General features: G+C 37.5%; 3 protein-coding genes and 3 non-coding genes across 7 annotated transcripts in view; 2 read left to right on the plus strand and 4 right to left on the minus strand.

Moving 5' to 3' along the window:
* Positions 1 to 8,791: 8,791 nt before the first annotated feature.
* Positions 8,792 to 11,229, minus strand: Rps12 (ribosomal protein S12). Its single transcript, XM_076859713.1, has 6 exons — positions 11,178 to 11,229; positions 11,005 to 11,055; positions 10,709 to 10,825; positions 9,715 to 9,817; positions 9,283 to 9,384; positions 8,792 to 8,883 (listed from the first exon to the last, which is right to left on the minus strand). The coding sequence occupies exons 2-6, from the start codon at positions 11,016 to 11,018 to the stop codon at positions 8,821 to 8,823; spliced, it is 399 nt and encodes a 132-aa protein (XP_076715828.1). The 5' UTR covers positions 11,019 to 11,055; positions 11,178 to 11,229; the 3' UTR covers positions 8,792 to 8,820.
* On the minus strand, positions 9,021 to 9,151 carry LOC143402681 (small nucleolar RNA SNORA33). The gene has a single exon (XR_013091753.1). It is a non-coding gene; the product is annotated as a small nucleolar RNA SNORA33 (small nucleolar RNA).
* Positions 9,465 to 9,540, minus strand: LOC143402686 (small nucleolar RNA SNORD100). Its single transcript, XR_013091757.1, has one exon. It is a non-coding gene; the product is annotated as a small nucleolar RNA SNORD100 (small nucleolar RNA).
* LOC143402664 (small nucleolar RNA SNORD101) lies at positions 10,413 to 10,485 on the minus strand. Its single transcript, XR_013091739.1, has one exon. It is a non-coding gene; the product is annotated as a small nucleolar RNA SNORD101 (small nucleolar RNA).
* A 13,112-nt stretch (positions 11,230 to 24,341) lies between the features above and the next one.
* On the plus strand, positions 24,342 to 57,033 carry Slc18b1 (solute carrier family 18 member B1). Of its 2 annotated transcripts, none has more exons than XM_076858241.2 (14): positions 24,342 to 24,523; positions 25,730 to 25,869; positions 30,963 to 31,058; positions 31,614 to 31,687; positions 33,557 to 33,704; positions 36,560 to 36,716; positions 43,048 to 43,184; positions 45,612 to 45,713; positions 48,422 to 48,513; positions 49,576 to 49,671; positions 51,037 to 51,111; positions 52,871 to 52,964; positions 53,067 to 53,119; positions 53,371 to 57,033. In XM_076858241.2, exons 1-14 carry the CDS (start codon positions 24,484 to 24,486, stop codon positions 53,438 to 53,440), a joined length of 1,374 nt encoding a protein of 457 aa, XP_076714356.2. In that variant the 5' UTR covers positions 24,342 to 24,483; the 3' UTR covers positions 53,441 to 57,033. The 2 variants fall into 2 exon arrangements, with proteins under 2 accessions (XP_076714356.2, XP_076714357.2); XM_076858242.2 differs by having other exon boundaries at positions 53,374 to 57,033.
* A 7,637-nt stretch (positions 57,034 to 64,670) lies between these two features.
* Positions 64,671 to 72,089, plus strand: part of LOC143402310 (pantetheine hydrolase VNN2-like) — a 13,173-nt gene continuing 5,754 nt past the window's right edge. The window contains exons 1-5 of the mRNA XM_076859715.2: positions 64,671 to 64,883; positions 65,007 to 65,137; positions 67,319 to 67,511; positions 69,456 to 69,744; positions 71,486 to 71,859. Coding sequence (XP_076715830.2) covers positions 64,671 to 64,883; positions 65,007 to 65,137; positions 67,319 to 67,511; positions 69,456 to 69,744; positions 71,486 to 71,859 — 1,200 coding nt within the window. The remainder of the gene's footprint in view (positions 64,884 to 65,006; positions 65,138 to 67,318; positions 67,512 to 69,455; positions 69,745 to 71,485; positions 71,860 to 72,089) is intronic.

Genomic DNA, 72,089 nt, shown 5'->3' on the forward strand with positions numbered 1-72,089 from the left:
GGATGATAAAAGTATAAATCTGTGGATAGGCAATTATTCTAAGCACTTTTCATTTCGATAAAATGCCACTTCAGTTAAGAATATCTGTGATCATCATAGAAAACAACTATTAGCGTTCTACTCAAAGCAGTAAAAGTAGAATCAGTCAAATAATATTCAATTTATTAATGCTTATTTTCTTTTTCTTTTTTTTTTTTTTGAGAGAGAGAATTTTTTAATATTTATTTTTCAGTTTTTGGTAGACACAACATCTTTATTTTTATTTTATGTGGTGCTGAGGATCGAACCCACACCCTGCACATGCCAGGCAAGCGTGTTACCACTTGAGCCACATCCCCAGTCCCAATTAATGCTTATTTTCAACTACTGATTTACAATATCAAAAGATGCTGACCTTCCAAAATAAAAGATAAATGCCGGCATTTTTAAACATTTTTTTTAAGAAAATAATGAGAATGGATTTAAAATACAAAAGAAATTCTTTGTACTAATTTATAATGACCTGAATATGTCTTATTTCTTTTTTCCCCTCCTACTCTCCCTCTTTTCTGTTTTCTCCATGCTCCCCAGCTTTTCTCTTTCCTTCCCCACAGAAATATTGCTTACTTTTAGAATGTTACTTTCATTGGCTACAAATAAACTTTGAACCCTTGTTTCAAAATTGTTGTTATGCTAGGGGGCACTGGATTCATTGGTCAGGCAGGCTTCTGGTTCATCAAAGGTTCTGTTGTTTCCCATTGCTATGACAGAGAAACACTTCAGCAATTTAACTACAATGAAGAAATTTCTTTGAAGATCACCTCATTTCTTGTCCCTTTTTTAACTGCAACCCCCAAACAGTTTCAAACTGTGATTGAATATTAAACTCATATCTGTGCTGCCATCCATTCCCAGCATGCACAGATGGCAGCAGTACAACAACCCAAGATGCTCTAAATGAGATATGCTTCACAAGATGGCGTGAGGTAGCAAAAAAGACATTGAAGGGTGCTTTGGATGCCTTAGTCAAGCTGTTAAAAAAAATCTAAAAGATTTAATATGTATCATTTTCTCTCCACATGGAGCTCTGAATTCTGCTTTTACACTTTAATATCTTTCTTTCATGTTATCATTTTCTTTTTTATTTTACAGTATAATTTTCTAGACTCTACATGACAGAAAAAATAGAACAACATATTTTCATTGAATTGGATGATTTTATTTCAAAATGCAACTTTTGGGGAGAGGTAGAAAAGTCTTTAATTTCTTCTTAAAAATTATATATGTATTCCCTCCTCAAATAATGGCCAACAGCATCACTTTATGGCCCACGTGTGTCAAGTACCTCCCAGCAAGACACAACACACACCCATTTAGTAAAACATCTGCTGACCCCTAGAATTCACCAACTTTATCCAACATCACATCTGAAAGAGAAGACAGGGTTTTACATTTGTACCATTTTGTATGTTAATATTTTATTTTCCCCTTATGGATCTCATATTTATTCATTTTTATGTGCATTTTGTTCCTTTTAACCTGGTGGCAGCACTGTGAAATATCACAGGCCTTTTACTCAGTATTTCTCTAACAAGCCAACCAGGTACAAACAGGATTTTTATATCCGTTTGTAAATTTTAGTGAGGGGTGATTGAGTTGAGAGAAGAAAAATAAAAAGACAAATACTACATTTGTGTAATGTTTAATTCACATCACTTGTACAATACTATGTTGTTGGCATATGTCTCAATAAATAGGCTTCAAAAAGGAATTATTGTAGTGTAAAAATAGTTTCCCTGAATTCATGTGCTTTTTACTATTCCCAGGTCTCAAACTGGCTTTTAAAATTATTTTTTCAGACTCTTAGAGCCATGTACCCCATATTGTGATAGGATATGTTTCTCTGCCCTGCTCCCTAGAGTGGAACTGCAAAGAAGAGAAGTTGAGACAGCTTGGCACCATACTAGTCTGAAAGAGGCCAACCTGAAAGATTCACTTCTGTTGCCAGAGAGAAAAGAACATGAAAAAGTAAAAGGTTAAAAGAAGGTTGAGGAGTCTAAGCCTGAAAAGAAAGGCCAGAAACAAACATACTCATCTGATGAAAAAGCCTAGAGCATTGATCCACCCAAACACTGCTCTAGGCACTGATGCTACAGCACAGAATATAGTCCATGCTGCCATGAAGCAACTATGTGGAGATCACAAACTCCAAAGAACACCACTTGCCTTGATAATCCAAATTATGCCCTTTTTTCCAGAATTGTATTTTTCTGGAAGCTTTTTTCTTCAAGTAGCACCAGGTATATTCTCAACAAAGAAAAAATCTTAACAAAACATCATTCCACTATTATAGATTAAAACTATTCCTTGAAGGAATATGTTGTAGAGTCGATTTTCAGTTGAATATAAAATAACTGTAGTAGGGTTGGTGATGTAACTCAGTGGCACAGCATTTGCCTAGAATTTCCAGGAGGCCCAGGGTTCAATCTCCAACACTACCAAAAAATAAAATACATTCAGTAGTAGCTGGGGGGATGAGGCAGGAGGATTGTATGCAAGTTCATAGCCAGCCTCTGCAACTTAGTGAGGCCTTTAGCAACTTAGCAAGACTGCTTTAAAAAAAGGGGAGGTGGAAGCAAGGGATGTGGCTCAGTAGTCAAGTGCTCCTGTGCCTCTGAGGTAAATTCCTAGTACCAAAATAATAATAATAATAATAAAAATAAAAATAATTCAGTAACCTCAGCTGACAGTCTATCAAAGCACATTTAAAAATGCTACTCTGCACTGACCTCACTAGCTAAAAAGTGTGCATTCTGTAATGAAGTTTAAGATTTTCAATCTGACTTGAAAACCTAGAATAAGTCCTCAAAATTCATGCTTCTTACAGACAGACAAAAGTTTAAATAGTCTAAAATATGATTAAGAAGTACGCACTAACAAGGAAAAATGTCCATGATATTGTTAAACGAAAAATAGCAAGTTATGAGCCACTATTGAAATAAAATTTCATTCTTTTAAAAAAATGGTAAAACTTAATTAAAATTATCTTAAAGGGAGAAAAATCAACCAGCAAAAACAAAACTATGTACTATTTAGACAATTAACATTTGCTAATGTTTTAAAATATTTTTTTAAAGAGAGTGTATGTGAGAGAGAGAGAGAGAGAGAGAGAGAGAGAGAGAGAGAGAAATTTTTAATATTTATTTTTTGTTTTCGGCGGACACAACATCTTTGTTTGTATTTGGTGCTGAGGATGGAACCCAGGCCGCATGCATGCCAGGCGAGTGCGCTACTGCTTGAGCCACATCCCCAGCCACAAATGTTTTAAAATATGTTGATCTTTAAAAGAATTAAAAACTTTTCCAAGATTAAATATGATAGCTCACCAAAGGAATCTCACAATAAGATCCACTTACTTCTGAATTAGGATGAGAAAGGGAAGAGCCCAATTGTTTTCCATTACTATATGGTTTATGGTATGCATCTATTGAAAATCAACTGTTTACATTTTTAAATTTCTGATTTGTATTTCATACAGATAACATTGCAAATTAAAATTGGTGAACTTTGAAGAAAGAAAAAAAGGCAATATTAGTCAGTGGTTTCTTGAATTCTAATTGATAATTATTAATAAGTAATGTTTTATTTATAAAATGTCTTTAAGCTATTTCATATCATAATTAGAAATAGAAAATGCTGTGCAAATAATGCTAGTTCAATGGCTTAAATATTTAAGTGGTCTTAAGGCAATGCTAATATCAGGGTTTTTGTTTTGTTTTTGGCTGTGGTGGGGATTGATCCAGGGGCCTTGTCTGAGTATGGTAGGCAAGATCTGTACCCACTCCTAATCCTTAATTAGGTCTATTTCAAGATATAATTATTATTTTTAGAAGCTTTTTATTCAATTCAACTCAAATGATGATTCCATGTATAAAAACAAATGCCACCAAAATACTAAATGAAAGCTCAACAGTGGCCTGTGTTCTCTCATCCTGTCACCAGTAGAATTCTGGAAAACTTAAAAAGAATGGGAGAAGAATCTTCTAGGAAGAACTGCTGTAGTTGCTATTCTTTGTTTTTCAGGTTCCACACCTGGGACCAGCCTTATACTGCCCTCTGCTGGCTTGGTATGAATTCAATATTCAAGTGCAATTTTATTAAAAAACCAATAAATTTATTCATAAAATAAAATGTTTTAAAATTTATTAAGGACACTTGAAATTAACCCCCAAAACATATTGCAGCATTATTTCATTAACTAAAAGATTTCTTACTACAAAAATAATACATGTTGATTAGAGCAAAGAAAAACAAATGAGAAAATGAAAAACCAAAATGCCAACCTTTGTAGAAATAACTAACACATTGATGTATGTATATATCCTTCCAATCTATTCTCTTCTGTACTAGCATTCAACTTTATATTCATTCATCTCCTCTTTTTGTGATTTTTCAAAATGCTAGCCTATTGCATATGTTTGAATACGTTGTAAAAATATTCATATTAAAATATGGTCTTCCACACTTTCCATTATTATAGCACCATAATATCCCAGGGATTTTCAACTTAATAATTCTCCTCCTCCAACCAACAGAATTATTACTAACAGCTGTGATTAATACATTAGTGCTATTCCTACTTTTTTTTTTTTTTTTTTTGGTGGTGCTGGGGATTGAACCCAGGGCCTTATAGGCATGCACTCTACCAACTGAGGTATATCCCCAGCCCTACTCTTATTCTTTTATTGGTAATTGATCTAATAAATGTGTTTTCTTAACTAAAGACATGCTGAATTAATGCTGTATAATTTCTCTTCTCCCTTTATCGTCAAAGAATAAAAAGTTAATAGAACCTCATGGATTGGCAAGTCCATAGAAGGACTACTAGGATACTTTACATGTTTTATAGTCAGTTTGGCTAGCTCAAAATTAAAACAAACAAACAAACAAACAAACAAAAAAAAACACTTGAAAGAGTATAAAAACACTTTTCTGTCTCTTCTCTGGTACATTTCCCTCCCTAAGCTAATTTGAAAAAAAAAAAATTAGGAATGTGATCATGAAGATGGTTACTGAACATGTAAAAAAATAAATATTCCTAAGGGGTTTATTTCATGCAAAGTAGGAGAAAGCTTAGAAAATTGTCCTGTCAATGTGGGTTCATTGTCCTTCCTGCTTTCCAAGCCTTTCAAGCATTTTACCACTGAGCTATACTCCCATCCCCTTTTCTTAAAATTTTAAGACAGTGTCTGCTAAATTGCCCAGGCCCCAGTAGCTGGAATTTCAGATATGCACCACCAGGCTGTTTGTAATGCAACTTTAATTAACTAACCAAGATTAAGCTATAGAAAAGAAGCTGACTGGAACATATCATTCTCTTAATTTCAGTTTCTATGTGCTAATGCTCTTATGTAAAGTGAAAGCCATGATTATTAAAAATGATTTTTTTTTTTTTTTTTTTTTGCCTGGGGAGCCTTAGTCCTAGTCTTCTGAACACTCTTGATGTGGCGGGCTTGCACTTTTAAACTCCAAACTCTAAATGCTTGTTCACCCTTTTAAAGACGAGTCTTCAACCCCAAGCATCCCTCCACCCCCAACACATGGTAACAGCATTGAGTCAGACTTCTAACAAGTTTCTCAGGGAAGGAAAACTTGCTTCCTTCTGTCTTGGGCACCTTCTTAGTCCACCATGCCACCAATACTGCTTATTTGAATTTATCACTGAAGTTCTATTCTCTTGGCTTTCGAGCTTTCTGAAAATGCCTAGCTGGGAGGACAATGCCCTACCTATCTCAGCTGGCAACCTACTCCATTCTGAGCCTGGAGTGGAGAAAGCTGTGACCTTGTTTCCCCTCCTTTGGACATACTCCCTTGCCTTTACTATAGATCTCAGGAGTGCTTCTGCTTAATTATCAATATTCCTTAAATCTAAGTCTTTGTATTAAAAGAAAACTCAAGTATGATTAAAGCATAATATATGTGGAAAAAATATTAAAGTTCCATTTTAAGGGCTAGAATAGTCCTTAGCATGACTAATAGATGTTCCAGAGGTTTTCTAGGGCTTATAACACCTTTGCCTATAAAATGGTTCGACTGCCTCAACAATCCAGTTACAGATTGACAAATTCGTGTTTTAAATATACAGCATAATACAGCCTTTTAAAAAGTTCTATGTGGATGTCCCAACTCATTTTCAAAAGCATTTAAAATAGCTTATGAGAAATACATAAATTTTAATAAAATCAGAACCAAACAACAGTTAAGAACAGAAAGAAATGGAATACTAGGCTTGGAGGACTTTTGTTGTTACCAGGGATTGAACACAGGAGCACTTAACCACTGAGCCAAACACCAAGGCCTTTTTTTTTTTTTTTTTTTTTTTTTTGACAGGGTCTGGCTAAATTGCTTTAAGCCTTGCTAAATTCTGATGCGGGCTTTCTTTAAATTTGCAATCCTCTGTCTCAGCCTCCGGAGCCACTGGGATTACAGGGGTGTACTACCAGGCCCAACTGACTTGGAGGTTTTTTACAGCCAATATAAACAGAACTCATCACTCTGCCCATTTGAGCATGAAAATATTACCAAGCACTTGGAGACATTTTGTCCAGGGCACAAAAGGGAAACACTCAGCAAGATTCTGAGCACACACAGCAACCAGTTTCATAAAACTATTTTTTACCAGGCTGGGGATGTGGCTCAAGCGGTAGCATGCTAACCTGGCACGCGTGCGGCCCAGGTTCGATCCTCAGCACCACATACAAACAAGATGTTGTGTCCACCGAAAACTAAAAAAATAAATATTAAAAAATTCTCTCTCCCTGCTTCTGTTCTAACACTAGAGCTTCCATGGGCTCCCTGGTGAACCTTGTTTGTTCCACAAGTCACAAATCACATGGACATGATCACTTGAGACTGGTTAGAATGAGTAACTGACACCAGCATGAAAATCATCCAGATAATTCATAAAAGCAGTTGAGGATGCCAAAGGGCTCTGGCCAGGGAAGTTGCTACCAAAGACTGATGGTCGAACACTTGGACTCTTGTACATACCAAATAGCTCTTGCTTTTCCTTTAACAATGTTTTTAAGGTGACTAAATGAGTTCACTTCAGTGAAACGTAAAAAACTTGAGGTGCACATGGGCATTAACAAGCTCTCTGGATGCACAATATAGTCTAAAGCTGAGCAGAGTGAAAACATTTGGATCATAGGAACCTATGGATGTTACAAGAAGGCTGCAAAAGCTGAAAGTGGTGGTGCATACCTGTATTCCCAGTGACTCAGGAAACCAAAGCAGGAGGGAGTTCGAAACTAGCCTCAACAACTTACCAAGTACCTACCCAATTTATCAAGACTGTCTAAAAATACAAAGTGTAGCTCAGTAGTTAAATAGCACCGAGTTTAAAGCTTGGTACAATAAAGGCTACAGAGAAATAAAGACTGAACTTTGGGAATTACAAACAAGGCAAAGCATGGCAAAGGACAAAGTGGTGATAAGAAACCCTTGAACATACCAAGGACAAAAAGATAGATACTTGGGTGATGAAGACTTACATTTTGACAAACCTACAGAAAGATATATTAGAATAAGCACTGCTAAGGCACAGTGGCACATGCCTGTGTGATTAGCAGTTTGGGAGGCTGAAGCAGGATTGAACAAAGACAGCCTCAGATTTACCAACAAAATGCTAGGGATGTGGCTCAGTGGTTAACTGCCCTGGGTATTAAAATCAAAAGGGGATGGATATTACAGCTAAATTTTTGGTGGACATGAAAACATCAAAATAAGACAGGTGCAACCAACCTATAGGTTCAACTGATTAGATCATTTCAGCATTGTTCTGAAACCAGACTAGGTGACACTTAAAAAAAAAAATACACCAAAAATTCCAAAACTAGGTGAGAAGTCTAAAGGCAGTTGTAAATTGGATCCAAAGCTTTCAAACAGGGGCAGTGAACCTAACAATACATTTCAAGATATTTTTTGTGTGGTGCTAGGGATTGAACCCAAGGCCTTATGCACATAAAGCAAGCACCAACTGGGCTACATCTCCAGAACTCAAATTTTGAAGCGCTCCTAAAAGCCACCTAATCTAAATCTCCCACAAAAAATGAATCCCACGCTCCAATGATCCAGACTGCCAAGGCTAGAGTGTATATTTTCAGGAAAAGTCAGCACCTAAACATGCTTGGATGGGTTTATTATGTATTAATTTATGTATAACAGTTCAGGAAACCACCACCATGAACACCATGTTCATTGAGCTCAGTAAGCTCTCAGCTAAACTGGTTAAGCTCAGTGCAACAAGCATTCAGTACCATATTTGGCTCATTTAAGGACTTAAGCCACATGCTCTTAATCAGAAACTTGAATATACTGGTCAATTTTTGAGACTGGGTTATGTTGAAACATCTCTTGCTTCAGTGACCAAATCTTAGATCAAAGTTAACTAGGATATCATGCATTTGTAGCATCCCAGTCTAAATCCATTTGTTAACCTTTGTACTTTTCTAATTTGCCCTGATTTTGGCAATCACTATCAAGCTGTAGGATTTTAATCTGTAAATACCTACTATGCTAAACTCAGTCTTTTTCTCCAGGTTTTAAGCTGGTCTTGTCAGTCCCCACTCCCTTCTGTTAGGCATATTTTTGCTTCTTAGGCTACTCAAGTTTAAATGCTAATACCACATCAATAATTGTTTTTTTAGCTAGAAACCGTAGAGTCGTTGTAGAACATGCTTCCAGAATTTGCTAGTTAATGTCCCTTCACTAAAAGGACCTTATTTAACTGCCCCAAATAAAAAGCCAGAGGTGAGGAATGTGAACGAAAAATTTATTTGCTCATTTCTTGCATTTGAAGTACTCTTCAATGACATCCTTGGCCTGAGATTCTTTGCCATAGTCCTTTAAAAAAGAAAAAACCACATACAATTTGTTATTAACTTTTGGAAGTCTCACCCAAGTTCTTAACACTAATTACATACGAAAGCCTTAATAAAGCTTTAACAACTGAACATTTGGAAATGTTTCCCATCACTATTTATTGTAGCCATTTTCAGGGACCTTAAGGACTTCAGTGTCCTTAAGGCTCGTAAGATGGCATTATTATTGCCAGCTTTTTCTAAAATTTCTGCAGAAACATTTGCAGGTAAGCAGATTCACTAGCTGGCTTTAAAAAGTCTTATTTTTCTTTTCAAATACCATAAAAATTGTCAAGAAACACATTTTTTCCTCTTACATTTCCTGATTTATCTCAACACAAGGATACACACAGAACAGCCTTCTTCCCAGATACTGACTTACCTTAACAACTACACAACTGCAACCAACCACTTTACGGGGCTTGCCCTCTCGGTCAATTTTACAGAGTCCTACCCATTCTCCTAGTTTCTTGTTGTCATCGACCTATTGCAGTAATTAGACAAATGAAACTTCATTATTAGCAGATATTAATGCCACTAAGAGTAAATTAAACCCCAAAGGTAGCTGTAGTCAGAAGGGTGACATGGCATTTTCCTCATGGCAATTCAGTAGAGGGAGCCAGTTGTCATCATGTACAGCACCAAGATCACCAATTAGCAACTTTGCAGGCATAATGTTTTGATAGTTGTCTTTAACACAACGAACAATGTCAGTCCCATAAAATGTATACTTGCCGAAAGCAACATGTGACCGGATACAAGTAGCATGATTTAAACCAGCCCAATTATCCAAAGCTAGTGCAAATTAACTTACCTTAATTAGATTGATTTGGTGTTCAGCACAAAGGGCCTCCACCAATTTGACATACATAGGCTCATTACAGTTGGATGCAAGTACACAGAGATGGGCCTGGCGCCTGAAATGAAAAAAATGCAACTAAAATGAAATTCAATGCTCTTGCACTAAGGGTTGTCTCTGCTTTCGCTACACTGACAAAACATTAAACACACACACACACACATTATCGGCACAAAACTCTGCTGAGAACTTTAGAGGGGAGTATTTAAATAAAATCTGGCCAACACAACCACAACAACTTTCTTATTCTAAACCTACTATGTAAAGATATAAACTACTGCATAACAAAGGGATTTTAGACAAAATAACATTTAACACTGTCAAAGTATATATATTGCATAAGACTGCTACCAAGACCGGCTAATTCACTTATACAAGTGAATTTAACTGACAATCTGGCACATAAGTCCTTAACACATTCAACTTCAACTAAAGATGCTTCAAGCCCCCAAATTAATAAGACAACCAAATATATTTACAAGTACTCTAGGTTTCTGATTAAATTCCTTATTATACTCACACAATTCCTCAAAGTCCAGATGCTTCTGCAACAAACATCAGCTTCATGTTTCATTCATTTAGCATAATGCTTGATTTGCTAACTGCTATGAGGCTCAGAATTCTCAAAACGAGAATAGAGCCACAACCTACAGGTTTGTCAGACTGTAATGTTTTCACCCATGAAAGGAGTGAAGGGGTATCCGACATTTAAGTCATCATTCAAACACTGTAGTTTTAAGAAATCAACGGCTTGCCCCCATTCCAAAACAGCAATCCACAAATTAATGGGCTATATATATATCTGAGTCTGATAGCTTTTCCTAGGTTTCCTGTAGAACGGATGCCATTCAGAACTTTTGTGCTAACACCATGAACTTCACGCTTTCTTCCCTCGGCTAAGTTTTGTTTCGGTTGCAACAACCCACAGTATTGAGACTGATAAACGTACTTGTCTAAGGCTTTGGCAGCTTCGCGAATTCCACGTGCAAGGCCATCGTGGATGAGGGCGGTCTTCAGCACCTCTTGTAAAGCAGTGTTGACGTCCATTACACCTCCAGCAGCAATGCTGAAACGCGACAAATCAGAAACGTCAGCCAAAATTCGCCAACATTTAACTCCTCGGACCCGACGGAGACGTGGGCGATGTACGACAGGTACGCTTATGGCGCCTCAGCTGACCCTGACCAGCGCGTAAGGCTCCGGGCCTATTTAGAACCCGCACCCAAACCAGGCCCCCGGGCTCACCCTTCCTCGGCCATGGCGGTGGATTACGGATGAAGCTGAATCTTGAACAAACTGAAAAACAAAAACACGGATAAGACGATTGTGTTTAAATCGGACACTAAACACCCATCCGTGACAGAAGTCACCGAGTCCCACTAAAACCACCGCATTCGCCGACCCTAGACGTAACTCACCCCGAGCCACCGCCTCCGCGCGACTCCGCGGCGGCAGAGAAAGAGGCCGCGCGTGACCGCAAGACGGTATTTAAGGGTTTTGCTAGGGTCCCCTGCGCATGTGTGTTCCCGCCCACAAAAAGAAAAGGTGGCTCTCGCGGTGCCAGACTTTTAGATTTTCTGTTTCCGGTTTAAGACTGTTGAGAAACAAGAACACTGTGAGTTCCCTGCCTTTGCATTGGCTAGTGTTCAGCGCGCACAACAGGCAACACGCGGGCAGCTTCTCACTGTCCTTTTCCACGGCAGGCGTGGCCTGCGAAGACCAGAGAGCTCATCCTACGGAGTGCCTGAGGAACCAAATCTTTCTATCGCGTGGTTTAGTCGGATCCTCGGCGCCAATGCGCCCTGGGTCCCTAAGAACGCCAGTTTTAATCCTTTCCACGCCACGTTGTAATTTCCTGCCAGTTTCACGTTTTGCCCCTTGGTTTCTAAGTCATTCTGTGGGCTCTCTTCATTTTTGTTTCCTTAAAACGGGAGCCAACACGTTTTCGCTACTTCTAGCAAACCCACTTGGCAGGCTGTGTGTTAGTTGGACGGAACACGTGACCCGGCGGTCGGTTCCGGTTTCAGTGTGGTGGGTTTCAATGGAGTCTTGTGCCGGTTTCCTAGTGCACTTAGGGCAGGGCTCCCCCGCCATGTCTTCATGCCCACTTTGTCACGGGCGCGGCTTCGGGTGCTATAGGAATGAAAAACATAGTGTTTGGAAAACAGGAGTCGGCAAATTCAGGGTGCAATTCGAAAAACTCCAAACTTGTGATTTTTTTTTTTCCCCCTAAGAATTATGTTTCGTTTTGAAGTAATTGGCCAGTTCCCCAGTCCACTTCTAAAGCAAATACACGGAACTGCTGAATATAATCTTTTTTTCTCTCTTCTCTCTCTTCTTTTAACAAGTTGACCAGCCAGTCAGCAATTAGCCTTTGTTGTGTGCCTGATGGGTGTATACAAAGAGCAAAAGTCTGGCTCCTGAGTGCTGTGAAAATTGTCCGTGTGATAAGATTATAGGAGAGTTATCAAGACAGAAGTCCTGGGATTTTAGTAAATTGGTGGAGTTCATTTTCAGCTGCTTTTGAGTTTCATTTTAAAAGTGTTAAGCTGTCTTCTGTAACGTACACAAATATTTATGAAACTTTGCCTTAAGAAACAAAAAGCCAGAATGTACCCACGGCTCTGCATTTTTTGACGTGGGCTTGAGATTTGAGGCCAAGAATAGATTGTCTAAATGCCACAAGGGTGGTGCAAGGTGGCCTGGGGTTAAGGAGAAGATTTCAAGATTGTAGCAGCTTGTGAAAAGGGCTCCAAAAGGGAATCCCATCAGCAGGGGAGAAAAGGAGAGAGTATTCTTCTAAACAGAGTAAGGGCAAGGCACAGATGCCTTTTTGATTTTTTTGACAATTACCCTTAAAATATTTTTATATTTGAGAAAGAATGTGGTTAGGATTGTTTAAACACTCATTTCAAATTAAAGTTAACGTGTTAGGACTGGACAAATAACTCTGATAGAGTGATAGCCCAGCATCTGTGAGATCCTGGATTCCATGCCCAGCACCAAAAAAAAAAAAAAAAAAAAAAAGAAAGGAAGGAAGAAGAATAAAGTTAGTGTGCTAAGCATATTATATTTCATTTCCCCAAAACATAGAAGAAGCAAGCAATTTGTAAAGACCCTGGTGTTAGAGTCTGTAAACAAGTCAAGATGGCGCCTGGCATTTTGCAGAGGGAGTGGTTTGTGAAGTAACACCAGGGAGCCATTAAGTGTGGAGATTCCTTATTGGTTGACTGCTGTATCTAGTTTATGTTAATTAAGATTAGCAGTGTGTAATGTATATATATCCCTCCTGTCCTACAATAAAGGGCTCCCACTCCTGCTGTATCAATGTACACAAGTTGCTTGTCACCCCCCACCCCCCCCATAACCCCCCCCTTATTTTGCTGCAGCCCGACTGCAGAATACAGTACAAATTTTCATATCTCTGGTTGTATATAAAGTATGTTGACAACCCAATTTTTGTCTTCATAGATATACTTTGGATAATGATGTCCATCACATTCAACCATCCTTGCTAATCCCTTGCCCCCTTCCTTTCCCTCCCACCCCTCTGCCCTATCTAGAATTCATCTATTCCTCCCATGCTCCCCCTCCCTACCCCACTGTGAGTCAGCCTTCTTATATCAGAGAAAACATTTGGCATTTGTTTTTATGGGATTGGCTAACTTCACTTAACATTATCTTCTCCAAAGCCCTCCATTTACCTGCAAATGCCATGATTTTATTCTCTTTTATTGCTGAGTAAAATCCCATTGTGTATATATGCCACATTTTAGTTATACATGACAATAGAATATATTTTGACAAATTATACATACATGGAGTACAACTTCCCATTTTTCTGGTTGTATAGGCTGATTTTAACCTAGGAGGTGATCTAGCAGAATTGTGCATATTGCTTAAATCTGGAATAGACTAAAGAAACATTAAAATAGCACTTTTAATATTAATGTAGAAAGCCAATATTTTACATACCTGGGAGAATCATGTTAGTGAAAACACTTCTTTCTGAATGCACCATGGCTAACATTGTTTTAGGAATTCCTCTTTTGAATCAGCTCTCAAAACCACACAAACCAAATACTATAGCTACTGATAAAGTCACCTTGATTTTGACAAAGTTCAGTACTATTTATCTTAATCAATCACTGTATTCTCATTCCATTGTATCATAATTATTTCTTATATAACCATCTTCCATGCCAGACCTTCAGTGTCTTAAAGACCAGAATTCTATTATTACTTTCATTATGAATTGAATTGATTTTGCTTCTGAATGGCATTTCCCTTCTCTGTGAGTTTGACTACTCTAGGAATTTTACATAACGGAATCATATAGTATTTGTCTTTTTGTGATTGGCTGATTTTACTTAATGTTCTCAATCATCCTTGTTGAATTTCTTTTTTTTTAAAGGCTGAATGATGTCCGCATGCATGTGTGTGTGTGTGTGTGTGTGTGTGTGCACACCACATTTTGCTTATTTATTCATCCATAGACCCTTTCTTGTTTTGCTCTATGAACATGGGTATATGAACATCTCTTTGATATCAGCCACAAACCTCCCTCCTTAGGACTGGACCTACTTTTTTTTTTTAAATCATCTTAGTTATATAACTAGTTCTAACCCCCACCCCGCACCCCGCAAATAAAGTTAAAGTGCATACTCATGATAGAAGGAATCTTTAATATAGGTTCTCCAGTTCACTTTTTAAAATTTATCTCTTTCAATATTAGATATTGTCAAAGGTGGAAGAAAATATATATTAAAAGGTTAGTAGCAAAATATTCTTATACAAGCAGATTATAACATTTACATAATGTACACAAATATGAGTTTGAAATCATACATATAAAAAATAAGTACACCCAGGCATGGTGGTTCCTGTCTATAATCTCAGGAATTCTGAAGGCCAAGGCAGGAGAATCAAGTTAGAGGCCAGCTCATCATCTTAGCTAGACCCCGTCTCAAATTTAAAAATTTTTTTTAAAAGCTGAGTATATAGTTCAGTGGTAAAGTGTTAGAGTCTGTAAACAAGTCTGGATGGCGACTGGCAAGATGCCAGAGGGAGTGGTTTGTGAAGTAGAGCCATTAAGTGTGGAGATTCCTTATTGGTTGACTGCTGTATCTATTTTATGTTAATTAGATAAGCTGTGTGGAATGTATAAACACAGTTCCTGTCCTACAAGAAACGCTTCCAGCAGAATAGGGGGGCAGCTTCCAGCAGAATAAGAGGGCGGGGGACACACACAACTTGTGTAGATCCACACGTGTAGATCAACACAGCAGGAATGGAAGCCATTTATTGTAGGACAGGAATGGTATTTTTACATTCCACACAGCTTATCTAATTAACATAAAATAGATACAGCAGTCAACCAATAAGGGATCTCCACACTTAATGGCTCCCTGGTGTTACTTCACAAACCACTCCCTCTGGCATTTTGCCAGGCACCACCCAGACTTGTTTACAGACTCTAACATTTCTCTGGCAAAATGTCAGGCGCCATCCTGACTTGTTTACAGACTCTAACAGTAAAGCTGGTTCAATCTCCAATATCATAAAAAAAGGAGGGTGGGGGCGGTTGGAGTATAGCTTAGCTCCATGGTAGGGTGCTAAATTCTTATTCTGTGTTTTCTCCCTAGATTGTCATAAAGACCTTATGTACTAATGCCAATATTAGCTCTCCTTAAGAAGTAAGGAAACCCAGGCTTAGAGAGTTGTCCAAAGTCAGATGACTAGTAAATGGAGAAACTGGTCTTTAAGGCCCATACTCCTAACCATCCAAACCATTTGAATGATTGTTGAAATGTGGGAAGGAGATAACTGAGAATTTAAGAATGACTGTATCTCACATTCGGCTATGATACAACTGGTTCCATCTCACTGTAATAAAAGGTTTCATCAATAGAAAAGGAGAATATTGCAGTTAGAAAGAGACAGCAGTAGAAATTTGTATTTCAGAATCATCTAAGTTTAGCATTACGTAGTTTATAATTTGCTAGAGCTGTTGTAACTAGATACCCTAAATTGCTTTAAAAAAAAAACAAAAAACAAACAAACGAAATTTATCATCTCACAGTTCCACAGGCTAAAAATGTGACATCAAGATGTTGGTAGGTAGCTATACTCCATCTTGGACATTCCAAGAAAACCACTTTCTATTTGAAAACTTGAAATGTCTCTACTCTGGGGGTACAAATGATATATGTACAATAGATGGAAATGAATGTTGTGAAAAAACAGAAAAATGTTACCCTGATGCAGCTCAGGAATATACAGGTTTAACCCTCATTTGTTATAACATGTACTATAGTTTGAAATATACTTAAGAAACATTAGTTGTAGACAAAGATTTGGATAAATTCCCATATGTCAAAGGGACAATCAAAAGAGAAAAGGAGTTGGTAAGAAGGAAAATAAAATAAGAAAGTATATGAATGAATAAAAGTGGAATAGACTAACACAGGCTATTGGTAGTCCCGTAGCTTGTATAGTTAGTATGTTAGGTCTTTAATTGCAAAATCCAGTTTATTGAGGGAAAAAATATGATTGTGTGGGAGAATGGGACTGATAGTATGAAGCCTATGCCAATAGTTTATATATTTTGAGAGTTTTGTGAAATTTTTATCCACATTTCTAAGCCTTACTAATGTTACCCTAAATTTTATAAAATCAGAGAGACTTTCCCAAAGAATAATGACATTTATTTGGAAATAGCCCTGAATGGAAATATCAGAGCATTTCAATGGGTGTGTGCATACTATAGTAAACTATGGATATATCCAAGGAGGTTTAGGTAAGGAAAGTTTTTAAAGATAAAAATGAGAGGATTACATCATCTAATTCAAAACAATAATCCTTGGCTAGAGTGAATGATAACAAGAATGATGTCAATCTGAGGTAGAATGGACAGCTGCTGGCCAGATGCCCTGGTAAAAATACTTTTTCATAATGCTGTGGTGGCCTCTGTGAAAACTTGTGGTTCTGATAGTGTTTTGTAATAGTTACTATTAGTCAATCATGCAGAAGAACTCTTCCTTTATAACCTCTCAGCTTTATTTATTTTTCTTAGGACATAAGCAACTCCATTTTGATTACAGCAGCTTCACATTTCATTTGTACAGAATATTTCCTCTTCCACTTGTTTCAGTTGCTAGCTAGCACCAGATGTGGTAGATACTCACTACAGGGCTGAATCAAGAGTTCCTGAGAACTAAACATACTATGGAAGGTAGAGCTGATACTTAATGTTTATAAGTCAGTCCATTATGAACTAGCAACATGATAATTTATAATTGAAATAGAGCATAGTGGCCAAAAGAGCAAACCCTAAATTAATATTAAATGTATTCCCATGGGATAGAGGGAAAGCCTGAGTGTGTGGGACTCCAGCTGCCAGTGCTGCTTTCTTTAGAGTAACTCTACTGTTTTCTGATGTTTCTTTTTAAAGATTGATTCTGGAAAGACTGAAGATTTAAGGATTCTTTGATATAGATTCTCCTCCTTATCATTGTCTGACTATGTAGGCTTTGTTAAAACATTTCCAGTCTTTTAGCTAAATGAATCTGAAATCATCCAACTTGAAGAATGGAGCAGGGATAGGGGTAGAGAAGCAACTGAAAAACAATAGAGCTGCAATGAACTGTGGGACAGAAGTAAAAAAATCAAAAGCTCTCGTATTTATAATTGAAAGGTCTAACATGCTGTGTATGCGGTTGAAGGGCCAGGAGACAAAAGAATGATATAGAAATACTTGAAGAAACAATATTCAAAAGTTTCCCAAATTTAGTTAAATAAATAAATTTACAGATTTAAGAAGTTCAGTGAATTCATGACACACACCTACACACACCCAGGGACATAAGTGAGCTACTGAAACCCAATGGTAAAGAGAAAAATTCTCAGGGCAGCCAAACCAAAGAAAAAAAGAAAAATATGTACATTAAAAATGGGAGATGAATAATATAAAATCTCATGGATCTGTAAAACTGCAGGTTTCTTAATTAAGGTGATCTGTTAAATTACAAGGTTTCATATGAAGTGTTACAATTTTAACTAAGTAGCCCAGAAAAGTTAGGAATGTGTATTATAATCCCTACACAAACAATTAAAAAATAACTGAAAGGGATAGAGACAGATAAGCTAAAGTGGAATTCCAAAATATTTTTTTAATTAAATCAAAAGAAGAACTGAATAAAAAACAGAAGGGATGACATAAAACAAATAATTAAAATGGTAGACTTAAATTCAACCATGTCAGTACTTACCTTAAATGTAAGGTATTTACTATCTAACTAAAGAATTTTCAGCAAGTTTCAAGATAGAAATCTTTTAGAATAGTTCTTTGTCAATAATAGAATGTAATCAGAAATTAACAGCTTCAAAATTGAAATAATTAAATGATATAATAAATTCAAAATTGTAGGTAGATATTTGAATCTCCCTCAATTATTAGTTGATAGAACAATTAGGCCAAATAAGCAAGATCATAGAAGATATGAACAAAACTGTAACTTTGACATAATTAAGTTTTGTAGAACACTACACCCAACAATGATAGAATATTGTTATTTTCTAGTACATATGGTACCATTTACAAAGAGGGAATGCATGCTAGGTTATAAAACAAGTTTCAATAACTTAAGATGGAAATCTTCTAGAATAGTTCTTTTATTATAATAGAATTAAATTAAAAATCAATATAAAGATAATCTAGCAGCTGGGGAGGCTGAGATAGGAGGATGGTGAGTTCAAAGCCAGCCTTAGCAAAGTGGGGCATTAGCATCTCAGTGAGACCCTGTCTCTAAATAAATTACAAATTAGGGCTCGGGATATGGCTCAGTGATTGAGTACCCCTGAGTTCAATCCCCGGTACACCTCCCCCCATAAAAAAGATAATCTGGAATGTTGGAAATAAGAAACAGAGGTCTTATTAAATTGTGGATAAAAGAAGAAAACATAAGGGAAATTAGTAAATATTGCAAACTGAGTGATAATTTATGGGATGTAGTTAAAGCAATGTTCATATAGGGAAATTTAAAGCCATAAATGTTAGTATTAGAAAAGAGGAAAAGGATAATCAGCAATATAAAGTTCTGCCCTAAGACACTTGAAAAATAAGAACAAAATGAACCAAATGAAAGTAGAAGAAAGAAGAAATAAAAATGAGAGTAGAAATGGGTAATACAGAAGTTAAGCTTATAATAATAAGTTAATAATAAGAAGCTAAATAATTGAGAAAAACTTAAAAAGGCAAAGTTTGTTTGAAAAGAACATTAAGCTGGGCATGGTGGCACATGCATGTAATCCCAGTGGCTCAGGAGGCTGAGGCAGGAGAATCGCGAGTTCAAAGCCAGCCCCAGCAATTTAGTGAGGCCCTAAGCAATTTAGCGAGATCCTGTCTCTAAATAAAATATTATAAAAGGGCTGGGGATGTGGCTTAGTGGTTAAGCGCCCCTGGGTTCAGTCCTTGGTCCCCCCACCAAAAAAAAAAAAAAAAAAGAAAGAAAGAAAAGATCATCAAGATGTTTTACCCATAGCTACACTGTCCAAGGCAGTTGGGCTACAATAGAAGAATAGCATAGAATGGGTGGTTTATAAACAACAGACTTTTATTTCTGATGGTTCTGAAGATTGAAAGTCTGAGGGCAGGGTGCCACTGTGGTTGGGTTTTGGTGAGGACCCTCTTCTGGGTTACAGACTGCTGGTTTCTAGAAGAGTTATCTTAGAGTGGGAAAAAAACTAACTAGCTTTCTGGCCTCTTATGATAAGTGTACTGATCCCTTTCACAAAATGCTCTTCCCTCAAAACCTAATCACCTCCCTAAGACTCTACCTCCAAATCCATCAAAGTGGGATTAGGGTTTTAACAGGTGCATTTGGTGGGGAGTAGAGCACAAACATTTACTCCATCACACACACTGATTAAGCAAAAGGGAAGAGGATTCAAACTTAAAAGATTAGAATAAAGGGGAACTATGTCAACAGATCTTACAAACATCAAAATAAATAAATAAATAAATACAATGCAAATTTTAATGCCAGTAAATTTGCAACTTAGATGAAAAGGAAAATTTCTTTAGAAATTTACAACTTATCAAATTTGACACAAAATAAATAGAAAATTTGAATAGCAATATACTTAGTATATTAACAATTTGTTATCAATAACCTTCCCAGGCCCTGATAGTATCATTGAGTTCTATCAGACATTTAGGGAAAAATAACACTAATATTATTCAAACTGCTACAGAAAATACAGAAGGAAGATAGCTTCTGACTTGCTTTATGAATGCAGGATTATCCTCATACCAAAACTTGATAAAGAAATTATAAATCAACATTATTTATAAAAATAGATACAAAAATTGGCAAAATACTACCACATTAATTCCAAAAAAGACACTATATTATGACCAAATTGGGTTTATACAAAAATGCAAGGTTATATTAATATTAGAAAATTGTTCAGTGTTATTTATCATATTAGACTAAACAAGAGAAACAATTTATAATAAAAGCAGAACTTCCTTAATCTGATAATGGGCCATATGAAAAGCCTGCAGTTGACCTCATAATTCATGGTGGAAGACCAATTGGGAACAAAGCAAGGTTCATCAGCTCACCATATTTATTCAACATTTTACTGGTCATCTTAGCCAGTGCAATAAGAAACAAAAGCATACATTTCTGAGAGAAAGAAGTAAAAACTCTATTCACAGATGACATCATTTTTACATAGAAAATATAAATCTATAAAACAACTACTGGAACTAATAAGGGAATTTAGCAGTTTGTAGGATACAAGAGTAATATAAAATTCATTTACTTATATATGTATATATATAATCAGCAAATGATTGGAAATTTAGATATAGAACAATTCAACTTTAATAGCTTCCCAAACTAGGATATTTAGGAATAAATTTAACATGGACTATGTCATACTTCTACAATAATGAAGAGTTGTTTCTGAAATAAAGAAGGCCTACATAAAGAAAGAGATATACTATGTACATGAGTTAAAGGATCCAATAGTGCTTAGATGTGAATGCTCCCCAAACTGATTTACAGAGTCAAAAAGTCTCAATAAGAATTCCAAGTATTTTGGAGAGAGATTGAGAGACGATTCTGACATTTCTATGGAAATTCAAAGGACCTAGAATATTCTAACTGCTCTTGAAAAAAGGAGTACAAAGTTGGAGAATTTACACTACATGATTTTAGACATACCAGGTCTTGCTATATGATGGAAGCAAGTAAGTAGAAGCTGGCACCACTTAAAATCCTGTTGGGTGAGGGCAGCAGCATATCAGAGGAGTAGGGATGGGTTGTCACAGTGTCTCCTGTCTAGCTGCAGTGATGTTGGAAGCACATGCTGCAGATGTGTCTTACAGGACCATGACATATATAACTGGATCACATCCGTGGTGATTTCAGGCACTTAATCTGTATGGGTGTGCATGATCCTCTGATGGTCCCAGGTGCTTCCTATCTTGCCACAGTCTGGCTGGGCACAAATCACGAGCCACTCACAGCTTTGTAGATTCAAACAGCAATTCTTTATTCCTGAACTCACACTGGCCTTCTACAAACACGTTCTGGGGAAATCCATGTTCTCTGCCCAAATCCACACCTCCACTGGGCTTCTTTCTCCCAAAAATACTGTCTGAATCCCGTGAGAACTCAAGGGGAACTCAGGCAGCAGGATACGCCCTATTCCCAGCCCTATTCCCAGCAGGAATAACCTTCCTAAACCGGGAACGCCCTAAACCCGGATCCGCCCTGGTCCTTGAGCAAGGTCACTGCAAAATGTCCTATTTCCATGAGTCCTTCCACTAAGCAACATGGGGTACGCTGGCAAGGAAATTGTCATACCTACTTGGCTAATGGCTCCCAGCACTATCTATGATAAATTCACTTTCTGCTGAAATTAGCCAACGTTGTTTTATTTATTAAGTAACAGGAAAGTATGACAGACACAAATGCTAAGAAGAAGAGTATAGAAGGGTGAAGGAACAGGGTGATTCGGGCTGTGTTTGAATAAGAGGATGAGAACATTTCTCTGACAAGGCAGTGTGTGAACAGAAACCATACTATTCCATTTTAGTTTGTAAAGAAAAAAAAATCTTCCACATATATATACATAACTATACAACACTTAGTAGTTAATTATAGCAGTCTGATAATGGCTTCCAAAAATAGGCCCATGTTCTAAGCCTTGAAACCTGTAAATGTTCCCTTTATTTGGAAAAAAGAGTTAGGGTATATGTAATTAAACTGAAGATCATGAGATGAGAAGATCATCCTGGATTATTCAGGAGGCCCTAAATGCCCCAAGAGAACAGCAAAAGATTACATACTCAGAAGAGAGGAGGCAAATTGACCACGGAGACAGACATTACAATTGTATTGGCATTTCCACACACAAGCAAATATCCCAGCAGCTGCTGGAAGCTGTAAGAGGCAAGATATAGATCCACCCCCCCCCCCCCCCACCTGTGCCTGCAGAAGGAGTACTACCTGCTGACAACTAATTTGGGCTCAGTGAAACTGAAGTTGAATGTTTGGCCTACAGGACTGTGTTGTATTAATTTAAAAAGCCCTTGATAATTTGTTAAAACAGTCACAGAAAACAAGATAATATAGAGATGGTCCCTGATTTATGGTAGTTTAAGATTTTCAACTAAAGATAGTACAAAAGGAGTGTTCATTTAGTGGAAATTATACCTTGAGCTTTGAATTTGGATCTTTACCCAGGGAAGTAAGATGCAATATGATATTCTGTTGGGATGTTGGGCAGCAACATGGAGCCACAGCTCAAAACACAGCATGCTCTATTGCTAAACTATCATGTTTGGGAGGTTAAGTGTATTAAATGCATTATATTTGACCTATGATAACTTCAACTTGTGATTGATTTATTGGGATGTAACCCCATCATAAGTCCAGGATTGTCCAAATTTAGTTTTAACACCTATCATCTAGAGGGAGAATGGGAAGTAGAAATTAGAAGTGAAGAAAAGGATGGGGGGGAAGTGTGTGTGTGTGTGTGTGTGTGTGTGTACTCACACACACACATAACATCTGCATAAACATATATATCATAGTATGCTTTATGTAATTAAAAATAGGTGGACAAAAACAAGAATACATATTTTATGAAAACATACAAACAAATAGATTCACATTAAATTTAAAAATGGTTGCTAATGGGGAAATAAGAATAAGAGAGAAAGAGATGTCATGAGAAATGAAAAGTTCTATTAAAGAATTGCCAAAATAAAGTTGGGAAAACTTCCTATTAAATGGAGAAAAAGATAAAGAGGAGAAAATAAAGAGAAATAACTTAGAAGACCAGTTTGGGTGATCCCATATCTGCAAAAAAGAAAGAGAGCAAATAAAAACATGTAAATCATCAAAGAAATAATTGAAGAAAATTCCCCTCTTTGCTTTGATGTTAGATTACAGAGAAAAGGTAGAGTCAAATGAGACTGGAGAAACTGGCAGGGTTAGATCATAAAGACTTGCTAAAGCCATTTTGAGGAAACTTTGCTAAGGCTGACTTGCATTCACAGTGTTGTTAAAGGAGGTTCTTGCTCACCCAGGAACTGCACATAACCCTCAAGATCAGAGGTAGCATGCCCTCCACTAGAAGCCAACGAAGACATAATTTGTCAAAAGTATACAATCTTTTCAATATGTTTCTGCTGCAAAATCCACTGCATCATAGTAAAGTATAAATTAGTGCTTCAAGTTAGGAGAAGATGTGCTACTTGAGGGCAGAGGTTGGATGGGGACTTTAAAGGCTGACTGCAACTTTAAATTCACAATTCCTGGTACATAGTCTTGTTTCACTTGGCCTAAATCAAGACTTTCCCATTCTCCAAACAGCCCTTCCCAAATAGTACATAAGATGAATTAAATGAAACCTTTTGTGTGTGTGTGTGTGTGTGTGTGTGTGTGTGTGCGCCTGTAAATTGTGAATGGGAGAGTAAGATAGCAGCCACATACTTAAAACTATTTTTTTTTTTTTTTTGTTTGCTTGTTTTTGTATGGGAGATTGAATCCAAAGGTGCTTTATCACTGAGCTACCTCTGCAATTCTTCTTGGAGAAGCTGACCATGCTGACCTTTCACAAATGGCTTGAGAATCCCCTGAATTGAAACCATATGCCTAGCCACTCTGCCATGCTTCCTCGTTCATTATCATTCTTGCAAATATATTTTTCTGCAAGGGCTTCACATTGTTTAATTCATTTCCGGCTTACTAATATCTGGTTTCAGTGATTACAAACACTATCTCATTTGCACACGATGAAAAATAAATAACCGAACTCTTTAAAAAAATTCAGTCTGAGTCTAATTTTCTAATTCACTTTGTGTCTTTAACGTAGAGGTCCAACTATATAAAATATAGACTCGTCTTCCCTTCCCCCCCTGCGCCCCACCTCCTGCCGAATGAAAAGGGACAGCATAAATTATAGCCCCTAAAGCAGATTAAGATAATAGTGGGAAAGGACCCGCCCCCTCCTCTGCCCCGCCCCGCCCCGCCCCGCCCCCGGGCGCTTACTCTCCTCCAAGGTTTTGCCGAGCTCCATGCAGATCGCTGCCAACTGCGAATCCGAGATGCCAGGGCCTGGCTGAGCGGTGGCGACCGGCCGGTCAGATCGTGGGAGGTTGAGTCTGACGGCACTGACTTGGACCTGGAGGAAACGCCGCACATGGACGCGTCCGGTCCCTTGACTCCTGGGGGACCTGGAGGTGACCGAGAGAGCGGGGACGGGCGCGCGGCGGTGGCTTCGGGCCTGTCTCTCTAGTCAGGATCGAATTGACTTTAGCATGGTTTGCTTTAGAGAAATTGGAAAGGCTGGGTCCTGACGTGGGGTTCAGGCCAGCGTTTCTTTCTCTGGGAGGGGTAGTTGGAGGCCTGGCTATAGTTTGTATCTAGTGACTTTTCCCCCATAGCTCTGCTTGTAAGTTCTGTGTGTTTAAGAATGAATTCAAATAAGTATAACATTAGACAAATGTAAAACATTATCTTTTAAGTATTCACTGTTGTTCCCCTTTCTTTTTAACTTTCTCTCATTTCCCTTCTTCATTTACTACAAAATTTTTATAAAGATTCCTAAGACTTCCCCATATTGCACAGATTTGTTTTCTTCTGGACTATAGTGGCAACCTCTGGGAACAAGTAGAGCAAATTGAATATATTTTTCCTTTCCTTTTTTTCCCCTCTCAGAATCATTTAAAAAGGGCTACTAAATGTGCTGTGATGTTTGAACCTGAATATTTGACAGGATGTTTAAGTTAAATGACAATTTAGCCCTGGAAACCAGTGTTAAATGAATTGATGCAATAGACCAGTAATTCATGTTAAAAAAAAAAAAAAAAAAAAAAAAAAAAGGATCCAGTTAACAGATTTGTGGGACTTGCCTTTTCAAAAATATATCATAATATATCAAATCCACCATTTGAATGTTTTCAACTTACTTGCCACTTGACTTCAATACTGCCCTAGAATTCCTAATGAACAGCTAACATTCTATGCTTAAAACATTTTTGAGTCCATATAACTTATGAAGCTAGTAACTTGAGAAAATAAGGGACATTAATTATACTTCATAGAGTGGTACCCTTTGGAGATCAGCCTGCTGCTCATCTTTCTTCAAGTGATTTATTTATTAAAGACCAGGGAAATAAACTTTATGGTGAAGGCAAAACAGATGGCTGGTAATGTATGCATTGAGATTCTAATAGATGGTAGTGTGTGAATGAATATAATGTTTTCAATATTGCAGTGATGTCTCCCAGGATTGTTCTCTATTTGGTCACATGTGTTATATTTAAAATAGCCTTAGCTCAACATGTCTCTTCAGAGTACATTGTTTTTGCACAGAAATGACACTTCTGTATTTCCATCCATAGTCCCAATTACATGACTGTAATTGCAGTGTGTTTGCATCCAAGGCGATGGCTCTTCAGGAAGTTCAAGAGAGACACCCAGACGGCTTTCAAGAGAACAGCTGTTTGTACTAATATCTGCTGCTTCCATGAACTTAGGGTCCATGATGGCCTATTCTATCCTTGGACCCTTTTTCCCCAAGGAGGTAAGATGTTTTTGTATTCTTATGAACTCTAATTTAGAAAAAAAAACTTTTGAATTATTTTATTTTATAGTATGTAAAATATAAAAATCTTCTTATAATATAGTTAATACATAAATTTAAACTAAAAGAATATTTCTTCTAGAATGTTTTAACACCAGGAAAAAATAAAAAAATAAAAAGGGAAACAAGTCTAGAAAGACTATTCTCTTGGAAGGCAGTTCAACTAAAATATAATTGACCCTTTGAGTGTTACTTTGTTTACCATGTAGTTTGATTAATCATATTTGATATTTGCAATTAAAAAACAAAAAGGAGATGCTTTGAATAGTTGAGATTTAAATGTTGTGCTACAGGTCTCCATTAAGACAGGACCTTAAGACAATAATGTGTTCACTTACTGGTGTTCTGATTTATTAGTATTTTAGAATTAAAATATAGTGTTCCAGTGAATTCCTTTTTCTGACTTGAATTTCTTATAGACTCTAGTAACGTGAAGGAAAAACTCTGATTAATATTGCCTAGTTCTCTCTAATCATAGCCTTTTCTGGTGTTAGGATCTATAGAAAATGTCACAAAGAAAATAACCCCTGGAATCAAGGGGTGTAATATGGGATGAAGGGGACTGGCTTGGGCAAGTGGAAATAGTATGTCCAGGTGTTTTATTTTGTCCTCTTTGCCAAAGCCTTGGGCTTACAGTGTATTAGCAGTTTCTCAGCCCTCTATCTGCCTTGATGACGTGTAGTCCTTCATTCTATATGCTACAAAAGAGGATGAAGTGGCTTCTCTGCTAAAAGAACAATGAGGCTCTGTACCCATACAACCCTCTTCCGTTTTCATTGCATGTTCCCACCCACTTACCCATTTGGTGCCTACAACCACATAAGGATAGAATAGCAAGAATCCCATCATGTTGCAAATGAAGGCCATCATATTGTAAATGAAGAAACAGTTTCAGCAGTGAAGTCACTCCCCCACTTCAGTCCTATTCACTAGAGGTTTAGTAAGTTCCTACTCTTTTTTTTTTTTTAAATATTAAATGTTTATTAAGCATCATCTGCATGTCTCCGTGCTAGGCAGTTTACACACACCATTTCGTTGGCTCTTTACACTTCCATCCTATGAGGTACTGAGCACCACCATCCCCAGTTCCTACTCTTAAGTGTGATGGATTAGAAAAAAAAATAATCAAGAAAATGATCCTCTCTTATCTGTCCATTGGGAGTGAAGAAATATGACAAGAAAGGTTTCAGACTATTTGAATATCCTTTAAAAAGAAGATGCCCAGAATGTTATGAAACTCAAGAAAGAGGATGGTTAATTCTGCCATGGGCAGAAGAGTGGCCAGGTGAAGATGTGGTATTGAAAGGAACTTCACAAGATAAATCTAAGATGGGTCTTAAGAGATGGTGGGGTCTGAGGTGAACACAGAGGGGAGGGCATCCAAGGTATGTATAGTCATGCAAAGAACAAATGAATGGCGTGGTCCTGGAAAAGAGAAGACAGTTCAGTGCAACTTGAGCCTAGGGTGAGGTGAGATCTAATAGGAGTCCAAGAATCCCAGGGGCATGCTGCAGCTAGAAGGCAAGGGCACTTGGATGCATGCCAAGGGCTCAATCACTGGGAAGTCAGTCATCAGAGGTGTTTGAGCACGATGGTCTGACAAGACTTGGGGTTTGTAAAAAAAAAAAAAAAATGACGGGAGCTTCTGAGGGTATAGAAGGAAAATCCAACCTGAACTGTTTCTCTTGCTATGCACTCACAGCACAGATCACTTCTGTGGCCTCAAAACAGGCGGGGATTTCTCCTCTCCAGCCAGCGAGCGATTCCTGCAGCAGCACACACCAGCTAGGTGTCCTCTAGTGTCAGATAATGTTCTGACATTATCTTTTTGAAGATAGCATCAGATCTCATAGGTTGAGAGCTCAATTCCCAACACTGCCACCTGCCTTCAGATGCCAGTCACTAGTCCCAGGTTTTTTTTTTTTTTTTTTTTTTTTTGTTGTTTGTTTTTTTTTTTTTTTTTTACCTGTTCTCTGGCTGTCTGGCTATAAATTGGGGTTCCCATAACCCCCTCCTTGGGTTCCATTACTTTGCTTGAGTGGTCACACACCTCAGGAAAACTCTTAAGTTTACTGATTTATTATTAAAGATATAGGTGAAGAGATGCATTGGTGAGGCATGGCAGAAGGAGCATGGAGCTTCCATGCCCTCTGTGGACACGACCCTCTAGGAACCTCCATGTGTTCAGCTGTCCAGATGTTCTCTAGACCCTGTCCTTTGGGTTTTTGGGGAGACTTCATTGCATAAGCCAAGTGCTTATAGATTGGGTGGAGAAACTCAAAGGACCTGCACATACAGTTTCATTTTGGCCTCCCTGTACAGCATTCCTTCTCCAGGGGATGGGACAGGACTCTCTGTAATGAGGAGGCTTTTGTAACAGACAATGTAGGTCAGAGTTATAAGCCAGGAACCATGAATGAAAACGAAAATATATGTATCATAATATCACAGAACCTGTTGAAATAAGATGGAGAAAAACTGGAGTAAGTGGATTGACCATTTAGAAGGGCATTTCCTGGCTCCGTTGAAACTACTAACTGAGCACAATTAATGTTAGTTTTCTCTAAGTGGTACAGGAGCAAAGGAAAACCTGACTGTGGGTTTGTGATTTTAAGTTTTTGTTGACTTTATTTGCTTGTAGGGGAAAAGGCCAAAGGAAATAGAACAAATACAGGTGAGAGAGAGCATTGTAATTCTAAAAATTGTAGCTATGAAGATCAGGCTCTTCCTTTTCATTCTTTATAAAAAGCTTGTGGTCACAAATGCATTGATAAAATCTCACCGTGCCTTCTGCATGTTCTGTCACCCTATTAGCCAAAGCTAATTGAGCAGAAAGAAATAGGCCACTCTTTTTAGTTCAGGTACAAGATTCCTACTTCTATTCATCATTTTTCTGGCCATCCTCATCCTTTGCAGATGATTCCATATTAATTAGAAATTTCTTTCAAAAGCTGTTGTTGCTGCTGCTTGTGAAGCAGGATCCATGTTCCAGAAGTAGTGTTGCTATTGTGGCATGTGACTCTAGGACGTCCCATGTAACCATTCTGTCTCCACTGTGATTGTGGGTACACATGATGGAAGCTACAGTGGTTCAAAAACTGTCATCTTCACAAGCCCATGTCTTCATCTACAAATGGGGCCAGCTAAACATATATCACTAATTTGATTGTTAGGCACGTGTGAAACAATATTTAGTGGTGATTCTGGCTCATGGTAAAGATCCAATAAATACTAGTTGCTGTAGCCAAAATTCTATGTTTTCTGCTTGATTCTAGAATTAAATACTTACCAGATCTAGTACGTGATGAATGTTCTATCTACTGACCAAAGAATGTTCTTCCTACATCTTAATTGACTCCTTTTATAATATTTTCCCTTTGCTGATCATTATGTATTAGAAACGTAGACTTCAGGTTTCAGTCTACATATAGGATGATCTTTTGCTAAGATACCATTAAAAGTATCTTAAAAATGAGATAGTTCTTGTCTCCATAACAGTATCTCATGTATTTGGTAGTACATGGAAAGGGAATGGCCAATTAGGAAGTCCATAGAATATTAGATTCAAATTCAACCTAAACAGTGACTTAAGTGCTGTGGGCCCATCCTCTCCCCACCCACCACCAGTTGTCTATGGACCACATTTATGGATATCTTCCTGGAAAGAGATGTAGGCCTTCCTAAAGTTCAGCTAGAATAGTCAGTTCACCTGTCTGGTTTCTTGTGGTATGATGCTATGAGAAATATAGGGTTTAATTAAAGGTGTATAGTCTGACATGAAAAGAACATCCTTGAAAAAGACAGGATTTGATAACAATGATATCTTATATGGGAAGGGATGGAGGGATTTAAAAGTGTCGTTAGAAAGGTAAAGAAATGCAGTGTTGGCTGTTGTAGACAATGGATTTTGAAGGGTGTGTGAGTGGATGTTAACTTTCTATATTAAAGTCAAGTTATTTGAAGCTTTGGTGAAAGAATGAATCTAAATCTAACTCTCTGACCATTAATGTTCACTGCTGGTGTGGTGTGGTGCCTAACACATGGGAGATGCTCAATAAAAGACGGCTGATTGTCTGAGATTATGGAGGTGTGTCATTCAGGCTTTGAGCATCACAGTATGCTAATCTTATCTTAAAAACATTAAAGTCATATTTTAACTTCTTGCATTGCTGGAGCCAGATAGAAGGATCCGCCACATTTCCAGAGTTTCTAACAGTTATTAAAAAGTTCTTTGTAGGTTTATATTTGAATTCAGTTATGCATTGCAGTAGTAGCATTTCGAGTTCAAAAGTAGATTCAGGATAGGTACTGCATCATCTGTAGTCAACTTCAGAGCTCCCTGATGGAACAGACTGTAAACATTAATGATTATAATGTAAGGATGATCAACTACCCTACGTGTTTCATTAGAATGTAGAGTGTCAGGGGGATTTTTTTTTTTTTTTTTTTCATCTGGGTTGTGGATGTCAGAAAGGAAAACTGTCTTCTCAGTCTGTCAGGTACTAGGTTAGAACAGCAGAAGCAGGGACCAAACCAAATAGGTTAGAACAGCAGAAGCAGGGACCGAACCAAATAGGATTTGGTGTGACCCACATTTTGGTTTATGGAATTTCCTAACTTGAATTTTTTATGGACAAGTGTTTTTGGATTTTTTTTTTTTTGGGTTGAGTACAATCCTGTAACTAAAAGGGATACTAAAAAGGAAGTTTATCTAAATCAGCTGTTTCATCAGTCCTGTGACTATGAAGTAGAGCCCAAATTTCCTCACCGAAGGTATTTTGAGTTGTGTATGTTCTTTAGTTCTGACTTTTGCTAGCTTAAGGGAACAATTCTTCGTAGGCATGGTGAAATGAATTATTTTCATGTCAGAGACTGGTTTTTAATACATAGTTTCCCTTTGAAAATAATAATTTTTGAAATTACTGTATAGATAAAAGTCACAAGAAGATGATGTTCTGATTGCATATTTTTGTCTTTCCATACTGTGCTATTTTTGTCTTTCAAACATTGTTCCCATTTCTATTTTTTCAAAGGCTGAAAAGAAGGGAGCCAGCAATACCATGATCGGCATGATCTTTGGATGTTATGCTTTATTCGACTTGCTGGCATCCTTGGTATTTGGAAAATATGTAAGTATTAAAGTTCATATACACATTTTAATTTTTAAAAACTGTCAAATGAACCAGTCATGGTGGTGCATGCCTATAATCCCATGACTCGGGAGGCTGAGGCAGGAGGATCATAATATCAAAGCCAGCCTCAGCAACTTAGTGAGATCCTAAGCAAGTTAGCAAGACCCTGTCTCTAAATAAAATAATAAAAAATGGCTGAGGATGTGGCTTAGTGGTTAAGTGCCCCTGGGTTATATTCCTGGTCCAAAAAAAAAAAAAAAATTACCAAATGAGATGTTCCAATTTACTAGTCTAGAATTACTATCGATATAGAAATAAGCACCATTATAGTTTTTAAAATTCTGCTACCTGTGACAATTCCATCCTCAGGGCTGATTAGTGTTTAACTTCCATGTCTGTATATCACCATTCATTCTTTTTAAAGAGTTATTTTAGTATTGTATTTATTATACATGTCTTCCCCATTTTTAAATTTTCTGATACAGTGGATTTGTTTATATAAATATGAACTTGTAGAAGTAATCCATGTCTCTTTTTTTACATTTATTATAGCTTGTGCATATTGGAGCAAAATTTATGTTTATAGCAGGGATGTTCGTCTCAGGAGGAGTTACAATTCTCTTTGGGTAAGTCACTTTCTGATATGTTTGAAAGATTGCACAGATTTTATGATCTCTCTTCAGTTTAAAATGTTAATCGCTTATTGAACTGATCGGTACTATTACTGTCTGTTTAATGACAGCATGCAAATAAAGGTGGAAGGAGTTGGGTGAGCAGAGAACAGGAATCCAGGGGCTGGGGTTGTGGCTCAGAGGTAGAGCACTTGCCTTGCACATGTAAGGCACTGGGTTTGATCCTTAGCACCACAAAAATAAATTAATAAAATAAAGGTATTATGTCCATCAATAACTAAAATAAAATAAAATAAAATAAAAAGAATGAGAACAAGAATCCAAGGGATCATCATTAAACCGGCTACTGAATCTATCCATGAAGACTCTTGTGACTGTGAATGATAGAAATGTAACAAATTTTTGAGTCACAGATACATTCTGGCTTAGCAAAAAAGTGAAAATTTTTTTTTCCCCAAAGAATCTGTTCAAGTTGGGTACAGTGGTGGGCTTCTGTAATTCCAGCTACTTGGGATCCTGAGGCAGGAAGAACACAAGTTTGAAGCCAGCTTGGGCAACTTAGGCAGACCCTCTCAGAAAAATGGAATGGAGTGGAACGGAATGGCTGGGGATATAGTTCAGTTTAGAGGGCCCCTGGGTTCCATCCTCAGAACAATAAAACCATGCCATCAGAAGTCTTTCTTCGCTTCCTGGCTTTGCCTTCCTCTTCTTGGGTAAGGTCTCCCTTTTCAGTTCCAATATGACCCTTGCAGTTTCAGTAGAGAGTACCCTGTTCCTAATAGCTTCAGTGAGAATCACAGAAAGGAGTCCTCACTGGCCTCATCTTTATTCATGGCCCATGCCTGCATGGTGGCCATTGTAGCCCAGGGGAAAGAATGTTCTGCTTGGCCAGACTAGGTCACGGTGCTTACTTTTTAGAGCATAAAGCAGAAGGTTTATTCCCCTTGGTGTCATAGGGAAAATGAGTACCAGAGGCAAAACAACTATAGAATTCTTAAGCTTAGAATCCTTAAAGGAGCAACATAGTGGCAAATTCTAGAAAACAGCTCATATAAATACTTGGGGAACGTAAAGGAATGATAATAAATATAAAGAGATAAACTCAGAAAACCATTGCATTAATTTTTTTTTATTTATTTTTTTGTGGGAATCTTCTATTTTCTAGATTCTTTCTTTTTTTGAAGTTGTGAGTCCCACCACGGGAGAAACCTGCTAGTAAGAAGACTTGTCAGCATGATTCTATGCGCAGTCAACCCTCCAAATCTATAGGTTCAGCCTCTGTGAATTCAGCCAACTGCAGATGGCAAATACTTAAGAACAAAGGGTCTATACTAAATATGTGCCGATTTCTTGTCATTATTCCCCAAATAGTAAAGCATAATAACTATCTACATAGTGTTTACATTACACTAGGTACTATAAATAATCTAGAGATGGCTTAACCTATACAGGATAATGTGCACAGGTTATATGCAAAAACTATGCCATTTTATAAAGGGATTTGATTATCCTTCACAGCCAGGGATCCTAGAATCCATCCCCCATGAACACCTAGGAAAAGCTGTATTCTAAAAAGGCCTATTTGGTATTTTCGTTCAAGAGAACAATTTTGTCAGCAGTAAAGGGCGGTAAAGCTATCATTATGACTCAAATCATAACAAAAACCAACCAAACAAAAAACCAGATCGGGGGTGTCCTACTGAAAGTATAACAAAGCAACTTTTAAAAACAACTCATATTCTAAAGAGGTTTATTCTAATAATTATGGATAACATGCTATTTTTTTTTGTACAGTGGGTACAGTTAAAATTTTAAAAAATTAAAACCAGCTTGGCTTTTGATAATTGTCTTATTGCTTTTCAGTCTCTTGGACCAAGTTCCTGATGGACCTGTATTTATTGCTATGTGTTTTCTAGTGAGAATAATGGATGCATTAAGCTTTGGTGCAGCAATAACTGCATCATCTTCGATCCTCGTAAAAGCTTTTCCAAATAATGTTGCTACAGTACTGGTATGTAGTTTATACATTTTTCTTACTTTCTTTTGAGTGCAGCCCCAAATATTTGTTGGACCTTTCAAGTTAAAACTGGCATCCATCCTTCTAGACCTGCTTTTCTCCACTCTTGTGTTTTGTTAAATTTTCACTGATTTCTACTCTGGCAGTAAGGATGTCAAAAAAGTGTACTGTTCCTGGTACTCAGGTGCTCTTCCTGATCTTAGAATTCCCTGAATGGGCAGTTTGATAGGTAAATGTGGCTCAAACCAACTATTCTCTTTACCACTTTTATTTAAATCGCCTGAGTCATGTCTTGCTGTCTATTTGTGACCAAAATTGTGAGAGTTGCCTAGGGCACTCCTCTGCTATAGAAGTGATTTTCCTGGTGGCAAAACACTTAATTCATACTAGAGTCCTTCCTTCACTTTCCCCAGATATGTGAAAGAGGTTTTGGGCATCATCTTGATGTCCTTACATGCTTCTGTGCTGTGTGAGGAATGCTCTCTTATTTTGACACAAAATTCCAGAACCTGGCATCATCACATTGATGTCCATTCTTGTGCATCATCTAGATGCATATAGACCTGGTATTAGAGGTAAACCAGATTCCTGTCCCAGCTCTGGGAACCTGCCTTTCTGACTCCAGGAGGTTTTCCCATGACTCCCTCTCTGTGCCCATGTATCCTTGCAGGAGACTCCTGGTCTGCATATTGGACCAAATGCCACCTTCATATAATTGTTTTCTAGAGTTCAGAGTCTAATCATCTTAGTAACAAGGACCCCTCATTTACTCACTTAATATTGTCATATGAAAATTTTTACTGTCAGATAAACTATTTTCTATGTGAATGGTTTAAGCATTAGGTGCTTACCTGTATAGTTTAATTTTGGGTTTTATAGTCATTTGATCTGCCATAGTGGGCATGGTGACAGGCATGCCATTTATGTTTCCTTGGAATATATTTCTCAGAAAGGATTCAGAAGAACACGAGTTTGTCGAGCTGCCCTGTAAAACACAGTTTGGTGGCTAAACAAGTTTGAAGTGTGCTGTGTGTGGTTCTTCAACTTAGAGATGTCTAGTTCACATTAGTGTTTTAAGGCTTTGAGAAATCCTGGAGTAAAGATACTTTATCAAATGCTCTACAACTCAATTTGTCTATGAACTTTTTCCCAATAAAACCTGTGGAGCTGTTAAAGAAGTGGTTTTCTGCAGATCACTCTAGAAAGTGCTACCCAGGAAATTCCTATAATGATGGCAACAGTCCATTGGAGAAACTTCGGTGTTGTCATTTCAGCTTTCTATATAAAATTGTAGCCAAATGCTAACACTTCCAACAAATTTTTGGCCTGGATGGCTTTGTTGTGATGAAAGGTAGACTCCCTATATTCTTTATCAAATTTTGAAAGTTATTAATGAATGGCTTTTGCATAAGCTGTGAGGTCTGAGAGTAAAGGTTGCAAGCCACAGGTGTCTGTTTAAACTCTGTAAAAACCAGATTGATTTAAAAGTGGTATAATTTCTTTAATAGTGCACTATTCTTCCCATTGCACTGTTTAACATTAATTAACATAACAATTTTGCATGGTGCAAAATTCATAAGTATGAAAAGGAACATAAAATATAATAAATATATTTGACACATTGCATTGCTCATTCAGTGCCCAGTGCTTTACCCCCTCCCAAAAGGCAAGAGATATTGTAGGTTTCTTCCAGAGAGGTCCCATGTTTGTATATACACACATACACACATGTATACACACCAAGAGACAGCACAGTTCCCCTCCTCTTTTGTTTTCTTTTCATTACTAGCATACTATACACACCATTGTGCACCTTGCTGATTACACTAACAAGAAAGTCATATTGGAGATTTTTTTGTACTTACTTATAAAAAGCTTCATTATTATTATTTTTTTTTACTGGCTATGTAGTATTTCATGATATGGTCATAAACTAGTTTGTTTACACTGTTAATGAAAATTTAGATCATTTGTATCTTTTCCATTTCAAACAGTGCTACAGTGTGCAAAAAGCTTGCGTGCACACCATGTTACATCTTTATGGCTATTCCTATAAGTTAAATTCCTAGAAGTGGAAATTTGAGTCCAAACTTATATTTTTAATGTTGATAGTTTGTACAATTGCCTCTGTATTTACTGAATTAGTAGTGTGTGAGACTGTATCTTTCTACACAGCTTTGGCAACAGAGAGGATTGATAAGTGAATGGTGAAAAAATGGTATTTTGAGGTCTAATTTGTTTATTTCTCTTAAAAAATGAGAACAGGTTGCTGTTGCTTCTAAGAGATATTTGTATTTTACTTTCTGTCAACAGTTCATAGCCTTTGTCCACTTTTTTATTGAGTGTTTCAATTTTTTTTTTCACTGATTAGTAGTATCTCAGGATATCTATGGGGAATTAGTTCTTTGTCCATATTTTCCCCAATTCACCATTTGTCCTTTGATGTGTTTTCCAATGCATTTTGGTGTATTTTCATATAATCATATATATCAGTTATTTCTTTCAGTTTCTCTGAGTTTTATATCATAACTAGAAAACCTTCCCACCATAAAAATTTGAAAAGAGGTCAGGCATGGTGATGCACACCTGCATTCCCAGCTACTCCGGGGAATTCAGGAGGCTGGAGGCAGGATAATTGCTTGAGTTCAGGAGTTTGAGGCCAGCCTAGGGCACATAGTGAGAATCTCTCATAAAAAAATTCCATATTTAATTTTTTATGATCTAAATATTTAGACTTCAATTAAATTTGGGTGTATGTATAAATTGTGAAGTACATAGTTGTTTTTTCAGATAGTAACTTGTTAATTCTTCAAATGATATATATTACCTCCTTTCTCCCCCATTTTTAGGGAGGTCTCGAGGTGTTTTCTGGACTGGGACTAGTACTAGGTCCTCCTTTAGGTGGCTTTTTGTATCAATCCTTTGGCTATGAAGTGCCTTTTATTTTTCTGGGATGCATAGTTCTGCTGATGGTACCACTCAACATATATATTTTACCTAGTTATGGTAAGTCCACATCCTATTACTCATTTTAATAATCTTGAATTTATTTTTATGCCTTTGTAGGAGACCAGTTTACTAGATATTCATTTTTGTTTCATGTAATTGCTAATAACTCTTTAGGACACGCTAAAAGGACTGATTTTCTTTACATAAATGTTGTAGACGATTAGTTTATAAAAATTTCTGCATATAACCAATTCTCTCCCCAATCTTTAGTGCAAGCAAATACTTAATTTCTGTTCCTAACCTATCACCATAGGCAGTGCCCACCAAAAGTTGTCTTGGACTGAATTAAATATTCATATCAAGAAGTTCCTGTGGGTCACACGCTGCCCCATAATTCCTAGGAGGCTGTAAGAGAGGAGGGCAAGGCCATTTCTTCCTTTCCAGTGGGTTTTGAAGCTGTCTGTGTGATACAGCACAGGGGCAAGGGACACAGGTCCACATCAGGCAGTCATGGGCCTCCTCCTGCTTTCAAAGAAAGCTTCGTGCCCCATAGGATTCTCCCTGCCCTGTGATAAGTTCATGCTTTTGCAGCCAGGTGTCCATGAGGGACGTGCTGATTATGAGTTAGCATGCTCAGGGAGGCACAAAACAGAATCCTTATCAGGTACTTATGTTTCATTTGTAGTTTCTTTTGTCCAGTTGAAATGTATCAGTCAGGGTTATTTATTTGTTTAGGTACTGTGGATTGAACCCAGGGGTGCTTTACTACTGAGTTACACCCCCAGTCTTTATTTTTTAATTTTGAGACAGGTCTCACTGTATTGCCCAGGCTGGCCTTGAACTGGTGATCCTTCTGCCACAGACTCCCAAGTCACTGGGATTACAGGCGTGTCACTGTGCCCAGAGAGTCATGGCTATTTTTGTTATATTCAGCAGCAGAGAACAGAGCCAGAGACACACTATGACACTGAGCTGCATAGTGATGTTTGTCTTTCAAAGTGAATGACACCCTTGGTTCTGTAGTTGAGCATCCTGGACTGTGCTCAGGTTTGCTTGTTGGTTACTTGGCTAATAATTAAGAAATGGACACCAGTCAGATTCTCATGCAGCAGGAGTTTTTGATAACACTTCATCACACCAGGTGATAGAAAAAGACTTTGCCAAGATCCCAATCCGTGGCAGAACTAGGGTTTAGTTAGTTCTGTGATTACTGCTAGGCTGACCTCAAAATCTGTTGCTCCTGGAGTTCTGGCCTGCTCTCCACATCACCTTCTCTCTCCCTCCTCGTTTGCTGTCTTTTTCAACCATATCTAATCACCAGCCTAGTTACTTCTTACTTTTTCCTTTTTTTTCTATTATTTCTCAATTAAACTTTTCCTACATTGTTACTGAACTTAAAGTCGCAGATAGCTATATTTTTATGAACCCTCCCCAACAGTTTGACATTTTTTTTTTTCTTTACCTAGAAGGATCCTTTATTTAAATTGAATCAGGGGTGTGAGGTTGGCGGAGGGGTGGAGTTGGGGGGACTCATTAAAAAAAGTTCCTGGGGTTGATAATACTAAAACTTGTAAATGCAGATTTAGATGTTCCTGTTTAGGAGTATTTTTAAAAATTGTTCTTTTAGGAGAGTTTTCACACACAAGTTTGAAAATTAAACTAATTTTCTTTTCTTTTGATATTGGCAAAATTTGGTATTCTAAAAGTTCTACCACTTCTAGACCTGTGGACATTTGTGGCTTTAGCTTTGGGTGCTAAGTGTCCCTGTCCCTAATTCTTTAGCTTTGCTCACAAGCCTCCTCCCTGTATATATAAGAACATATCTAAATTAGAGTCATGGATATGCCAATCTGTTACAACTTGGTGGGTTCCTGTGCTTTCCATCAGAAGAGTCAGATGAGGATACAACTCTGGTGGGAAGGAACTCTTTTTGGGGACTTCTTGCTTGAGCAGAGGGGAGATATAGCATTGAGCCAGAGAGTGTCAGTCTGGCTCTCTAGACAAAAGAAAGAGCTAGTTTTATGCATATGAAAGGGCTGCTTGCAGGGATGGGCTAGAGTCTAGGAATTTTAATTGGTTTGGGGTACATTTTCTGAGTCTCTTTCTTTGTGGATCCTGGGCAAGCACTTTAACCTTGAGGGAGGCATGGTTAGCCTGGGGTCAGAGTTGCTACAGTTAAGAGAACATACGGTCTGTGGGGGAAAAACATGTCCTGCAAGTAACAAGTTAAGAGTCTGGGAAATTGCTGTTTGAGTGACTCCTCAGCAGTTTTATCTTCTGTGTTATTTGTCCTCGAAGAGTCCTGGCAAGAGGGTATCCTGACTTTAATGATGCACCTGGCTTTTGAGACCAATAGGTGGTTGTCAGTGAGAGGGCAGGGAAAGATACATACCATACTTTTTAAAAAAATTATGTTTTTAGAGCTTTATACTTACACAGAGTTGTTGGATGCATCTTGACAATCTCATACATGAACTGGAAATATATTCCAGTTCATGATTCCCCCATTCCCTCTTCCCTTTTCCTCCCACTCTCCCTCCCCTCTCCTATCCTCCCTCCCCTCTCTTATCCTCCCTCCCCTCTCCTACCTTCCCTCCCCTCTCCCATCCTCCCTGCCCTCTCCCATCCTCCTTCCTCTACTCTATTGACTTCCTTTCACTAGTCTGTTAGTTTATATTAGATTGCATACCATACTTTTAGTAGCTAACAGCCATGAGTTAAGGTCCCTGAAGTGCATTTGCTCTTTTCCATGGGTGGGGGTGGGGTGGGGGGATTTGACTGTCTCTGTTCCCTCCTCAGAGTTTTTACTTCTTTAATCTTAAGGGGTGATGCTCTTCATGGGGGTTCCTGACCTCCTCAAATCCTCTTCTTAAAATCCTTAAATCCAATGCGTTCAACAGACCAACCCTACCTCCTGGAGATTATAGTTAATAAAAATATTTTGTATACAGTGGTCTCCCCTTCTCCATTGGGCATATGTTTCAAGTCTACCTTTGGATCTCTGAAATCATGGATAGTACCAACCCCTATATACAATCTATTTTTCCTACACATACATACCTATGATAAAGTTTAATTTTCTTAATTAGGTACAGTAAGAGATAATAACCAATAATAACCAATGATAAAATAAAACCATTGTTTTAGCTATACTATAATAAAACATTTAAAATTTATGAATTATTTCTGGAATTTTCCATTTAACGTTTTCAGACCACAGTTGACCGTGAAGAACTGAAATCTAAAACTGCAGATAAGGAGGGACTACTGTGCTTGAAAATTGCTAATAGAGGAGATTTTTAATGTTCTCACCACAAGAAAATAAGTATTTAATACATGTTAAATAAACTTGATTTAGCCATCCCACAGTGTATACATGTACATCAAAAATATATACAATTTTACTCCTTACTTTAAAAAAATTGAAAAAAATTTCAGATTCACCAAGTACAAACTGTATCCTGAAAGCCATTAGGAGCTATTGTTAGATTTAGGTACAGGGGTCATGTTCTCTGGAATCTCGCCTCCCACACTTCCTAACAATTATTTATACTATAAGACTTAATTTGTATTACCTCTTCTGGGGAGTTTTCCTAAGTGTTCTTTACCATTGGAATAGATGTTGAGTAAGTAGTGCTGCAGTGCTTCGATTTTTGTCCTGTCCTCCAACACCTAAGGGCTCCCCCATCTCCCCATCTCTACCTGAAGCTTCAGGGCAGGCATTGCCAACCAGGGAGTCACATCTCTCCAAGAAGAATATATCAGAACATGGAGGAAACTGAGGGAATATCCAGGTAGCTTTGAAACACTTCTCAGGTAATTCTACTGAGCGTCCCTTGAGGTCAACTTTCATTGATTAACTAATAATGTGTTCCTTTCCATAGATGTTTTTAAGGGAACCATTTATGTCATAATGGTTTCTGTTCTACCATAACATATACTATTTTTTTTGCATGTATGATAAAGGTAGCCAATTAAAATTGGAATCTTTAGTAATTCTTATTTTAAAGGTGAATAATAAAGAGTATATATAACTCGATATTCACACTCAACCATCTCCCAGCTGACAATACCTCACAGAGCCACATGGTGGTGCTACTTCTCCTAAATTGAACTACATGCTGTTTCTGAATTGAAACATGGTGACTGTGCTGAGATTTGCTTCCCTGTTAAATAGTTAATTGGTAAATTAAAAACTAGCATGAGGTTTAACTTTATCTGCTGTATCCTAAAAAAGTCTTAAGCATAGTACTTAAAATAGTTGAACCACTCGGTGAAATTTTTGTGCTTTGCCCCATACTTAGTCATTATTCAACAAATCTTTTCATTTATTTATTCATTTATGTGGTGCAGTGTTAGGGTCTGTAAAAAAGTCTGGATGGCGCCTGGCAAAATGCCAGAGGGAGTGGTTTGTGAAGTAAGGCCAGCAAGCCATTAAGTGTGGAGATTCCTTATTGGTTGACTGATGTATCTAGTTTATGCTAATTAGATAAGCTGTGTGGAATGTATAAATACCTCTGTTGTCTTACAATAAATGGCTTCCACTCCTGCTGTATCAATGTACACAAGTTTTTCGTCACCCCCCCCCCCCCCCCCCCCCCCGTTATTTTGCTGCAGGCAGCCGGACTGCGGCAGTGCAGAGGATCGAACCAAGTGCCTCACATACGCTAGTCAAGCGCTCTAAACTAAGCCACAACCCCGGCCCTCAACAAGTATTTTTAGAGTGATTAGCTGTGCCAAGTGCTGCAGGAGAAATGACGATATATGAGGGCTGATCCTCGCCCTCAAAGAACTTCCATGTTCTAATCCAGCATAGTATCTGGATAGGATTGCCGTGGCCACCTGCTAACTATCCCTCTACGTGGGGCCACAGAGCAATCTCTCTGAACCACACATCTTATTCTCATTCCCGGCCTGAAATCCGTAGTGTTTCTCAGGCTTCTTGGCTGGGTTCCCAAGGTGTGATCTCTGCCTACCACCTTGGTGTCTTCTGCCTAATCTTGATCTTCCGAGTACTTTTTCTCTTTCATTTTCTCACACACCAAATAGTTTTTTCTCACTTCTAAGTCTTTGAATAACATGCCTGGATTATTCTTTCTTCCTTCTTTACTTGCTCATCTCAAGCTCATTCTTTAGGCTCCAGCTTAGATATCACTACTTTAAAAGCCTTTCTTGTGTAGCTCTCTGATGCATTTTAAGACAGCTCTCTCATATCCCATCCCCTTTCAGATTCCATCCTAGCTATCTTCACCCCTTGTTGTAACTTTTCTGCAAGGACGGAGTCTGGATCTGTCTTGTTTATCCTTGTACATACAGTTTTGTGTGATGCCTGGCTCAGCAAAGATTTTGCTCAGTAAATTAACTGGAAGAAAGTCATCAAACAATAGTAAACACAAAGGGAAATATGATTTCAGTGTTAAATTATGTAATATAGATTGGAAGTGCAGTAGGAAACTGGAGGAAGGTAAAGTCAATGAGTTAGGGCTAGAGCCAGTTCTTATAGCATAAACAGAATTTGAAAAATTAGCAAGGAAATAAGAAATAGGTCATGCAGTACTTATGGAGGCTTAGAGAGAACCGTGCCTGATGCTTGAAACAGTGAAGAAGTAGGGGTTATTTACTATTGAAGAATGGTAGAAAATGGGAGTTCATTTGAACTTACACCTTGGATGTTAAAAGTAATTCCCATAAGGTCAGTAGCCCCACTTGCAATCTAGTGTTTGCTTTGCCAACAGAAAAATGTTTAAGACATAACTTTTTTTTTTTTTTTTTTAATTAATGCAAGTTGCTCCTTAAGCACACACATATTCTTCCTTGGTAAGGAACTGGTGATACTTTTCCCTCTGTCAAATCAAACTCTGCACATTCTCTATCCTATCAAGAGGAGGCCTTACCTCTCAGTTATAACCTAAAACCTGAGACCTCTTCTTCTACTCACATTCTGATTCCAGTTGATTCTTTTTGGGTTTGGGAATTTTTTTTGGGGGGGGGTACTTTTTTTGAACCCAGGGTTGCTTAACCATTGAGTCTCATCTCAAGCCCTTTTTATTTTTTACTTTGAGACAGGGTCTCACTCAGTTGCTTAGGGCCTTGCTAAGTTGCTAAGGCTGGTCTTGAACCTGCAATCCTCCTGCCTCAGTTGCTGGGATTACAGATGTGCACCCCCACACCAGTCTGGAAACTATTTTTTATAAAACTAAATGTGACCTCTAGATTTGAGTAACTCATGTACAAAGATAGATGATATATAATTTTAGATGAACTCAGAGGTTCCAAAGTTATTTTGATTACTATAAAAGGATGGCCTTACCAATCTGACTTTTAAAAATAAGTTTTAAGATAAAGAGATGTGTCTATGATTTATTCATTTTTTTCATTTTTACTCCAGAGGCTGATCCAGGTGAACACTCATTCTGGAAACTTGTCACTTTACCGAAAGTTGGCCTGATAGCCTTTGTCATCATCTCTCTCAGTTCCTGCTTTGGCTTCCTTGATCCGATTCTGTCTCTCTTTGTTTTGGAGAAGGTAAGTAACGTGAGTGTCGAAGAGCTCTTCTTTGTGACAGGTGGATATAATTGCATGCTCTTGGGCTCTTCCTAGGGAAAGACCTTACTGACTCTGAGAGGAGGTGGAATGGGAGCTGCACACCAATGTACCCTGTGCCTTCCCTGTGTGATTTGAGCTAGGGATCTGATCCTTTCACAAACGCCCAAAATGTTGGTCTCCTTTCCAAGACCTTGCTCATGTCATTATAGGACTGGCTTGGGCATCATCCATATTGCTTAACAAGGACAGGTTTCCTGTATTTGTTTGAGTTCCAGGGAGGCATGAAGGGTACTCCTAAGCTCATTTGATATGAGGTGTACTCCTCCAGCAGTCTCTCCTGATCCCCTTACTTTTTAGTTTGATACAATCAATGTAATGATGACTTTGAACTATATCAGTCTGGGATGGGAGAAAGCAACCAAGAATCTCCTGTTGGCCTAGAAATTCATTCTTAGATTTTTTTTTCTTCTCTCTTTTGTGTGTGTAGTGTTAGGGACCAAACACAGGACCTTGTGCATGCTGGTCAAGTGCTCTACCACTGAGCGACATCCCCAGCCCCTCCCTGCTTTTAGATATTTATGAAAAAAGATAATGATGCAGCCAAGTTAATTACTGGAGAATTAATATGTGTCTATAGAGACAAAAACGTACTAACTTTAGCCCACACTGTCCTTATATAAAGCATTAAAATTAAATAGTACCATTACTAGAAATGTAAGTTTCAGTAAAGTTTCTAATATGGTAATTTCATGTGCTTTCTGATCACTGACCTGGTGTATAATATATGGATTAAACTTAGATTTTCTTATAATTGCACACTACCCCTTGAAATCACTAAAGACAATTTTGAGTATTTCACAGAAGAACTTGGGAGACCTTGTGCTGTTCCAAGGTTTAGAGAATAATTTGAAATGGCCCTTAACCCATGAGATCAATGAAGTCCATAATAAACATAATGAAAATACTGTGTGTTTAGGGTTTCACAATCCATCCACGTCTTCAACAACATGCCCCTTTCAGTCATTTTTCTGTGCTCTTAATAAGTTGTGTCTACACACAAACACACACACACATATCTGTAACTGATCTTGGAGAAACTCAAGTTGTTTATATCTTAGAATAAATTTTTTTTAAAAAAAAGATTGGTTTTGCTCCAGAAAATAGTGTATTCAAAAGGGAAGAAGACGAGAGGAGGTTTCTCCAAAGACCACTGTAGTTGACCCATTTGTGGCATGAGAGGTTGGGGCACCCCTGCTTGTTCCTATTCGATTGGCATCAGACTCATCATGCCCTCAGGGGTGCTGGTAGGTCTATTGTTTTTTTATCCTACTTCAAGCAAATGCTGCTGCTCCATCCTGCTAGCCAACTCCAACCTAAGTAATCTGTAGACGTTTATTTTCCTGTTTGCCCATCAACATTTTAAAAATTGTTTTTCTTCTGATAGCTTATATTTTTAAAATTGGCAGTTTGTTGTAGGATCACTGGTTGTGTAGACTCTTGGATTAAGATGGTGCTACTCTTTACCCTTCTAGTCGTAAAATAAGAAGAGGAAAATTCCAGGCTCTTGTACCTTGTTACTATCTTTAAAGGATTAATTTCTTAACATGAGCTAGTATTTGTCATACAAACTCATAAATATATTGATTATATCTTGACTCGTTAGTTAAGGAAAGTGAAAACAATTTAGATACCACTCCCAAAGATATCAATATCAGGTTGGCAATATTATCAGATTTGTATAAGAGCTTACTGTTTGAAAATTCTTTTAAAATGGGTCATGTCTTATACATTTAAATTAGATATTAATATTCTTTTGAGATGGAGAAAGTAGGTACATCAGTGGTTTTCATACCAGTGGCCCCCGAGTGCAGTCTGTGGATTATGAGTATCAGCGATGCTGATTAGAAATACACATCCTCAGGCCCCATTCCATTCCCCAATTTCTGAATCACAAACCCTAGGGCTAAGATCCAAGAACCTGTTTGAATAAGTTCTCTATGTAAGTTTTAGGTACACAAAAAATTGTGAAACACTGGATTAGACATTAAAATGCTATAATCCATACAAACTAAATTATGTTTTTTTCCATATTTTAATTGGTGCATTATAATTATACATAATGGTGGAATTCATTGTTATGTATTCATCTAACTGAATATGATTAATATCAGAAATTACAAAACAAAACATCTACGTCTTCTGACCTCTGGTTAGGATCCCTCCCAGAGTGGGGGAAAAAGTCACCCAATGTTCAAAACTAAGACAAAAATTAGGAAAACTGCTGCATGTTTATCAGTAGAATCATGGTAATAGTAAGAGTTGAAGAAATGACAGGTGGGAGAGGTGGATGCTTGGTTTTTGAAAATGACTTAACCATGTAACTTGAATGTAGGGTTTGTTTTTCAGTTTCATTTACCAGCCGGATATGTGGGACTGGTCTTCCTGGGTTTGGCACTATCCTATGCCATTTCTTCACCACTCTTTGGCCTGCTAAGTGATAAAATGCCGGTATGTACACCTCATTTATATGTGATCTTTTATATCAGTGAGCTTCCAACTGTTCCTCTAAAAATAATGGTCCATTGATGAAAATTGACACTCTTAATTGGACTGCTAGAGAAGCTCCAGTGTCTTCTGCAGATTCACTTTTAATTGCTTAATCTGGGAAAAGAGAAGTCTTATGTTAAAAGGATTATACTTTCTATTGTGTATATATGCCATATATTTTTTTAATCCATTCATCTATTGAAGGGCATCTAAGTTGGTTGCACAGTTTAGCTATTGTGAATTGTGCTGCTATAAACATTGATGTAGCTGTGTCCCTGTAGTATGCTGTTTTTAAGTCTTTTGGGTGTAGACCGAGGAGATGGATAGCTAGGTCAAATGGTGGTTCCACTCCCAATTTTCCAAGAAATCTCCATATTGCTTTCCATATAGGCTGCACCAATTTGTAGTCCCACTAGCAGGGTGTGAGTGTACCTTTTTCCCTACATCCTCACCGAAACTTATTGTTGTTTGTATGCATAATAACTACCATTCTGACTGGAGTGAGATGAAATTTTAGAGTGGTTTTAATTTGCATTGTGGCATATATACACAATGGAATATTACTGAGCAGTAAAAGAGAATAAAATCATGGCATTTGCAGGTAAATGGATGGAGTTAGAGAAGATAATGCTAAGTGAAGTTAGCCAATCCCAAAAAACCAAATGCCGAATGTTTTCTTTGATATAAGGAGGCTGATTCATAGTGGCATGGGGAGAGGGAGCATGGGAGGAATAGACAAACTCTAGATAGGGCAGAGAGGTGGGAGGGGAAGGGAGGGGGCATGGGGTAATTAATGATGGTGGAATGTAATGATCATTATTATCCAAAGTACTTGTATGAAGATAAGAATTGGTGTGAATATACTATGTATACAACCAGAGATAGTGCTCTATATATGTAATAAGCATTCTGCTGTCATAGGTAAATAAAAAATTTACATAAAACATAAATTAAAAAAATCAACCAAAAAAAAAAAAAAAAAGGATTATACTTCCTAAAGGAAAAACTCTTGGGTGCAGGAAAAAAAAAAAAAAAAAAAAAGATTAATCAGAGTCCTGGAGGTTCTGACCGGATTTGATCAATTGAGAGGTTGTCCTTTATGGGGGGGTAATTTAGGGTTTCTGGGGGAATGAAAGGATTGGCATGTAAGTATGCATTGATTATCTTATATCCTGTAGTCACCTTAATGGAAAATCCTTTTTGTTCTCTTTTAAGTAGGCCTAACCTATTAAATTCAGGTAACTAGTATATAGAACTAGTACTGGTCATCAAATCTCACATTTCTGTGGCTTCTTCTATGACTTTGGTACTTACACGCATTTTCCTTTCTATGGATTAAGCACTTATTTTTTGCATTTTCTCTTTTGCATTTTTCTAAATATTTTCTTTTTTTGTTATTGGTACTGGGAACTGAACACAGAGCCTTATACATGCTAGGCAAGTGCTCTATCAGTACATTACACTCCAAGCCATTTTTATTTTTAATTTTGTGACAGGATTTGCTGAGTTGCTGAGGCTGGCCTCAAACTGACATTCCTCCTGCCTCAGCCTCTCAGGTACCTGGGAATACAGGTGTGCATCACCATGCTCTGCTCTGCCTCTTCATTAGCTGTGCATATATATTTGTCAAGACCTGCATTATGTGGGGATTACTTATTAACCCAAGTGACAAGGAGCCAGTGTCTTAAACAATGTTTGGAACTTGGTTTTAAGATGTAGTCTTATATAACTTATTATGCCCCTGTAACTTTTAGGCTGATTCAAGTAATTTGTAAGGAATAATTTTACTAGATACTAGGCTGCTCAGATTGCCATAGAAAATATCATAAACCAGAAAGGCTAATAGAAAATACAAGTTTATTTCTCATAGGTCTGGAGGCTGGCATAGGTCCCAGATTCAGGCACTGGCAAATTGGTATCTGATGAGGGCCCATTTTCTGATACATAAATGGTATTTTTTTTAAAGAAATTATTAAATTTTTTTTGTAGTTGTAGATGGATACAATACCTTTATTTTACTTATTTATCTTTATGTGGTGATGAGCATTAAACCGAGGGCCTCAAGCCCTCTAGGTATTGGGCAGGTAGAGTGCTAGGCAAGCACCTATCACTGAGCTACAACCCCAGCCCCTATAAATGGTATCTTTTCCCTATAACTTCACATGGAAGAAGAGGTGAAGGTGCTCTCTGTTGCCTCTTTTGTAAAGATACTAATCCCTTTCAGGAGGGCTCCATCTTCCTGATCAAATTACTTCCAAAGCCTCATTCTGCATATGATTGCACTGGGCCTTGGGGTTTATGAGTGTGGGGGGATACACATTGATTCACTCTGTAGCAGATACTTTTTAAAGATGATCAGTCTAGGTATTGTAGCTACTTGCTGAGTTCCTTACAGTGGCTACTTTATAAATTGCTCTATATTCGGAGTAGTTAATGATGTGCAAAATCTGCACTTCATCCCCTTCCTAAGGAACCCTTGTCCTTTATTCAATTTTCTATCCTATGGTCTACTGTCCTTGCTTTTGATTTTTTCATCTGCTTATTTTCTCTTAAATGTAAAGTTGCATTTGAATTTTCGAATATCATGACTTGTGTGCTTTAATGATTGTGTTTTATAATGTTTGAAGGAGAGTCTTTAAGAGTTTCTTTGGACTCTTTCTCTTTATCAGCATCTAAGGAAATGGTGTCTGGTGTTTGGAAACTTAATCACAGCAGGGTGCTATATGCTCTTAGGACCCATCCCTTTCTTGCACATTGAAAGGTAATTTTTTTTTTCTATTTTGGACAAAATAGCATAAGGAATTATTTTTAAACAATGCTAATATAGTTTAATATTTAAAAAGCCTTAATATTTAAATAATTTTGATTTAGGCCTATATTGAATTGTTTGTTATATTGACAGTATTTTACTTTACTAGAAGCTAGCATAGGTTCAAGCAAACAGAAATGGCTGAAATCTTTACCAAATGAGAAAAACACTTATCACACCCATGTTTGTACTTACTTTGAAAATAGGATTTGATGCTGTTCACCTGTGGTTGATAATTCTTAGAATATATTTTTGTTTTTTCTATTTTTCTTCCTCACTTCTGAGGCAGAGATCAAATATTTTATTTCTGTGTCATCCTTAGCATGTATTCAATGCTCATTCAAGCTTGTTTATATAATTTATTTGCTAAAGTAAGATGAGTTTCTTAGACCTTTTTAGATACTTCCAGGTTAAGATATGGCATCATGGAAAGAGAAGGATTTCAGTGTCTTTCAGACTTGAATTTGAATTTTGGCTTTGCCACTTAACTGGAACTGTGAACTGGGGCAAACACAATTTTTAAGAGCCTCAATTTTCTTATTATTTACCAAAAGGAGCCAATGATTACAGTAACATTGCAAGGATTAAATGAGATACTGTTCATTAAATAACTGGCCTAGTGCCTGATGTAGAACAAACATTAATTTCCTGTCTTATACCTTTCTTTCTTTGCTGTTGTTTGGGGTTAATTAAATTTCAAAGCCAAGTGATTCAATGAGCTGAGTTAGTATTGATATTTTAACCACTTTCAAAAAGATTTTATATGTTGGGAAGGCAGGTTGGCCCCAGACCTGTGATGTGTGTGACCAAAGAGACTGAGACACTGCGTGGGTGAGTGAGGGACTAAAGGGTGACTCAGCAGAATGAAACACCATCAGAGGGGAATGAGAACAAGGCCAGTCACCTCATCCATGAAACAGACTTCTCTGGGATCCTGCCTGTCTTAGCATTAAGTTTTATAGCTCTTAAAATGCTAATGTGTTTGTTTTTGTGTTCTCCAAAACTCTTTTGTAGTCAGCTGTGGCTGCTGGTGTTGATATTAGTTATAAATGGTTTCTCGGCTGGAATGAGTATAATTCCGACTTTTCCGGAGATTCTCAGTTGTGCATAGTAAGTTACTCTCGTCGCTTGAAGAACTGTGCTGCAAACAGCAGTGAGTGCCACAGGCTTTCTTGAAGTTTTCAGTTTTGTAGGATATTGGATTTTTTCCCCCAAGTAGTAAATCTTCATGCTATAGAATGTATATGTATGTATATGCATGTAAATCATGTAAATAATAATAAAACTATGTAAATTATAATATATAGTATTATTATTTTTTTTTAAAAAGATTTTTTTAAAGATGGACACAATATCTTTACTTGATTTATTTTAGTTATTTATTTTTTATGTGGTGCTGAGGATCAAATCCAGTACCTCATGTTTGTGAGGCAAGTGCTGTACTGCTGAGCTATAACCCCAGCCCCAATATATAGTATTATTAATACACATAGGTAGAGCAGGTTGAAGATAGATGCTTGGCTTGGTTTTTGCCTTAGCATATATGTAATTTGGAAAAGCCATTGCAAAATGGAAAGGCCTTTGCCTTGTGCCTCTTTCATGGAGGAATCCATACAAGACCACAGGGTGACCAGGCTTCTGTCACCTGGCCATCATTCCTTGGTTTGATGAGCACATTGGTGAAGAACACTCAGTACTAAGGCTATGCTGGGTCAGTTCAGCAATTGTAGAAATAAGAAGCTGCCTGTGTTTTCTTAAAGCTGCCCATTATTCTCCTCACACTTTCATCTCATTTTATGAATTTCTTTTTTTTTTATATAAAAGAAATAACTTATTATAATTTTCTACTACATTTCTTTGCAAAATTTTTTTGGTGGTTGTTCTATGGATTTTAATATATAATCTTAACTTTCCACTATCTACTTAGGATAAACACTTTACCACTTAATTTTTTTCCTCTTTCCACATTTTTTTTAATTGGTGCATTAGAGTTGTACTATAATGGGTGGGATTTGTTGTTACATATTCATATATGAACATAATGTAACCATGTAATTTGGCCAGTATCACTCCCCTGCACTTTCCTCCTCCACCTTCTCTTCCCACCCACTTCCTGATCCTTTTTCTTTACTATTGCCCTTTGATTTTCATGAAATCTCTTCCACCCACCTTTCTTTTTTATTTTTATGAATTTCTTTATTATATATTCTATAAGCACTTGATATGATGAAAATTCCTCCAAATTAGTTTTTTTTTTCTTTTTTCTTTTTTTAAATTTTAGTGCTGGGGATTAAACTTGGGCCTTTGCATGCTTAGCCCATGCTTTGCCACTGAGCTGCATTATCTTACAAATCAGAGTGTTCTCGCTCTTGCCCAGATTATCTGTGGTTTCTCTAAATGCATCTATCATACAAATTTTTTCTTTTATGTAGGTTTTCCTTTTAATAATGGATGCACTCATATTTCTCTTTTTAGTGAAAATGGATTTGAAGAGGGATTAAGCACGCTGGGACTTGTTTCAGGTCTCATTGGTGGCATGTGGTCAGTTGGGTAAGTAGGCACTGATTTTCATCCACACCTGAAAGACTTCCTTTTACTCATTTATTAATTTGTATTTGAAAATATCAGCTCCATTGAAATTGAGACACTGTGATCAGATGAGCTTTTTAAAGAAAAATTGTTGGTACAGGGTAGAGCCAGAAGTCTGATCTACACTTTCAGGCTCCAAAATCTGATTATACCAGCAAATTTGAAACCAAAGCAAAATGATCTCACATACTTTGTCTTATTTAAGTGGTATTTGGAAGTTCTCTAAACAAAACTATACTTCAGATTTGTAAAACCTTTTTTAAATTGCTTTTATTTTTTAGATACATGACAGCAGAATGCATCACAATTCATATTACACATATAGAACACAATTTTTCATATCTCTGTTTGTATATGTTCACACCAATTTATGTTTTCATACATGTACTTTGGATAATGATGTCCATCACATTCCACCATCATTGCTAACCCCCTAACCCCTCCCTTGCTCTCCCACCCCTCTTTTTTTTTTTTTTAAATTAGAGCTTTATGGTTATACATAGTAGTTGGGTTCAACCCAACAAACTCATACATGCATGAAAATTGATTTCAGTCATTATCCCCCTTTTCCTTTCCCTCCCTCCTCCTCCTTCTCCTTCATCTACTCTACTAGACTTCCTTTTGCTCATTTATTAATTTGTATTTGATTGGTTCTTTATGTATTCTTATCCTCCCCTCTCCCTTTCCTTTATTTTACTCTATTTTCTGCATATGAGAGAACATTTAACTTTTGAGTTTCTGAATTTGTCTAATTTCACTTAGCATAATATTCTCCATTTCCATCCATTTAGTAGCAAATGACATAATTTCAGTCTTTTTAATGGCTAAGTAGAACTCCATTGTATGTATATATATGATATATATGTCATATATATACTATGATTTCTTAATCCATTCATCTGTTGACAAGCATCTGGGTTGATTTCATAATTTTGCTATTGTGAACTGTGCTTCTATAAACATTGATGTGGCTGTGTCACTATAGTATGCCAATTTTAGATCTTTAGGAAAAATACCCAGGAGCAGGATAGTTGGGTCATATGATGGAACCATCCTTTAATCTTATTTTTTTATTCATTTGTTTATTTAGTTTTTACTTTCTACTACATCATAAGGGTAACTACATGTCAGAAATGTTGTATATGATCAAAAATAAGTATTCAATTGAATTATATTAGATGCAAATACTGAGGATAGAATAATATAAAGATCCTTCCGAATGTATCATCTTTTTAAAAATTTTTGAACATCATTATCAGGTAGTTTTTCTGTTGTTTTGTTCTGTAGTGGTTGTAGGAATCCAACCAGCACTTCATACCTGCCAGGCAAGCTCTCTACCACCGAGTGGCACTCCCTGCCCTATAATTCTTTTCTTATACCCAATGCTATGCCCCAGAATCGACATTTTGTTGTTGTTGTTCTCAGGAAAGTTGAAGACTGTATTTTCTTTTCTTTTCTAAAATTCTAATTTGTTATATATGATGGTGGAATGCATTACAATTCATATTACACATAGAGAGCACAATTTTCATATCTCTATTTGTATACAAAGTATATTCACACCATCCATGTTTTCATACATGATATTCATCTCATTCCACTATCTTTTATTCAGTATTTGTAGTCCTAATTTAAGGGAGACCTGGGACTGAGGAATCGAGTGACTTTTACTAAGCAATTATTTTTTTTATTGTTTAATAATTCATCTATCCATCGTCAGTGCTTTTGCAGGACCAATGCTGGGTGGATTTCTGTATGAGAAAATTGGTTTTGAGTGGGCAGCAGCTATACAAGGCCTGTGGCCTCTGATAAGTGTAAGTAACCCATGTTTTCCCCTCCACCCCAATCTTCTTTACATTTTGGAGAAAGTTGTCATGGAGGATTTACATTAACCAGTACTTTTCACTGTGTTAAAGGGATTAGTGATGGGCTTGTTTTACCTCCTGGAGCACTCAAGGAGAAGAAGAAGGTATGGTCAACTTTTAGAGTTCTTTTTTCTGCCTTTAGATGTCAGCTTATGGGTGTGGTCAAGAAATACCAATTTATATCCATCCTTCTAGTTAGCAGATTTCTGGGAGCCCTGAGGCTTGGTAAATATGTTTGCCAGGTTTAAGGGGATAGTTGGGTAGATATGTAGGCACTGTTTATGTTGTTGTTTGTTTGTTTGTTGTTCATTTTTTAGATAAGAGATGCTGAAATTCTCTTTTTTTCCTCTCAAAGTAGATCTAAGTCTCAAAACATCGTTGGCACAGAAGAGGAACGAACTGCTCTTTTGCCTAATGAAATCTAGCCTTCTGAGTCCTGGATGGATACAGATTGGGAGACAGATGCTGGTGGCCCTGCATATCACTGTTGGGAAGGTCTTCTCAGTTTTGGACACAGAGCTCCATGGGGCCTCCACCACTCCCTGAAAGAGCCCATGTGCTTTTGGATGATCCTGTGTTGGGCTGTACTTAAAGTTGTCCTGAAAGGGTAACTGACTGAGCCAGCCATATTTGAGACATTAATTATGAGAAAGATAGTTAAAAACCAGCAAAATTTTTTGTGGTGCTGGGGATTGAACCCAGGGCCTTGTGCATATAAGACAAGCACTCTACCAACTGAGCTTATCCTCAGCCCCAGGAGATTGTTATTTTAAATGACCAAACTTCTCCTTGAAGACTCTGTTATGAATTGTCTAGCCTTCTTGCTTCCTCTGTTTACTTTTTATTCTGAGTGCACTGATTTTGTGAATGGAATATACCTTCATTTTTACTGACAAGGAAAGAAATGATTTGATTTGACATGTTGAATATATCATGATGACACAAATGTATAGAATAATTAACTATGAAATCAGGTTTTAAAACATATTGTCTCTGACTTGAGATTTTTGTGTTTGTTTAAAAAGCAAAATTTCTGCCTGCCATGCAAAAATTCTGTAGCATCTCCTGGGCCCTCAGTTTTTCTCAAAATTTCAGATGTGTGAAAGGTGCTTAATATAACATTACTCATTCCCTTTAACATATCTGTGTTTTAGTTCTACTTTTCTTTTTTCTTTCTTTGTTGTTGTTGTTGTTTTTCCAGTACTAGGGAATGAACTCAGGTCCTCACACATGCTAGACAAGTGCCCTATCACTGAACTATGTTCCTACACTTTTTAAATCTTATTTTAAGATAGAGTCTTGCTAAGTTGCTCAGGATGGCCTCAAACTGAGGTCCTGCTGCGACAGCCTCAGAGTAGCTGGGATTACAGGCATGCACCACCATGCCTAGCTTGTGTCCTGGTACTCTTGGTAGATTTCATCCTTAGATCAGATCAGCACCCCAGCCCCATCCAGGAATTTATGTTGTATGTTAGGGACACACTCCCTCCATGGACATGTAAAATCCATGCTGTTATTTGAAGTGAAACAATGTCAACTCTCATACCTCCTGGTCTATTTCATGCTATAATAGCAACATTAACTTTCTTTTTTTTTTAGAATAAATGATTTTATCTATTTATTCAAAAATATCTTCGGTCACCTCTAATGAACTGATACCAGTTGCTAGGAATTTAGCTGTGATTACCATAAACATAACCTCTGCCTTTATGTAACTTTTAACTAGGAAAAGGAACAAACAGTAAATAAATGCCAGAATTATTTATTATCTTACAAAAATGTTCTGAAGGAAAAAACATGATACAATAATTAGCTGGTGTTGATTAGGTGTGGGGCCTTGTTTGGACAAAGGCTCTGCATGGAGGTGAGACTTTTGAGCTGAGAGCTGAAGAATGAGAATGAGTCTGCCATTCATTCATTTTGAAGAGAGACCAGTCCTTAGCATGTGCTTGGTGTGGTAGAAGATGAGAGCACTCTATACTTTCCAGAATCCTGTAAATAGAGTTAGGGAAGTGGGGAGTAGGGGTATTTAAATGGAGGTGTGCAGAGTCTACTTGAAGTTTCAGGAAGTTCTTTGGATCTGCCTGTGGACAGCAAGTGGGGTTGCTGATAAGAAGGGATTGAGATGCAGGGAGAACTTTGGAGCTTTGGGAGAGACAATAATGGTTTTAACTAGAGAGGTGGAGGGGTGGAGAGAAAAGGATATATTCAGAAGTGGAACTGACACGATTGTTGTTGTGGAGGGGGAAGGAGAGAGGAATCAAGGATGATTCTAGGTTTTAGCTGGAGGATGTGGGTGGATTCTAGTGCTTCTAAGTCACATAGAGAAGAAAAGCAAACAGATCCTGAAGAGACAAATAATCAAAACCATGATGGGATGCCATTTCCCACCACCAAAACCAACGTAAATGGATACCCAGGGTTGAAGAGGACTGCTTTTGGAAGGGCGCCTGGCACTAACTGTAAGGTTGGATCACAAGGCTCTTATGAACTCTTCCCTGTTCCTCTCAACCTCCTTCATCCTTGGAGGTTGGTCAGTGCAGGAAGAGCACCAGTGACCTGTAGGTCAGAGTATGACCACGTTCCCCTGAACCAATGTGGAGGGCAGAGCAGGGACAGTCCTGGTTCTCCCTGGTCAAATTTTCCTGACATACACTTGCGTTTCTTCTCTCTAAGCCCACTGGTGCAGGGATGCCCCCTCTTCCGCCCTGTGGCAATGCCACTGAACTCATGCAGTTCCAGATGCTGCCTCAGGGTGGCGCTATTAAAACACTGAGGCCACAGCAACCGCCTCTGCTGGCCTTTGAACTTTGCTCAGGATCTCCAGTCCATTTCCCTTACCAGCACAGTTGAATGTTGAAAACTCAATATCAATGCAAAGATACTAGGTTTTTTTTTTTTTTTTTTTTTTTTTGGTAAAAGCTTTTTAAATTCTAATTTTCAACATGCTGCTCTCAGTAAATGCCTCAGATACAGGTGTTAATAAGATGGTTTGTATGAAAGCAACTCTACCCCTTCCTCATTGTATGATTTTGTAAGTATTAAGATGCATGACAAAAATGCTTTGTGAGAAAGAATAAAGGGGAAAAAAAAGAAAAGAAAGGATAAAGAAAAAAAAATGTTTGTGACTATGAAACCCAAGAAGTAGATCAAAATCATCAGAGGATATTCCTATGTATATGTTTGCATTTTTTATATATTTATATTTTAAATATATTAAAGGTACCCAGCTTAAATGAACTCTTTAAAAATGAAAATTACTATTTTATGTAGCTAACTGTATAATATATTAATAATAAATAAATAAGGATATTTTTATGTTAAGACAATATTTTATCCCATATTGGGATAATACACAAATTAAAGGAAAAATAAGGATATACAAATCATAATTCTTTTAATTAAAATTTTAGGATTTTGAGATAATTGCTGGTTCACATGAAGTTGTAAGAATAAATAAACTGATTCTGTTCCTCCTTTCCCTGTTTTCCCCCCAATAGTAACATCTTGAAAAACTATGATATAATATTATAACCAGGATGCAGAATATTCCTGTCACCACACCCCTCATGTTGTCCTTTTGCAGCTACTCTTAATTCCCCTAATTCCCTTCCACGTTTACTAATCTCCATTTCTGGCATCTAGTCATTTCAAGAAATGTAAAACTGGAATCAATATGTAATTTTATTTTGGGATTGGCTTTTTTGACTCAGTATAATGCCCTTGAGATACATCCAGGTTCATTCATTTATATTGGTGAGTAACATTCATGGTATGGATGTCTTGTTTATCTACCTATTAAAAGATGTATGGATTGTCTCTGGCTTATGATTACAAATAAAACCGCTATGGACATTTACAAACAGATTTTTGTGAAAACATAAACCTTCATTTCTCTGAGACAAATGCCAGGAATATACCTGCTGGGAAGTTTCATGGTTGCATGATTAGTTTGATTTACTTTCCCCCAAATAACTAATTTGTTTTAGACAGGAAACTTGATTTTGGCAATAAATATTAAACATCACGTATTGATGAAATATCATTCTATTGGCTTATTTTTTTTTTCATTATCAAGATTTAATATGTTATGTATACTCTTTCAAATCTAGCTATCAAAAGAAGTGGTTAATAAATACAGTCCAAGATTATGGTAGTTCAATTAGAAATTTTCAACTTTCTGATGGTTGTTCTTAGAAACCATATTACAACTAATATGTGAAGGCTGGGTTTGTGGCTCAGTGGTAGAGTGCTTGCCTCACATGTGTGAAGCACTGGGTTTGATTCTCAGCACCACATATAAATAAGTGAATAAAATTAAGATCACACAACTAAAAAAGTGTGTATGAGAGTGTGTGTGTGTGTGTGTGTGTGTGTGTATGTGTGTGTGTATAAAGAGGCTGATACCTCTAGATATAATCATGTTGAAAGGAAATAATCTAAAGATCAGTCCCATGGTATCATCTTTTCCTTTAGAGTCACTTGCATGGGCCCTCATCTAATGAAATAAACACATAGAAGAATAAGCCCAGAAACAATATATTTAGAAAAAATAAAATGTTACCTAGAGTATTAATTAAGGAAACCATAACCTCAGTTTTCAGGGCTACATGAAATGAGCCTTCACTAGGAACTACTCACAATTCTTGAATATTTGCACCAATTCCTTTCAGAAATTCACAGTTCCCCTTCTAATGGCAGCCTGTTTGTGCTTGAGGGTTAGAGTGTAGGCCCAATCCAGGAAAACCTGGTGTTCAGTAATAACCTCTGATTTCATCAGCAGTACTAAAATGAAGAAATAAAAAGTCTGTTTTTTGTTGAACATGGGTCAACAATAGCATTACAAATACAAAACTACATTCAAATCAAGCCTGGTATGATGTCGCATGCCTGTAATCCCTGTACTCAGAAGGCTGAGGCAGGAGAATCTCAAGTTAAGTCCAGCCGGGGCAACAAAATGAAATCCTGTTTCAAAATGGAAAATAAAATGGACTAGGGATATAGTTCAGTAGTAGAGTGCTTATCTAGTGTGCATTAGTGCCTGAGTTTGATCCCTAGTACTGAAAAAGAAAAAAAAAAGTCTTACGAATCCAAACAAAATTGAAATCCAAATCAATTAAGTTCTAGTTTATATATTCAGATTTGATAGTCATAAAATCAGTTGCTGAATAAATACAGGTAGAGTTCTTTTTCCTTTTAAGGTAATTAAAATCAGTGTAGATAAATCTTTGTCCTGAATGCAGTACTAATACCGTATTTTCTTCCTATGTTTTCAGAACTTTTGGCTATTTTCATTTCTTCTTCTATTATTATTATATTCTGTTCAATTATCACCCTTATTGGTTTGCTTTTGCCTCTTTTGTTCATATTTGATGAAGAGCCAAGACACCTGGTTATGGTGAGCTGAGTCTAACCTCCTGGACCGGAAGATGACTTGGTAAGGAAGATGGGGGCGCACATTAGGACATAGGACATTCATCTTAGTGAGTAAGGGAGCCACAGCCCTGGAGTGTGTGCTTGAGATTGCACCTTGTAAAGGAAACATATTCTTGAGGTCAAGCAGCATTGTTAATGGGGAAGAACTGCTTAGAAAGGGAAGATCTGCCCACAGCTTCTTCATGCCTAAAGCTGAACACACCACTCAGCCTCAGCTAGTTGATTTAGATTAGTGAGAACTCCCAAATTGATATTGCAGATTAATTGGTCTTCGATTTAAATGAACTCCATTCAGCAGAGTTATGGCTTGAGACTACATTCCTGGTGGGTAAAGCAACAATTGCAAGACTCCAGCTTTTCTTCTAGGTCTTTGCATGTTGTCACTCGGCTTAGTGGCAACCTGAAACTGAAGAAATAGTTCCCCTCCCCTACCAAAACCTTCCTGTCAGAGTCCTCCTGTCAGATTTCTCCAGAGTAGAGAAGATGAAGAGGAGAAAAGACTGCTTCAACCTCATCTTGAGGCAAAGACCATCTCCAGTGAATTGTTCCTCCTTGTAGGGAGTTGTAAGAGTTTAATGAAGCATCTCCTGGGAGGCTCCATTCCTGCCCGTTTGGGCAGACATGGAAAGACATCCCTAAAAGGCTTCTTCCCCACATTTTGGCCCATCTTTTGGTCACTAGTTATGAAGGCAAGATAAGGGGAGAAGGAGGGCATGAGAACAAAGAAACTCTAAAATGTTTAAAAAGGGCAGGACGCCCCCACTTCCTTAGACACACAGCTCTGGGCACCCTTCTCTGCAGAGAAATCTCTGTTTATTCTAGTCTTTAAATAAAACTTGCTTTGTATGCTTGCCTGGGCATTTCTTGGTTGTTCAAACTTCACAACTGGGGAAACAGGACTTGTCCCTGATTGATTCTCATCATTGGCATCAATCTCACCCCCCTGCTTTTCTGAGCCCCTAGCTGAGTTGAGATTTTTTTTTTTTTTTTTTTTTTTTGAGAAATTGCCAAGCTGTTTTCCAGAATGGAGGGTACCATTTTTAAATTTCCAGCAGCAATGTACAAGTAACCTAGTTTCTCTGCAAGTTTTGTGCACGTGTAGGAGTTTTTACAAATGCATAATAGATCAGGCATGGTGGTGCATGCCTGTAATCCTAGTGACTTTGGGGGCTTGAGGCAGGAGGATTGGAATTTTAAGGCTAGCCTCAGCAACTTTAGTGAAACCCTGTCTTAAAATAAAAAAATAAAAATTGCTGGGGATGTAGCTCAATGGTAAAGCACCCCTGGGTTCAATCTGAGTATCAAAAAAAGAAAGAAAAAGAAAAGAGTGATAAAGGGAGACTCTGTGGTGCAGTTGTAGGGAAAGTCATCACCACTAGCTAGTATAACTGGAAGTTAGATTAATTTTAGGAAAAACCATTTGGATCATTTGACTTGAAAGCAAGGAGCCATAAAAGAGTTTGTGAAGAGAGACAGAAAAATAAGAATAGAGAACATGGATTTACTGAAGTTCTCTTAACAGGACAGGTGGGGTTCTGACCAGAAACCTGGGTCAAAGCTGCACTGAGCATCGCCTTCCCAGTAGGGCTCAATCTTGTAGAGATGAAGCAATAATAATAGTAACAGCAAAAATTATTTGGCACATATTATCATTGTTTGGCAGATGAGGGAAACAGAGGCCCTGAGAGAATATATACCTTTCTCATAGCCACACAGCCAGGAAGTAGTTCACAACAATCATTAACTACAGTAAAAGAAGGTCATGCTGTGTAATTTAGCAACAACTAGACATAGGACTGACTATAGGTCTTGCAACTCTCTCCATATCTAGAGGGGAGAATATGGTGATAAACAGAAAAAATACGATGTGGATATGAGTCAACTTAGGCTTTTCAGGCTAATCTCCAGCTTTTATTGCTCTTGGGGCTTCTACTGACTTGTGTTCCTGTTCAGCAGAAATTGCACCATTCCACCTGGTCTGAGTTCCTGGCTCTTAGGGCTGCTTTAGAAGATAGAAACTAGACTTGTCAGGATAGGATAAAGCAGACTACATCTTAGTGTCTAATTGTAACTGCGGTCACTCTTGAGTTAGGGCCCACCTAGAGAATGACACCAAACCAGAAAGTCACCAGGGGGTGACTGTCAGAGCAAAGACCACAGAAAGAAGAAAACAGGAACCAGAGGAGTACTGGGCATCACCGTGACTGAGATGTTATCATAGGAGAGCATATTTTTTCTTGCTCTTGTTCACTGAGAACAAACAAGTTGAATTATTGATGAATCATTTTGAGGTCCTTATATAATTTGATAAAAAAACCAAATGCTCCATAGCTTGATACTTTTCACTATCTGGCTTGGCATGATATGATCAAGGAGTTGGTAACATATTCCCTATCACTCCTAAGTAACCCCCTGCAGTTTTTCAGTACTTAAAAGGATGAGAAATGTTTACTTGAACAAAAATACTTTTGTAGTCCTAACAATAGAATAATAGCAAGTAGCCAGGATCATTATACTACTATTACCATTTTTGTTAATTCATTCCCACTATGAGTTACAGAGCACTTTCATGCATCTTTCACTCAGAAAAACCTTTAACGTGTGAAGGAGATAGAGCAGGTATAATTGACCTGAACTTAAAGGAAAGAAATAGCCAGGTGCAGTGGTGTACAACTGTAATCCCAGCAGCTTGGGAGGCTGAGACAGGAGGATTACAAGTTCAAAGCCAGACTCAGCAACTTAGCAGAGCCCTAAGCAGCTCAGTGAGACCCTGTCTCTAAATAAGATATAAAAAAGGCTGGAGATGTGACTCAGTAGTTAACTATCTCTGAGTTCAATCTCCAGGACCAAAAAAAAAAAAAAAAAAAAGAAAGAAAAGAAAAGAAACAGGTTCAAAGTGGAATACAAAGCTGAGAATACATGGTAATTTTTTTACTTTTGAGAAAGTGGAATAGTGAGACTTAAAAAAATCACAGTTAATTGAATATTTTTCTATCAGATGATCAGGTTCACAGAAAAAAGCATTTGAACTATGACCATTTTTTATAGTGACTCTGGTTGGATTATATTAGATCAATTATTTTAATCATCTTTTCACCCTTTTAATTAAAGTCTATTAATCACAAAATGATAAATTTGGGAGTAGGCTCTTTTAGCAGTGAATTATAATTAATCAATGTTCCCTGTGGCTAAGTAACCTTACCTTATTGTATAGCTCAGTTCCACTAAAGATATTAAGTCTTGCTTGACCAATCATCTTTCTGAGCACAAAAATTCCAATTCTTTAAGTTATATATCCTGAATTTGATATTTTATTCCTGGGCAAATGTTTTTCTTTACATCTCAAGGACCTTCATATATTAAGCTTCTGATATTGTTGTGCAGTCACCTTTACTGTTTGGATCCTCAGTTTCAGATAGGCTTTTGAAATGCTACAGAGAGAAAAAGGGGAACATGTTTGTTTTGACTTTACATTGGAAATTATATTCCCTTTCCCCTTCTCATAAATGATAAAACATACTCTCCCTCCCTCCCTCCCTTCCTTCCTTCCTTCCTTCCTTCCTTCCTTCCTTCCTTCCTTCCTTCCTTTCTTTCTTTTTTAAATCACAAGCAAATAAAAACATCCAAGAACATTTGAGGACAATGAGATGCCAGTGACCAGTATGATTGTCCTGGCTCCTCCTCCCCCAAAGTAAAAACTGTTATCAACTCTTCCCCACTTTATCTGGCTAAGTTCTTACAAGCAAAATAGAGGATAAAATATTATAAATTGGTGACATCAATTCACATGAAAATAGATTATAACCCAAATTATACTTACAGAGATGGATGAGTGTGGAGGGGCTCAGTCATCTTTACTAGGCATCAATTGCGTCAAATGTTCATTTAGCACTTGGAAAATTCACAGGTGTTCTTCTCATGGTGATCAGTTTTGATTGAATTCGTTAAAAGTACTAGGGAACAAAATCTACCAAATTATGCATGTCTATGTATGAATATATCCAAATGAATCCTACTTATGCATATATAATTCAAATAATAATAATAATAATAATAACAACAACAAAAACAAAAACAACAACAACAAGAACAAAAGAGCGATCAGTAGAGTAGGGAACAGAGGGGATGAGGGAAAGGGAAGGTACTGGGGCATGAAATTGATCCAATTACGTGTTGTGCAACATAAATATGGCACAATGAATCTCACTATTATGTAAAATTACAATGCACCAATACATTTTTTAAAAACAGGAAAAAAAGTCACACGTGTGTATATGCTTGGATTCAGATATTAAAACAGATCCCAGGTACATGCATGATGTCTTGGGTATAAGAGATTTGAAAGCTGGGCATGGTGGTGCATGTTTATAATCCTAGCGACTTGGGAGTCTGAGGCAGGAAGATTGCAAGTTTGAGGCTAGCCTCAGCCATTTATCGAGATCCTAAGCAACTTAGTAATACCCTATCTCATAATTGAAAGCCTGGGGATGTAGCTCAGTGGTAAAGTGCCCCTGGTTTGAATCCCCAGTACTGAGGTGGAGTGTGAGGTGAGTATTCCAAAATCAGAATGGGAAGAACTCCTTGCTCTAGTCCTTCTGCCTGTCTATGTCTTACATTCCTGTCATGTGATATGTAGGCATTAAGCCCTATGATCTCTAAACTGTAAAGACACTTCACAATCTATCACTTACCAATAATTGATACTCATTCCCTAATTCTATATACTGTATATAGCATAAATATAAACTATACAATTATATAGTTTAAAATTATGCCAGCAATCACTAACAATCAGTATTACATAATCTGCTAAAATTCATTAAAATAACTGCCCCTTTTACACTTTCTCCTAAAGGGCTTGAACATTTTTCTAGAAATTACTTCCAGTTTTCTTCTCTGTATAGGTAAAACAAGTTATTCCTTTAATAAAAACCTCTATTCCAAGCAGAATATATGAGCAGATCTTATTCCTAACCCTTAGACCTTACCCTTAACAAGAATTCTATCTCAGTATAAGGGAAAGCATAGAATGAGTTTTATTTGTCTTTACTCTTCTATGCTATTTGAGAGTATTTAAGGGACTTTCATCTAGACACCCATATGAAATAAACAAAGCCTTTACATTGTGTTGGGACTGGGAAAGGGAGAATAGAGATAGAGTTTAGGAGGGAATCAGAGATCACATATTGGTGTGTGTGTGTGTGTGTGTATTTCATCAATGCATGTGGTTATTTTCCTTTAACAAAAATGCAAGTTGTACATTAGCTGAGTTGTAACAGAGATGATGATCTTTATCATCAACAGTCTTAGATGCTTCATTATCCCTGGCGTCTACCTCCCACAATAGAAAGAATAAAGGAATTAAAGAAGGGAGGAAGGGAAGAAAGAAGGAGGGGAGAAGGAGAGGAAGAGAAGGGAAAGGAAGAGAAGGAAGGAAGGCAGGCAGGCAGGCAGACCAACCAGCTGGCCTGGGGCCTGGGGCCTCGAAGATGAAGTCTTGATTTTTCCTCTGAAACAATCCTAACTAGGCAGCAGCATCTGGGAGTCAGTGCTTTAGACCCCAGGGATGTAGCAGTGCACACACTAGATAGCTCTTCTGTTTTTTTTTAAATTTTATTATTATTTTTTTAAATACACAACAGGGGAATGCATTACAATTCTTATTACACATATAGACACAATTTTTAGTATCTCTGTATAGACAGCACTTCTTTATGGAGCATAAATTCTCAGTCTCTAATAGGAATGAGTGAGTTGGAGTGTTGATATGGGTAAATTTTGTTCTCAGTACTGTTGTGCATTCTCCCAGTGGTAAATATTTAAAAATTTTTCTCCCCCTCTAAAAATAAATGTGATGTTAAGTCAACCAACAGAACAAAAACTTGTTACCAATTTTTAAGGTTAGTAAACAAAATGTTTGTTGTGCTACAATTTTTCACATGAGAGTTAATTTTGTTATTATTTCCTTTCTGTTAGCAAGAGGATAATTGCACTATATTTGAATTTTTAAAAACATGACACTAAATCTTATCAATAGTATATGTTATTTACTCTTTAAAATACTTTCTGATTGTAATCCTCAAAAGTGTCAGACCAGTTGTGTTCATAAAATTATAAAATAAAAGTCCAGTAGTTGGCAGTCACGTTACATAAATGTTCTCCCTTCTATAAATACCACTTAATGTTAGTTTCATTTTCAGAAACCACCCAACCTTGGCCATGTCCACTTCTTCTTTTCTAACCTCTGCAGTAGTTTTTGCCCTGATCACCCTGCCTTTCTGTGCTCCGGATACTTTTAAAGCTGCAGTATATGAACATGCAGTCATTTTGCCAAGTGAAACAGAAATACCTGTTTCTCAGGATGATGCCTTGATCCTCATGAACAAGAATATAGATATTCTGGAGACAGCAATTAAGCAAGCAGCTGGTCAGGTATTCTTTTATTTCTGCAAATTACAATTTTGGGGAGGGACAAGGGAGTTGGAATAAGATTGGTGGTTGAATTGTCAATTTTGCACACGGAAAAACAATTTTGATTTGATTGGTTCTGAACAGGGTGCTCAAATCATTGTGACTCCAGAAGATGCACTTTATGGATGGAAATTTACCAGGGAAAGCATTTTCCCTTATCTTGAGGATATCCCAGACCCTAAGGTGAACTGGATTCCATGTCAGGACCCCCAGAGGTATTCAGCTATCCTAGTTGTTTGTACTAAAGTGCTGTAATTTCTAAAGCATACATGTTCACCATAGGAAAATTATTTTATCATATTATGGTATGTATTATATTTATATTTGGACATTTGTCAGTTTTTGAAAAATTACACTTAGAGGAAAATATTCCAAGCTCTCCATTGAAGGGACCACATTTGACGTTCATAGATTTTATCTGTCCTATCTTTTCCTAGGTAGAGAAGTCTTCCCATGAACTTTCTAGTGAGTCATCAGACCTTCTGCTTTGAAACCGCATTTCCCTGTGCTCATAGAGCTAATCTCCCTGGAAAGAGGTTACTTAGAAACCTTTCAATGTAAAATATTTAATATATATGTATATATTGAATATATAAATCCTCTGTCTAGCATGATGAGAAGATGATTGATTTAGACACAGATTGCACACACACTCATTCTTTGCTCTTTCACAACTCATTTCCTCTTTCTCTCTCTCTGTTTTTAAGTGCCAGGGATTGAATCTGGGGGTGCTCCACCCCTGAGCCACATCCTCAGCCCCTTTTATGTTTTATGTTGAGACACAATCTTGCTAAATTACTTAGGGCCTTGCTACATCGCTGAGGCTGCCTTTGAGACTGTGATACTCCCACCTCAGCCTCCCAAGCTGCTGGGATTATAGGCATGTGCCACCACACTTGGCTCTTTGCTCTCTCTTGTTCACTCTTTACCTCATTCTTCTACCTCATTTACATTTATTAAATATTCCTTTGTCATGATCTTGGTGGAGAATCTTAGATATCACATTTTTCTAGGCACTTCTGATGATTCTGAAGTGATATCTCTAGTGATTCTGATGATTTATCAGAATAAGAGCATGGGGGGAAATAACTTTTCTTAGCTCTAGAGAAATGAACTGCAATAAGAGAATACTATCAGTCTCTGATATATATATATATTAAAAAAACCCTCTCTTTTGTGAAGAAAGTCAATAGTTGACTTCCAGATTTCTCATTAAAGACAACACGTGTGGCAAATTTGCAGAAGAGTCAAAGACCATAGTGGCCACAGGAACTAGTGAAAATTGGGGAATAGCTTCTTCCGTAAGGTTAATAAATAGCTCTTTCATAGTCCCTAATAGAAGGAACAAACTTTGACCAAAATGAAAAAAAAATAGAGCAAGGGGAAGTGTTTTGCATCATTACTTGAAACAATACAATTACAGTTATCTCAACTGGAGGATTGAGATTGCCCTCACAGACACAGGGAGCACCCCAAGAACAGCAGGTCTGGGGAGGCAGATCAAGAATTCAATTTTCTGTATCTTAAGTTGGTGCTGCCCTTTAGTCACCCAGGTGGAGATGTCCTCCTGGCAGCTGAATATGCACCTCTGGCATGAGGGGACAGATGGAAGTCTGGAGATAGAAAATCAGAAGTCCACATACAGATGATTTTTCACATCCAGAAGAGTCCACCTGTGGATTGACGTAGAGAAAAGAATAGAGAACAGGCTTGAGCACTAGGAAATTCCAGGGTTGACATGTAGAAGAGATGAGGAGGAACCAGTGAAGGACACAGAGAAGAGCCGTCAATGAGCAGGAGAGTGAAAGGGTGAGTGCAGGGAGAGAGAGACACATTTCCAGGAGGAGAGTGGAGCTCTGTCAACTCCTGTAGATAAGTAAGGTAAGATTTGAGGTCAGGTAAGATTGGGAGTCATTGTTGGCGTTATTGAGAGTTCAGATGATAGAAATGAAAGTTCATCTGGAGTGCTTCCAACGAGAATGAGCCAGGAGCAACTGATGACCGTAAGAGGGACAGCTCTCTTGAGGATTCTTGCTGTAAGAGTGAGCTGAGAACAAAAGCCATATAAGGAAGGGCATAGAAGGTCAAAAGAGTTTTTTTTTCCCCCTACTTTAGAAGGTACTAGAGCATATTGTATACTGTTGGGAATGATCTAGTAGAGAGGAGACAATTAATCATGTAGAAAAGTGAGTAGTGAATTGCTGGAGCAATAGATGTGGCATAAAAAGTCTTCATCAGTTTAAGTATAATTTGTGTTTTTAAAAAATATGCCCTTCTCTCTGAGTGGTTTTTATATTGACACCAATTGTACATAGACCTTTACTATTGTTATTGTCTGTATGAACTGACTTAAATATATTGAAAAATTAAAATGTCTTCATTAAAATTTGATTTAGATTTGGTCACAGTCCAGTACAAGCAAGACTCAGCTGCCTGGCCAAGAACAACTCTATCTATGTTGTGGCAAATATTGGAGACAAAAAGAAATGTAATGCCCGTGACTCCAAGTGTCCGTCAAATGGATATTATCAATATAATACCAATGTGGTGTATAATTCAGAAGGAAAGCTGGTGGCACGCTACCACAAGGTAAGACAGAGAGAGCGGAGCCAGATATGAGAATGGGGAATATTATGTTTAGGAGTTTGAGCTTTAGTTCCCATATAAAACAATATCATTGGAGATTTTTGGTGAAAATGAGTAATAAGTGGAATTCTAGGGAAAAAAAAACTGATCTGGAAAAAAAAAATGTAGAGAGAGACCTGATAGAGAAGTGTCATTATGGTCCAGGATTGAGATAAGGTTTTGTGTTTATAAAATAAATAATTTTACTATTGATGAAAAAGGTATAAAGCCGATTGTAATGTGGATACCATTTAATAAAGATATGGTATGAACATGCTTCAAAATTGTAAGAATTAGTTTTTTGCATAAATTAAATTTTTATCAAATCACAAAATATTAAATTTTCAGTACCAGTTAATTTAATTATCTTCTTGATGATTTAAGTTTAAACCATACAATTAAAAAAAACATTTTGAATTTATATATGACAGCATAATGCATTACAATCCTTATTACTCATATAGAAAACAATTTTTAAATATCTCTGGTTATGTACAAAGTATATTCACACCAGTTCGTGTCTTCATACATGTACTTTGGATAATAATGATCATCATGTTCCACCATCATTTCTAATCCCATGCCCCCTCCCTTTCCCTCCAACCCCTCCACCCTATCTAGAGTTCGTCTATTCCTCCCACGCTCTCTCTCCCTATCCCAATATGAATCAGCCTCCTTATATCAAAGAACACATCTGGCATTTGGTTATTTGGGTTTGGCTAACTTCACTTAGCATTATCTTCTCTAACTCCATCCATTTACCTGCAAATGCCATGATTTTATTCTCTTTTATTGCTCAGTAATATTCCATTGTGTGTATATGCCATGTTTTTTTAAATCCATTCATCTCTTGAAGGGCATCTAGGTTGGTTCCACAGTTTAGCTATTGTGAATTGTGCTGCTATAAACATTGATGTGGCTGTGTCCCTGTAGTGTGCTGTTTTTAAGTCCTTTGGGTATAGACTGAAGACAGGGACAGCTGGGTCAAATGGTGTTTCCATTCCCAATTTTCCAAAAAATCTTCATACTGCTTTCCATATTGGCTATACTAGTTTGCAGTCCCACCAGCAGTGTATGAGTGTACCTTTTTCCCCACATCCTCGTCAACACTTACTGTTGTTTGTATTTATAATAGCTGCCATTCTGACTGGTGTGAGATGAAGTCTTAGAGTTGTTTTGATTTGCTTTTCTCTAATTGCTAGAGATGTTGAACATTTTTTCATATATTTGTTGATTGTTTTTTATATCATCATCTGAGAAGTGTCTGTTCGGGTCCTTGGCCCATTTATGGATTGGGTTGTTTCTTTTTTTGGTGTTTAACTTTTCAAATTCTTTATATACCCTAGAGATTAGTGCTCTATCTGATGTGTGAGGGGTAAAAATTTGCTCCCAAGATGTGGGCCTTCTATTCACCTCACAGGTTGTTTCTTTTGCTGAGAAGAAAGAAACTTTTTAGTTTGAGTCCATCCCATTTATTAATTCTTGATTTTGATTCCTGCACCAGAGGAGTATTATTAAGGAAGTTGGGGCATAGTCCCACATGATGGAGATTAGGACCTACTTTTTCTTCAGGAAGAATAATGCATATTATTAGCTTTTAAGAAGCTTATAGTTTGGGGGGCTCTTAGGGAGATATTTGGCTCCTGAGAGACAGAGAGAGAGAGAGACAGAAGTAGAGAGAGAAGAGGAGATAAAAGAGATGTTCTGGACACATGTTGCTTATTTCTCTACATTGGCCTTGGAAATTCACTTCTGATTGTTAGATTCATTCACTTTCTAGGATATGTCCTGTTGTCCACTCTAGCAAAATCTTTTACTAACTTTGGAGGGCTTTTATAAGTCATCTCTTCTATAAACAAGACTTTACTAGTCTTAGTTGGTATACTAAATACTATGCATTTATTATAGTACCATCTCTACTCGGAGCCTCAGTTTGATGCCCCTGACAAGCCGGAGTTAGTAACTTTCAAGACTACATTTGGAACATTTGGCATTTTCACATGCTTTGACATACTCTTCGACGATCCTGCAGTTACCCTGGTGGAAGATCACCAAGTGGATACCATACTGTTTCCCACAGCTTGGATGAATGTTTTGCCCTTTTTGACAGCTATTGAATTCCACTCAGCTTGGGCAATGGGAATGAGAGTTAATCTTCTTGCAGCCAACACACATAAGGTTGGCCAAAACATGACAGGTAATTTACAACCAGGTATGATGTGTAGCGTATACTTCTGCACATGGAGAAACTAATGCCTCAGAGATGATCTGCCTTGTTTTTTTGCTTTTTGGGTGAAACTTCTCACTACGACCATTCTCGTTTTAAAAGAAAAGCTAGGGCTGATTTGTAAGTTATGGTCATGATAAAACTTTACCTGTTCTATTTCATGTAATCATTACAACTCTGTACGATGATATTACATCCCAATTTACTAACTAAGAGACAGCACAAATAATTTGCTAAAGTCTCCCCAGCCAGCAAGTGTGCAAACAGGGAACTAAACAGAGATGTGTTTTAAACTAGCAAAGTAAAAGGCTTATATTATTTTTAGGCTGCTATATAATAAATTACCTTAAAAATTAAACATAAATGTGACTTAAAACAACAAACATGTATTATTACACAGCTTCTGTTTATCGGGAATTTGGCAAGGGTTAGCTGGGTGGCTTCAGATCATTCTTGTCTCAGGTTACACCAGGCAGTTGGCTGGCTAGCCAGTCATCTGAAGGTGAGTCTGTGTCCAGCATAGCTGGCTCACACCACCCTCAGTAGGAACTCTCAGTTCCTCAGTGGGTGTTGGCAAGAGGCCCTCATTTCTTGCCACATGCCTGTCCATAGGACTTTGTAATAAATGTATCCTTGTGACATGGAAATGTACTTCCTGCAGGGCAAGAATTGAGAGAGGAGAGAAGAGAGGCATAGAGAGACAGAAACAGAAAGCAAGGGAGGGAGGAAGAAGTTGTGCGATTTATGGCCAGGTATCACCAGCACTTGTACAAAATTTTGTTCATCAGAAGGGAATCACTAGGCTAGCTAGGGAAAGGGAATTAGACCCACTGTTGGATAGAAGAGTATAGGGTATTGATATAACATTCGCACAGCCATCTTAAATGTTAACCACCATCTCATTAGATAAATATCACTTTCCTGTACTTCCTCTTACACAAACTCCCCTGCCCCATTAGTGACCTACCCCATGGTACTTTAATCCTAAACCAATCCCAGAAGGACACAACCCCTTTGCTCTGGAAAGCCCCATGGTACCATCAACCTAAGTCAATCCCATGCTATTCCTCACCCACCTAGCTCTGATGTAAGCACCCCTGAGCCTATCCCATAGCACCACAGCTACAACTCCAAACTCCTACTCCCTAAAAGCTGAACCCCCTTACATTTTTGGGACCTGGGGCCTCTCTACTCTGTAGAGGAATGGCCTTTATTTGTCAGCTTTGACAAGTAAACCTTTGTGTGGATCTCTGCCTGGTCTCCGTCCTTCATTTCTCACTCACCCATCTCTCGCTTTCTCACTTTCCTTTCAAAGAGTGTTGAATAATTTTTGGACATATTTGAAAACTGCCACAGTGGAGAAGGGAAAAGAATTTTGCATTAGCTTTCCCTACATTTCAGAGACTCTTGGAACACAAATATTTTTATATTTGGTTTAATTTTCCATAATGCTAATAAAGAATGCTGTCATATTAAGTTTATTTGTAAATGAGACCATCAAACTTGTAGTTCAGTCACTTACTTCCAAGAGAGAATAGAAAAAGTCATTGGGTATTCAGTGTCACAGGAAGTCTGTATGGCCTCTCATTGTCCCAAATGAGGATGGGATCATACGCCCAACTCTGAGGGGTGAATTATTTGTGTGTGTGTGTATGTGTGTGTGTGTGTGTGTCTGCATTATTGTTTCAAAAGACTTGTCTTCCATTCCCAGGCAGTGGTATCTACGCACCTCACTCTCCCAGAACGTACCACTATGACATGAAAACAGACTCAGGACGCATCCTCATTTCAGAGGTGGATTCACATCCTCGGAAATCTCCGGACTACCCAGTAGCCGTCAACTGGAATGCCTATGCCAATACCATCAAACCCTTCCCAGTACAGAAAAAAACTTTTGGGGGAAATGTTTCCCGCGATCAGTTCAACTTCACAGAACTTTTTGAAAATTCAGGAAACCTTACAGTCTGTCAGAAAGAGTTATGCTGTCATCTAAGCTACAAAATGTTAGAAAAAAAAGAGAACGAAGCCTACGTTCTGGGGGCTTTTACAGGACTTCATGGCCGAAGGCAAAGAGAGTACTGGCAGGTAATTTAAGCTTAAGTAAATGGGAGTGTTTAAACATGTCTGTAAATTCCAGGTGAATTTTTAATATTTGCTACAGAAAGTCCAGTGCCTTTCTTGTCAAGACACCAACAGTATTTCTCTCACACACACTCACACACAGGGGTTAATCAAATATGGTAATTTGCTATTATATTTAAGTATTATCTGGTCTTTTTGCTTTAAGCACATTTTAAGCAGTGATTTTACCATGA

The sequence above is a fragment of the Callospermophilus lateralis genome, chromosome 6, assembly GCF_048772815.1.
Source record: "Callospermophilus lateralis isolate mCalLat2 chromosome 6, mCalLat2.hap1, whole genome shotgun sequence".
NCBI lineage: Eukaryota > Metazoa > Chordata > Mammalia > Rodentia > Sciuridae > Callospermophilus > Callospermophilus lateralis.

Coding starts and splice junctions, on each gene's coding strand:
- Rps12 (XM_076859713.1), bottom strand. Junction 9,818..10,708: donor GCTGCCAAAGCCTTAGACAA/GTACGTTTATCA, acceptor TTTTCATTTCAG/GCGCCAGGCCCATCTCTGTG. Junction 8,884..9,282: donor GCAGTTGTGTAGTTGTTAAG/GTAAGTCAGTAT, acceptor TCTTTTTTAAAG/GACTATGGCAAAGAATCTCA.
- Slc18b1 (XM_076858241.2), top strand. CDS start 24,484: ATGGACGCGTCCGGTCCCTTGACTCCTGGGGGACCTGGAG. Junction 43,185..45,611: donor CTCTCTTTGTTTTGGAGAAG/GTAAGTAACGTG, acceptor TTTGTTTTTCAG/TTTCATTTACCAGCCGGATA. Junction 53,120..53,370: donor CACTCAAGGAGAAGAAGAAG/GTATGGTCAACT, acceptor TTCCTCTCAAAG/TAGATCTAAGTCTCAAAACA.